Source organism: Trichosurus vulpecula, chromosome 5 (assembly GCF_011100635.1).
Source record: "Trichosurus vulpecula isolate mTriVul1 chromosome 5, mTriVul1.pri, whole genome shotgun sequence".
NCBI lineage: Eukaryota > Metazoa > Chordata > Mammalia > Diprotodontia > Phalangeridae > Trichosurus > Trichosurus vulpecula.
This window is the reverse complement of record NC_050577.1, coordinates 103,291,840-103,363,178: the sequence shown is the minus strand read 5'-3', so window position 1 is coordinate 103,363,178 and position 71,339 is coordinate 103,291,840. Positions and strand designations below refer to the sequence as shown.

At 43.4% G+C, this 71,339-nt stretch overlaps 2 protein-coding genes across 3 annotated transcripts; one reads left to right on the top strand and one right to left on the bottom strand.

Annotated features, from left to right (window-relative positions):
* The first annotated feature begins 33,864 nt into the window (after nt 1-33,864).
* ZYX (zyxin) lies at nt 33,865-43,329 on the top strand. The gene is made up of 10 exons (XM_036758945.1): nt 33,865-33,970; nt 34,155-34,374; nt 34,843-35,033; nt 35,303-35,395; nt 35,522-36,040; nt 39,773-39,893; nt 40,071-40,240; nt 40,411-40,589; nt 42,000-42,120; nt 42,694-43,329. Exons 2-10 carry the CDS (start codon nt 34,167-34,169, stop codon nt 42,796-42,798), a joined length of 1,707 nt encoding a protein of 568 aa, XP_036614840.1. The 5' UTR covers nt 33,865-33,970; nt 34,155-34,166; the 3' UTR covers nt 42,799-43,329.
* Nucleotides 43,330-43,405: 76 nt separating this feature from the next.
* EPHA1 (EPH receptor A1) lies at nt 43,406-62,661 on the bottom strand. 2 transcript variants are annotated; one of them, XM_036758942.1, is made up of 18 exons: nt 62,510-62,661; nt 61,249-61,316; nt 58,721-59,002; nt 58,130-58,541; nt 54,604-54,759; nt 53,945-54,289; nt 53,653-53,780; nt 53,311-53,461; nt 51,822-51,918; nt 51,393-51,451; nt 50,321-50,446; nt 47,445-47,630; nt 47,100-47,161; nt 46,562-46,771; nt 46,092-46,241; nt 45,559-45,752; nt 43,954-44,109; nt 43,406-43,797 (listed from the first exon to the last, which is right to left on the bottom strand). In XM_036758942.1, exons 1-18 carry the CDS (start codon nt 62,595-62,597, stop codon nt 43,719-43,721), a joined length of 2,949 nt encoding a protein of 982 aa, XP_036614837.1. In that variant the 5' UTR covers nt 62,598-62,661; the 3' UTR covers nt 43,406-43,718. The 2 variants fall into 2 exon arrangements, with proteins under 2 accessions (XP_036614837.1, XP_036614838.1); XM_036758943.1 differs by lacking the exon at nt 62,510-62,661 and adding an exon at nt 61,487-61,555.
* Between the last annotated feature and the right edge of the window lie 8,678 nt (nt 62,662-71,339).

Sequence of the window (71,339 nt, the reverse complement as noted above, 5' to 3'; positions counted from 1 at the left end):
GAGTGGGTAGGATTAGATCATGGGTTTTCAAATTTCTTGGTCTCAGGACTCCTTTGCCCTCTTAAAAATTATTAAAGACCCCAAGAGCTTTTTGTTTATGTGAGTTATATCTATCAGTATTTATGATATTAGAAATTAAAATGCCTTAGAATTATTTAAAAATAGTTTTGACCTCTCAGCCTACCCTAAAGGGCCTTGGATCCCAAGGGTCTGGACCTCTCTTTGAGAACTGCTGGATTAGATGAACACAGAGGTCCCCCCTATATCTCAACCTATGATACAGTGAGATTGTTGGTTACAAATCAGTCACTCAATAATCCCTTGTTAATTGCCAACTATGTGCCAGGCGCCATGCTCCACACACACACACACACACACACACACACACACACACACACACACACACATAAAACAGTTCCAGCCCTCAAGGAACTGATGTTCTCTTGGAGGAAAGAATATATACATATGTAAACATATGTAAATCATATTCAAAATAAATATGAAGTAACTTTTGGAAAGAAGATGTTATTAACAGGAGGAATCAGGAAGGGCCTCACATAGAAGAAAGTAGCTCTATAACTGAGCTTTGAAGGAGACTTCTAAGAGGAGCAATAAGGAAGGAGCGCATTATAGGCATGACGGACAGCCTGTGAAAAAAATATTGAAATAGGGAATATGGTACTTTCTTAGAGGATCAGCAAGTGGGCCAGATTGACTAAAACATGGAGTGTGTGAGGGAGTTATGTGTAATAAGGTTGGGAAGTGTGTTGGACTCAGGTAGTGAAGGGCTTCAAATACAAACAGAAGAGTTTATATGTGAGTCTAGAGATAAAAGGGAGTTTATTGAATTATATAAATGTATATATTTAATATATTTTTATATATAAATTTATATAATTTATATAAATGAGTTTATTGAATAGGGAAGTGGCATAGACACACTTGTAATTCAGGAAAACCATTTTAGCTGCTTTGTAGTGACATCATTGGTCCTCTCTGAGAATGAAGGCTGAGCAACAACAACAGAGAATGGATTGGAGTAGAGAGAGACTAGAACCAGAGACCAACCAAGGGACTCTTTAACTAGTCTGGACAAAGTGAGGAAAGCTTGAATGAAGATGGTTGGGGGAATGGAGCGAAGGGGATAGACGTGAGAGATGTAGAAATAAAATTAAACAGATTTGACTAGATGTGTGAGGTGACTGAGGTTGTGAACCAGGTTGACTGGGGAGATGTTAGGATCTTGGCAGAGGGAAGTCCACAAGAGGGGTGGGTTTGAGGGAAAATATAGTGTTCGGTTTTTACAAATTAAGTATAATTTGTTATATGGGAGGGGGGCTCCCAAAAGTCTTAGTGAAATTCTTTAATACCTCCACTAAGACTTTCGAGACACCCTGAAAACCACTGTGTATATATATACATATATATATATACACACATATACATATATGCATAGGTATGCATGTACATACATATACATATACGTATGTATGTGTGTATACGTGTATGCATATACACATATATACATCTATACAAATGTATGTTCATAATACACATATCCATATGCATGTACACATGCATATGCATACACGCATATATATGCACATGCATACATGCGTATGTATACATATATACATGTGTATGTGTATATGCATGCATGTATCTCCGTTGCTGGGCATAATTTACCAAGTCATATTACTGCCAAAGTCCAAAGTCCCTGAGACTCTTGGTATGTATAGCCTCCGTGGAAGGAGGTTTAATAAAAGTACAAAGTGATTTCTCCAAAAATGAAAGGTGAAAATTACCTTCCCACAAACTGGGGAACTTAAGGGACTGGCTCATAAGAACATGAAGATAAATTATGTGAACACTACTTAACAGGACAGAATTCTGACCAAGATTATTCTTTAAAGTAGCTAGACTTTGGAATCCAAGATCTGACTAGTTAACAGTCTAAATCCTAGCAAATGATAGCCAGCCTAGGGTCAGGCTCTTCCTCTCCTCAAACAATCATCCTCCTTGAATAAATATGTGACTATAATAGTCTTTTGTCCAAATGACTGATTTGCGTATTTCTCTGAAGGCATCAAAGTAGAGGAGCATAGCGTATGTGTTTTGGTGAAAAGAGCCAAGGATTCAGAAGGCCTCAATTTCAGCCATAGCTCAGCTCTTACTAGATGGTTACTAGCTAATTATGTCTCTTAGTAAGTCATTTAAGCTCTCTGAACTTCAGGATTTAAAAAAAAAATTATTGATGAGTTTTATTTTTCTGTTGCAAGTATTTTCAGATCATCCTCACTCCATGAGAACTCTCTTGTAGTAAGGTAAAACAATTTCACAAAACTAACACCAATGGCTAACTTGATATAACACCTACTATGTGCCAGGCACTGTACTAAGTGCTTTATAAATAGTATTTCACTTGATCCTCATAATATCTTTGCAAAGTAGGTGCTATCATTATCTGCATTTTAGATTCACAACTGTTGTAACCCCCAACCTCTCTATTTTTAAAGATTTTTTTTTAGTAGCAGGAATCTATTTTTTTCCACCCTCCATCCCATTAAAAGAAAGAAAAAAGAAAACAAATTCCTTCTAACAAATAGGCCTAGTCAAGCAAAACAAATTCCCTTGTTGACTGTATACAAAAATATATGTCCCATTCTGCATCCTAAACCCACAATTTTCAAAGATGCAAGAGCAAGAGCTAGAATAGGAGTCAACAATTTAATATGACATCTCATCAAGCTAAGGCGATCTTACGCAGCAGCATCAACAGATTTAGTGACAACATGAGGGAGGGAATAGTGCTCCCTCTGTCCTAGTCAAAAACCACATCTGGAGTGTTGTGTTCAACTCTAGATGTACGTTTTAAGAAGAGAACTTATAAGTGAGACTGTACAGAGGAGAGGGCAGCTGGGGGGCACAGTGGATAGAGCACTAGCCCTGGAGTCAGGAAGACTCATCTTCCTGAGTTCAAATCTCAGGCCTCAGATGCTTATTAGCCAGGTGACCCTGGGCAAGTCATTTAACCCCATTTGCCCCAGTTTGCTCATCTGTGAAATGAGCTGGAGAAGGAAATGGCAAGCCACTCCAATATCTCTGCCAAGAAAACCCCAAATGGGGTCAAGGAGAGTCAGACACGACTGGACAAGTACAGAGGAAGGCAACTGGAAGGGTGAAAGGCTTGGAGATCAGTTGTGTCATCTAAGGATTAATTGAAGGGATGGGTGGTGTTTAAGTTGTAGAAGAGAAGATTTAGGGACAGAGATGTGAAAGGCTATACCACACAGGAGAAAGTTTAGATGAGTCCTGCTTGGCCCCAGAGGGCAGCACTGGGTTTCAAAGGTTTCAAAGGCACAGATTTAGACTTGAGATAAAGATAAACTTCCTGACAAGCTGCTCAAAGAGGAATGGGCTGGTCCTGAGATAGGGACTTCCCTCCTGCTAAAGATCTTTAAGGGAAAACTGATTCAAAACATTTCAGTTATGTGGTAGGGGAGATTCTTATTCAGGTTCTGTTAAAGACCTTTGCTTGAAAAGGCCAAGGTCTCCCACTGCATCCTGGGCCATCTCCAGTCATCCTGATCTATATCTGGCCACTGGACCCAGATGGCCCCAGAGGAGAAAGTGAGGCTGGTGACTTTGCCCAGCCCTCCCTCACTTAAACACAATTCACTTGCATGTCATGGCATCACCTCCCTGATGTCACAGTCCTCTTCTAGAATGAAGGATAAAACAACAACAACAGTAGAGGTTGGACCAACTGGCCTTTGAGGTTTTTTCTAACGTTAGGATTATGTGATTAGATTATTGTAGATCTTAAATGACAGGTAGAGGAATTTGCATGTTATCCTAAGTGCAATAGGGATTAACTGAAGGTCGTTTAGCAACCTGTGTATGAGGAAGATTATTTGGTTAAACATATGAAGGATGAATTGGAAAAGAAAAGAGATTGGACATAGAGAAACCTATTTCTAAGTTTAATTTCTATAAAACAAGTGATGAGGGAAGCTGTCAGGATGGTGAAGAGTGACTTAATGGCACATAGGGGAGGGAAAATGGGAAAAGGATAATTACACATTTGGAGCTAAAACCAAATCTGAGGCTCTTCCAGAAGAGGAGGAATCTCCATGTGTGTCCTCTAAGGGATGACAAAGTAATCCGGTTTCATCAACAGCAGGTTACATCAGACTAACTTTGTTTTCTTTTTTGACAGGGTTACTAAAGTAACAGAACAAGAGAATGCAGCTGAAATTATTTACCTAGATTTAGTGGAGAATTTGATAAAGTATCTCATACTATTCTCTTAGAAAAGATGAAGAGACTCAGACTTCATAGTTTCAGAACTGCTTAAATAGCTGGATTAAAAGAGTAATCATTAATGGTTCAATGCCATCTCAGAAGGCAGTCTCTCATGCAGGGCCCCAGATATTTGTGCTTCACCCTGGGCTAACATTTTTATCAATGTCTTGGATAAAGGCAGAGAAAGCATGCTCATCAAATTTTCAGATGGCATCAAGCTGGGTGGGATACTTAAAACACTGGATGATGGTCAGGATCCATAAAGACCTTGATAAGCTGAAACATGGAGATGAATTTAGTGAGACAGCATTTGATAGGAAGAAATGTAAAGTATTATACTTGGGTCCAAAAAATCAACTTCACAAGTACAGGATTTGGGAGATGTGGTTAGAAGTCAGTTTGTCTAAGAAAGATTTAGGAGTTTTAATGGACTATAAGCTCAATATGATTCAACAGTGTGATGTGCAGTCAAAAAGTTAATGGGACTTTGGGCTGCATTAAGAAAGGAATAGCTTTCAGGAACAAGAAGATAATAGGTACTCTGTCTTCTGCCCTATTTGGACCACATCTGAAGTGTTATAGTCTGTTTTAAGGACCATAGTTTTACAAGGACCACTGAGAAGGTTGAAATAAACAGAGGAAGGCAATTAAGTAGGATGGTGAAGTACCTTGAATCTATGCCTATGAAGATCAGTTGAAAGAACTGGGGATGTTTAGCCTGGAGAAGTGAAGACTAAGGGGGACATAACTTTGTTCAAGTATCTAAAGGGCTCTCATATGGAAGAAGGATTAGAATTGTTCTTCTAGACCCCAGAGGGCAGAACTTGGAGCAATGAGTGGAAGATGCAGAGAAAAACTTAGTCTTAATGTCAGGAAAAAAACAAACAAAAATCCCAAAACAACTTCCTAACAATTAGAGTTGTCCAAAAGTGGAATCAGCTGCCTGCGTACATGCTGACATAATTACTATCCTCAGAAAAGAGTCCCACTAGGGGCTTGTTATCAGCACAAACCTAACATCACAGTCATAGAGGTCATTATGGAACTGTTTGACTCCTGTGATAAAAGGTCAAAGTTCCATTCTGCAGATAGCATGTTCTTGAAGATTTAGTAATAGATGCCTTTTTGTCATTCTGTGATTAAACCCTGCTCTGATGGTAAGGTAGAAGCATCAGCGGAATAGTAATGCACAAACACAGATTCAGAATTGTTAGACTTTGCAGAACTCATTTTCATACTGGCAAGTCAGGCATCACAGATTGCCTTTTCCGTCAGAAAAAGAAATGACTCAGCCTTTTGTGAAGAAAAACATAGTAGAAAAGTGAGCAGTCCCAGGAAGGATTTATTCTTCTTTTGGAGTCTGTATATCATGGGCACATCATGATAGAAAGCTCGCTTAAAAGCCAAGAAGATCTGGGTTCAAGTCCAGCTTTGTCATGACACATACTGACTGTGTGCTCCTGGACAAGTTACTTGACTTTTCAATGCCCTGGCAACTTTCTAAGACTATAACTTGGAGCCAAGATGCCAACCTGCATTGGCAGGGCAATGAAGTCACAAGTCTAATTCCTATCTCTGTCCTTGGAGTAAGCACAACGTGGCTTGTACGTGTCCTGTAGGGGTAAAGAGCGGTAGCAATAACGTAATTACCTCACAAGGTGAAACTTGAGGTTGACACTCCGCATTTCTCTTGTTCCACTCAGATACCTAATACATTGAAATAATTTTAGGACTTCCTGAAGTCTTCCTCTAAGCTGACCTTGCATTGATTCCATGATCAGGAAATTTGTTAAACTATGATACTACATACATAAATGTATTGAAATATTAGTGCCATAATAAATGAATGTGAAGAATCCAGAAAAGCAAGAGAAGCCATACAAACTGATGCAGTCTGAAACAAATAAAATCAGGAAAACAATATATGCAATGATTACAAAAATGTAAATGAAATGAATAAAAAAGCAACAACAATAACCTGGAATGGAACCTAGTGCAATTATCATGACTAAGCTTGGCCCTGGGGAAGAGCGAAGAAAAACGAACCTCTTTCTCTTTCTGCAAGTAGATGACTGTCTCTAGGGAATAATACATAATATTGTCAGACATAATACTGTCATGAATGGTTGCTTTTCCTGAATTTTTTTTCTTTAAATGTTTTTCTTTTTTTTACTATGGGAGAAGAGAACATGCATTTATTGAGTGCCTACTATATTCCAGGCACTGGTGGTTTGTTTCTTATTTTTTCTTACTTTTACAAATCTCTCATTTGATTTTCACAACCCTATGAGGCTCTTATTATTCTCATTTTTCATTTGAGGTAACAGGCAGAAAGTAGGTAAGTGATTTGCCCAGAGATAGTAAGTGTCTGAGGCCAAATTTGAATTTAAAGTCTTCCTGACTTTAGGCCCATTGCTCTATCTACTGCATCACCTAACTGCCATTACAAGGACTGGCTCATTGAATAAGAGAGGGAGGAAGAGATATATTTGGAAATGAAGGTGATGAAGAAATAAACTATACTAACAAAGATTTTCTTAAAGTACTTTACTACTTCTGGAATCCTGGAAAGCTGAGTTTCCATGAAGCATTGCAAAATCTGGTAATAGTAACGGTCATAAATTGAAGAGATTTCCCCCAGAATTCCCTTTGTTGGAAGGATTGGAGGTCTTCACAAGCATCAGTGGTAATCAATGTCTGGGAAGCTCGTGATAAGATCAAGTTTGTAAAGGTGTTATCTCCAACAAGAACTCCATGGAATTAGATGACCACAGGCATTTAATATGGGTGCTTCAACAGTACGTTATTAAAAGTGCACTTTATCTTCAATACTGGCATGATTGATGTAACTCATTAGGTTGTGTGACTGGTTTGTGGATATTTTGTTTGAGGTAATTCAACTAAAAAAACTGTAATAGGCACTGGAGTAGGTAAGATACAATGATTATATAAGATAATCTTTGACCTCATAGAACTTAAGGTCTAGTGGAGGAATAATGACTGATACATAAGATCTTTTTTGGTGGTGGTGGTAGTGGTGATGGGTGGTGGTGGTCTAGACTTGAGATTTCATTGGTTTAGGGTAGGGTTTTTTTAATTTGTTTTGTGCTGTAGACCCCTTTGGCAATCTGTTGAAGCTTATGGATCCCTTCTTAGAATAAATTTTTTTTTCATTTTTTTAAACATTCAGATTTGAATGAAATGCTAAATCTCAGTTAAATGTTAGTGAAAATGAAGATGTAATTTTTTTTTTCACACTCAGGTTCAGAGATCCCACAAAATCTATCCATAGAACTCTTGGAAGTCTATGAATCCCAATTTAAGAATCTCCTTATTAGAATGTGCTTGGTGAGAAAACTCCTTCTACCAAGACATCCCTACCACTATTCTATAATGTATAGTCTGAGACGATTGCCTCCAGTCCTAAGAGATTAAGTAACTGACTTGTCCAGGCCACACAACCAGGATATGTTTGAGGTGGGACCACACTTCCTCACTCTCAAAGTGCTATAATTCAAAATGGAACCTGAGAACTACATAAGAGAGGTATGAAATGCTATGTGAATCCATGGAAAGAAAACTAATTTCTGACTGAATGACTCTGAAAAGGCTCCATGGAGGAAATGACATTTGAGCTGAGTCTTAGGGGTTGGCTAGAATTTCAACAGGTAAAGATTTATGGGTGTGGCAGGGAAGGCATTTTAAGGGCAGAATAGCCTGAGCAAAGGCATTAAGGTGGGAAAGAGCTAGGTGAGCATGATGAATTGCGAGAAGCATAACTGACTAGAGCATAGAGTAGTATGGGATAAAGTCAGGAAGGTTCTACTTTACCTATGTTAATATAAACTACTACATCATTGATGTTGCAGGTACTGTCACTATAAAGGTTACAATAGTGGCTGATGTTCATTTCTGGAATGCTCTCTGAATTCAACCTAGACAACTTGGAGGAGAAGGGACATGTGTCTCTTTCTAAAGTTCAACAAGACCTTTGAGAAGTCCAAATATGGCTTTTGCTGTTATAACCAATAGCTCAGAACTGAAGCCCTAGGTTTACACAAATTGGTTTAAACTCTGAGAGATGCTCATAAATATCTTACTTTTTTGCTGCAAGATCCCACTTAATTTCCCTGGGGAACATCAGAATATAGCTTTTGTCTAGGTCTCTTTGAAAAAAGGTCACATTTTGGAGCCAAAACAAGCCAAGGCTTGCCATATAAACTCTCAGGCTAGTAATACATAAAATACAGGATGAGTTTTACTTTACCCAGATGAAAATCTGAAACCTAAAAGACTTTCAGGCAGTCCATCAGGACATGTAAAATCAAGTTAACCCTCCTTCCCTCTTTGGTGGGCCTCTATTTTCTCCAGGGAACTCTATGGTCCTCCTGTCCAGTACTAACCTAAGATTGAGGTTCCGTGACAGTGGGAAGGTATTGGAGGTCACTACAGCATTCACCCTCCATTCTCCTCCTAGACCTGTACAATCTACTTAATTAAGTGTTAGTGGAGAGCAAGATCCAGATACAACCACCTTTGTGGTCCCCTTGCTGTTCCTACTTGGTTCAATAACTCCTCTTCTTTAGACTTGGTCCTGGTATTTCTCTGCTGCTACCACATGGTTCCTTTTCTCCTAGGACTCACACAGTACCTTGGAGCAGCTTCATAGATCAAGGAGCTAAGTGTGGGTCTCTGTAGCCCTTCTCTGAATTTCTTAGCCCTTCTTCTCTCTGTCTCTCTGACTCTCTTTTAATGGTTAAGTCTAAAGGCCTAGCCCTAGTGGGGTGAACTGACCATGAATCAGTCAATCATCCTCATTATTGTTTGTCTTTCATACTAGAAGAGGACCATGACATCAGGAAGGTGATGTCATGACTTGCAAGTGAATTGGATTTAAGTGAGGGAGGGCTGTGCAAAGTCACTAACCTCATTCTCTCCTCCAGAGCCATCTGGGTCCAGTGGCAAGATATAGATCAGGACAACTGGGGATGGCCTCGGATGCAGTGGGAGACCTTGACCTTAGTAAGCTAAGGTCTTTCCCAGGTCTCAGTTTTGTCTGGGGCAATGCCCTTATGGTAGTTTCAAAGAGACAGAGTACTCTGGGTAAGGAAATTTAACATCCTCAATGCCAAAACAAAGGCCATACCTTTTAATCCTATTGATAAGGAGTTAACTTTGACCAGGCACCTCCTAGGAAAATCCTCTACATTGGAAACTCTCAATAACTAGAACTCACAGACCGAAATCTACAAATGCTAAAAGGACTTTATATTGTAGAAAAAGAAATCCTTTGGTAGAAATCCTTTGGTATATTGGCTTTTTGGTTCAGAACCTTTTCAAGATGTTTGGCAGTGAAAGGGAGGAGAGAGATTAGAAAATACTTCAAAGAGGTAGAAGGGTAGAAAGAAAACTTTTTAAGGACTGGGCAGATCAGCACATGGTTTTCAGTATATGGAAAGAGAAGGGTTGTGGTATTTTTCAGGGCACACTGCTGCTGACCTGGTGACACAGATTCATCATTGCCCAAACCTTTTGATGTTCTCTTTTCTGGGAACCTCATAGTTCACAGAACAGCCTGGCACACAAAACTTTCCCAGGGACACATGATAAGGGAATATACAGAAATACAGGGAAAGCTACCCAAGGAGAATAGACTCCTGTAGCTGAACTATTCTGTCACACAGATGTCTCATCTGACTTCCTCCTTTTCAAAATAAACAGCTCTACAACAGCAATAAAACAGGGAGCCTAACAAGCATTAACCCAGAAATTCTGTCTTTCTCTGCTTTTTATTGGCTACCTTGCAGCCAGTCACTGAGTAGAAATGGCAGATGCAGTACCCCAGAGCTGTATTTTTTTGATGCTTCTACAGCTCAGATACCCTCACTTCTGCAGTGTGGTAACAGTATCCTCTTCTAAGACCTTTCCCTCCAGGTGGTGGGAGTGGTGGGAGTGGCTATACCAGTTTGACTGAGGCATCAAGTTATCCCAGTAGGACTTTTACTCAAAGTTTGGATTGGAGCCAAGAAAGGACTCGATTGGCAGGAAGACTAAACTGGAACATTCTCACTTTAGGCATTCACTCATCTGAACCCTCACAACTCCTCTTTTTAATGTAGGAACCTTCACCAAAAGATACTGGTCTGTGCCCTCAGCAAATGAGGACAGTGTGAATGGGCCCTGCTCTGATTACAGCCTTGAACAACCCAACAGCAACAGGGACTCCAGTCTTCAGTGGCAGCTGGAAAGTGTCACACCTCTGATGTCACAGCACAATGCTCTTTGCATATCAGCAACATGCCGTGGAAAGGAGCCACTAGCAAGCCAAGAGACAGCCCCAGGGATTGCAATGAGTGTGCTTGTCTTTTTTTTTTTTAGTGTCATTTTTAAAAACCTCAATCATTGAAAGTCACCTACTTGATCCAAACGACCTTTATCACTCCCAAGTAATTCACTCCTCAACAGTCATTACAGAGAGCTCCAACGGAATCTCTCAAATCAAGGCTCACTGGGCAGTCATGGTTTATTTGTTTGTTTTAAGAATTCTTGTTTTTGTTATTCTGAACTTGACAGATACCAACAAATGCACCTTTTCATGTACAAAGAACATAAAAAAGAGGATTATATATGGAACCTTGAAATTCCATTAGTTATAGCTTACTTTTTTTTAAAAACTGCACAATAAATTTAACATGTTCATTTCAAAGCTGTCCTGCTTTTCTGTCTCCTGAACTTCCTCTGATCTCTTCTGTGCATTTTTTATAAATGCTTCAATGACACTCTTTTAGATAAAATTTTTGGCATCATTGCCACTGACTGCCTTCCCTACCAGATCCCACCCTTCCAACTTAAAATAATAACAACAATGAACCTTCTCTTATAACAAATAAGCAAAATAAACACTCACATTAGCCCTGTCTGAAAATATATATCTCATTCTTTACCTCATATGTTCATCACACCTCTCCGTCAGAGGTGGTTAGCATGCTTTATCCTTTGGTTTCACACTTGGTCACTGTGTTGATCAGAATTCCTTTTTTTTTTTGGAGGGGGGAAGCAGGGCAACTGGCATTAAGTGACTTGCCCAAGGTCACACAGATAGTTAGTCTGAGGCTGAGTTTGAACTCAGGTCCTCCTGACTCTGGGGTCAGTGCTCTACTCACTGTACCACCTAGCTGCCCAGATCAGAGTTCTTTTTAAAGTCTCTCAAGACCTGGGAATTGGATTCCTGCTCAGAGGAATCTCAATCATACTGTACCCACTCCTGCGAGACAGATCTAAGGGGGGAGCTTTGCCCTGATCTCAAGTTGAGGTGAACTGTTTTTCCTTACAGTGTTGTAGTCTCCCACAGTCCTGTTACAAACAAGCCATTCAGGGCATATAGCTTAACTAATGGTAGTACAAAATTGTAAGTCAATCAGTTAACAGAATGCTAGCTAATCATACAGGAAGCAGGTTAGGCATCACTTCAAGTACCATCTGCTTTGTGGCAGGGGTCCTATGTGGCCCAGGTGTGGTATGCCCCCTCTTATGGAGGAGAGACAATCTGCCAAAAGCAAGTCACACGAGCCTTCAATGACCATGTCCTTAGGACTGTTACAGTAACGTTGCCTCTCTGTGTGCCCTTGCTAAGGGCTGAAGGTTGGCAGGTGGATGAGTATTGAATCTATTTAGCTCCTATAAAAGTTTCTCCTCAAATAAAATAAGAAAATGCGGATAGTGTTTTGCAAATCTTAAAGAGATTTTTAAATGTTTATTTTTATTCTTTTTCCAGTGCTTGCTATAGCTTTTCTTTTTATTTTTCTTGCATACCTGAATTGTTTTAAGGGACACTCCTGTCACTGCCTCTACCCTTTTTGTATTTTCTGGAGCCTATGAGGATAAACTGCTGGCCCCTGCACCTTTTCCTTCAATTTCTGTGCTTTCTCTACCTGGGGCCCAAACACATTTTTCTGTCTTGTGGGAGTTTCTTTTCACCCTCATATCCCAGGCCTCTTAGGACAACCCTATCAGTTCCAGATGACCTTGGTTCCTCCTCTTGGGATTGCCATCACATGACTCCTTTCCCCATGGACTGGGAATTGGATTACTGCTCAGAGGAGTCTCAATCATACTGCACCCACTCCTGTGAGAGAGATCTAAGTGGGGAGCATTGCCCTGATCTCCGGTTGAGTTGAATTGTACCATGGTTCCATGTGGCTAAGAACATTGTATAGAAAATGCAGTCCCAGTGTTCCAAGTACAGTTGTTTTGGGAGGCCTGGGGCTTTCAGCTCATCCCAAATGGTTCACTTCTATCTCTCCCATGCTTTCCCAAGGGTTACTTTCTATTGTCCCACCACAGGCCCCAAAGATAGTGCTAGTGTAGATGATCAGGACCTGAAGCCTGGACCATGGTGTGCAGTATCTCTGATCTTGAGAATCTCACAACAACTAGATGACCCAAGCTACTCTAGGATTTTTTACCTGTCCAGTAGTGCCCTGCTACAATGATGATGATGATGATGACGATGATGATGATGGTGTGTGTGTGTGTAGAGCAAGGCTTTGTAATCTTGTTAGGAATATATGTATACCTAAAACACTGTATCTTTGGACATCCTATGACCTTCCCTGAGGAAGGACATAGATATTAATTAGATCTTATTTAAATGGGAATAGAATAAATAGAACTGGAAAACTGAAACCCCAGGGAATGATCAGGAGGCTTTCCATTTGACTAAGACTGTAAGCAACCTTTGCAACTCCTATACTGCCCTTCTTTAAGAGCATGTAGTCAGGCCAATTCCCTATCTTCAGGGTGAAATGCAGGGGTAGAGCATGGAACTCATTCCAAGGAAAGACCATGTTACCTTTTTCTCTTTTTGGATCACTTGGGATCTGACTATTTTAGGGTCCCAGAGGAAGCACGACTGGCATAATTGACCTAGGTAAGTGTTAATTAGGCAGGGCAATAATAGGAATTTGAGGATGAGGAGGGGTTTATTGAGATCTCTGATACAATAGGTCTGGGGAATTTTCTGTGTGGAAATTCCTTCCACCTACCACAGATTAGCAACTCTTCTGCAATTTATAGTTTTATGGCACTGAGAAGTTACAGTCTGGGGTACCAGAGGCAACATGTGTCAGAAGCAAGGCTTGAATCCAGGTCTTCATGACTCTAGTGCACCATCCAGTAAACTACACTTCCTCTGCAGGATTATATAAATAGTTGACTAAGAAAGTTTAAAGTTTTGCAAAACAAAACTTGATATTTGTTGTTTAGTCATTTTCGGTCATGTCTAACTCTTCACAAGCCCATCTGTGGTTTGCTTAGCAAAGATACTGGAGTGGTTTGCCATTTGCTTCTCCAGCTCATTTTATAGATAAGGAAACTGAGGCAAACAGGGTTAAGCAACTTGCTCAAGGTCACACAGTGTCTGAGGCCAGATTTGAACTCAGGTCCTCCTGACTCCAGGCCTCGAGCTCTGTCCATTGAACCACACAATATAATGTGTGTAAATACATGATCTTGGTTGATTCTTCTAATCCTGTAAGGTGGATGCTGCAGCTCTTATTCTCATTTTAGAGACCAGGAACAAAAGCTCAGGTTGAACCAAATGACCCCTAAGATTCCTCTACTTAACTTCCCGGGTGTCGCCTTTCTCATATGTAAAATGAAGGTGTTGGATTTGGTCACCGAGTCCAATCTCCTCATTTTTACAGATGAAGTAACTAGAAGTCACAAGCTCAAGATCATAAAGGTAGCAAATGATGAAGCTAGGATTTAAACCCAGGTCACCTGACTTCAAATTCAACACTTTCAACTGCAATATATCATCTCCTCATGGCTCTGTCTTAATGACCAGCTCACACTAGCCTGGTGAGGTCAGCATCTGCTCCCACTGCCCCTGAAATACAGATGGAGGGGAAAAAAAACCCTAACCCAAAACAAAAAAGAGCTCAGCCAGAGGTAACCCCGAAGCAGCTGTGAGCCTTGGTAGTGGTGCTGCCTAATCACCTGTATAGGTCACTCTTGTGCCACAAACTGACCAGCCACCCCCTGATGCTTCTGCAGCTGTTCACTCAATCTTTTCATTAACTCCATTAGACCCACCACAGTAGCCTCCATGATGCTCATGTTATAGGTCTCATAGCTTTTGATGCAGGTCCACCCAAGAGAGAAGGGCTCAGAAGGTTTTGTCTTATATACAGCTGTTTATGACCTTGTGACACAGTCATCCTTTCTCAAGCACTTCAGTGGTCTCTGTGCCCAGGACCTCAGCTTAGAGGCACAGGCTGGCATTCAAGACTTCTAACATAACAAACACCATACAGGGGAATAAAGAGACACATAGAGAAAGCCACCCAGAACAGCACTCCCCATGGGCTGCACTGTTCTAACCTACTATCAATGTATAGTTGGAAGAGTACTTCGATTCAGAAGACCTGGATTCAAGTCTTACCTCCTTTACTTACTACCTATGTGATCTTGGGCAAGTCACTATATGAGCCTTGGTTTCTTCATCTTTAGAATATAGGAGCTGGACCAAAATAGCCTCCGAGGTTCTTTCTATTTCTAGCTCCATAATCCTATGACCTTTACTTTCTAAAAACAGAGCTATTGGCTCTGTAATAGCAAGAGAATGATCCAGACTAATAAATACCAGCCTACAAATTCTGTCTCTCCCTATTTCTCCCTGCTACCTGAAGTCAAACTCAGAATGGGAGAGCCTGGGGCAGTATTCAGGGCTACCATCTGCAGATGTTGCTTTCCTTCCCCAATAATGGAATTCCTTGGCAACATTTTCAAATCTGTTAACAACTTCCTGTAGTCAGACTGTGTTAATGATATGAATGGTTTGGATGCTGATTTCTTGTGGTGTAAACTATTTTGTCTTAAGAGACTATTGCAACATCCCCTTGGGATGACAACAAAAGATTTTCGTGAAGGAACCACCATACTGTGCATTCCCAACACATCTTCCAGCTATATGAATCTAGCATATTGGATCATTATAATCTTGAAAAATGCATAGTGGAAGAGAGGGATGGTCAAGGGGTGTGGGCAGTTTTTAGAAGAAGAAATGTGGATTATCAACAAATATTGCTTTTAATGCTTCATATGAATAATAATTTTAAAATGCAAATTAAAAATGACTTTGAGATTTCACATCCCATCCATCAGCTTAGCAAAAACAATAAAAGATGAAAATAGTTGATGTTGAAAACTATGGGGGGTCAGACATACTGGTATATGATTGGTGATGTTGTGAATTGGTCCAGCTGTTCTGTAGGACAATTTGGAATTGTGCAAGAAAAGTCTCTGAACTATTCATGCCCTTGGACCAAGCAATCCCCTCACTGGGTATATACTACAAAGAGGTTAAGGATAGAAAGAAAATTACCTTGTAAACAAAAATATCTGTAACAGAAATTTAAAAAAAAAATACACCATTTGATGCATTTTGTCTTTTTATCAGAGTCATTCACGGGAGGCGTGGGGAAATCTCTCCTCACTAGAGATTGGATCCTCCCTAGTGATAGTAACAAATAAGCACAAACCATCTGATACAGTGATCACATCTGACAATGTGTACAACATTCTGTCCAATTAGTCCCGTCTCAATGCCATAAGGAAGGAGGTATGTTTCATTATCTACTCTCCAGAGTCTCCATTGGTTTGTTGTTGTTGTTACTGGTGTTTTTGGATCAGACATGATTTCCTTAATAAAACAGACTCTCAGGGAGGGGAATCCCCCCACCACTGAAGACTGGCACCTGATGTACAACTTATGGTCTTAGCTGCCTAGGGTACTAAGTGACTTGCCCAGGGTCATATAGTCAATATGTCTTAGGGGCAGAACTTAAACTGAGGTTTTCCTAAAGTAGAGGCTACCTCTCTATCCACTATATCCTATTGCCTCTCTCCTTTATTAATTTTTTTAAATTACTCAAAGTTTACTTCCTTTTAGGGCTCTTTTTAGTTATACTACTACATACATTGTTCTTTTAGTTCTGCTTATTTCATACAAATCTTTCTGTGTTTTCCTGAATTCCTCATATTCGTATCTTATGGCTCAATAATACTTCCTTACATTCATATGTCATATTGTTTTCAGCCATTCCCCAAATGAGGGGCACCCACTTTGCTTATAGTCCTTTACTACTACAGAGTTCTGCTATGAAGATTTGACCATTTCATATATTTTTCCTCCTGTCTTTTACTTCTCTGGGTCACAAGCCTTGTCTGGACAGTTTAGTCATTTGTATTGTATAATCCCAATTTGTCAAAAGAGAATAGCTGGACACATTTATAGTCTCACCAATAATAGAATACTATACTAGTCTTCCCACATCTTGTCCAACATTGACTTTACATTTTTTGCCATCTTTGCCAATTTCCATGGTATGAGATAAAACCTTAGAGCTTTAAATTTCTTTGTTATTAGTGATTTGGAACATGTTTCCACATTGTCATTTACATTTTGCAAATTTTGGGGGGGGAGAGGCAATGGGGTTAAGTGACTTGCCCAAGGTCACACAGCTAATTAAGTGTCAAGTGTCTGAGGTCACATTTGAACTCAGGTCCTCCTGATTCCAGGGCCAATGCTCTATTCACTGCGCCACCTAGCTGCCCCCGATTCTTTTTTTTTTAAATACTGTCTTTTGTCCACTTATCTATTAAGGAATGTTAGATACCATGTATTTCATTAAATCCCTGTCCATATAGCTAGTCTATTAGACTTTTATTTGTGATATTTGATGGAAATGGTTTAAATCTCTCCTTCCTCTCCTAATCCTAGATTCATTGATTGTAATCATAAAAAGCTTTTTAAATTTTATGTTAGCAGGATTTTTTGTGGTAGTGAAAGAGTAGAAGCAAAGTGGGTGCTCATCGATTAGAAAATGACTGAATGGATTGTGGTTTATGAATGTAATGGAATATTGTTGACCATGGAAACAATAAAATGAGGAATTCAGAGAAACATGGGAAGAGAGAACAAAGTAAACAGAATCAGGAGAACAATATCCACAATGACTATAATAATGTAAAAGGAATACAGCTGAACTCAGATGAAATGCAAGGAACAATCATGGTCCCGGAGAAGAGATGCTGAAACATTCTTCTCTCATTTCATTAATTGGAAAAGAGTCTATGGGCACAAAATATTAAGCACATACTGTCTTATATGATTGCTGTGTTGGTCAGTTTTACCGAACCATTTTTCTTTGTTCCAGAGCAGGCTTCTAACAGGAGTTGCTAGGGATGTTACATTGAGAAACAATTGTGGCATAAAAAACCAAAAACATCAAAAAACATTTTAAAGAATGAATGGAAATTACAATAATCAAGTTTGGCCCCAAAGGAGATATATGAGAAGACACTTCCTCCAGATTCTTGGCAAAGGTGGGGAACCATAGGTATAGATTTTTTTGGATATATTAGCTTTGCGGAACTTTTTTTTCTTTTTCATTATAAGGGATGACTCTCTGAGGGAGGGTGGAGAAGGGACACAACGGGAAATGTGGTTGATACAAAAAACAAGAATATAACAAAATGTGTTTTTTAAAAGAATGAATAATGGTCTCAACAACTTTTCCAGTAAGACTTGTGTGGGAATATTATGGAAGGTGTCTTTTACTGATTATTGATGTACCACAGTCAGTGTCAACTTTCATTTTGTGCTCATGGCCAATTGTGGAGCATATTACCATTAACCCAGTGTGAATTCTGAGATGCACTGATTATGCAAATAGTCAAAATCACGTGATTTCAAGTGATTTGAACAGCTATGACAGTTTCTGGGCTTTACTCCTGTGAATTCTGAATGGCATACCTTTTCAAGGTGTCTTTCTATTTGTAGCGTCTGCATTCCACATCTTAGAGCCTATGATTAGAACATCAGCCTAACCTGACAAAAGTTGATCTGCTGATGTTACAGAACATCTATTACTTGTGTTCTTATCATCCTCTTGGTGAGAAATTTCTGTATTCATGGTATGAAGAGCACTTAAACTAGTAGCTGATCCTTTAGCTTCAGTGGAAGGTAGTAATGGAGCCTTTTCTTTGGTTATTAGAAATATAAATATGATTTTACTAAGAAGTGGCATAGAGGGCTTCATCATGCATTTTGTAAATATGATCCCCCAGCTTGTTGTCTAAGAATTTTCCCAGATTGCAGTGTTGAGAAAAATGATGCCACTCTGTAATATAAATAGCAATGCCCCTAGCAGGCTGTTCATTCCATTTGTGAAATTTAAATCTCTGCCATACCACTGATGGTCTCACTGAGTACACTTTCAATAATCCCACAAGGTCACCAAGTGTCTTGGTCTTCCATACAGAATAGAAACAGAAGGATTAGGTAAAGCATGGGGGTGACACAGGAGCTTCTTATAACAAATGTTTGAGGCCCCAGAGATGGCCAAGACACAGCAAACTTTTGTTTGCCCACTATTTTTTTTGCTTCAAGATAGAAGCAAAGTCATTGTACGTAACAATCCCAGATCAAGCTCTTCAAATATGCCTTAAAGCAGCCAGAGTCTGCTCAGGTGTCAGGATGAGGGGCCACAACCAATGGCTTGCTGGGAGTATAGAAGTGTGGATGGATACTGTCTATGGTTATTCAGTTTTAACAATGTCTGTCAGAAAAGTTGTCATATTCACTATTAGTAAAGAGGTAAAGGATAAGCAAGGCTTCGCATGAGAGAGCCAACTTTCACACGAGAGTACTTTCATTGCTGCGAATCTACTCTGGACAAAACACCAGTCTAAAAATCCTTACACATAAAGCTATGGGAAATCTGAAGGAATAAAATAATAGGAACTCAAAGGAATAGATTTAGAAAGGTTGCATCACAGTGCCCCCTAGCATGCATTACAGATAAAAAATGTTTTGACGGAAGAAGCCAATCTCTGGTTTCAAGGTTCATACACAACCAAACAACAAATCTCCCAGTGACCTTCCCAATTGCCTTGACAACCCCCCTATTGTTCTACATATGAGACCTAAAAGTGGACAAGGAACATCTATTCTCAGGATGGACCTGCTTTCAGTAATGCTACAAGGGCAGGAATAACATAAATAATGTCAAATCCATTACTTAAAAAGAGTACATAGAAAATTATATTTTCTTATTTATTTGAAAGGATATGGATGAGGGCCACTTACAGAAACCTGTGTACCAGATTCATATCCCAGCCTTGTTTGAGCTTTCTGTCGGTAGCATTTGAATAAATTTGGACCTTGAAATGGGATAAAGCCCTTCTTGGTAAAGGAAGCAGTTTTTGTATTGTTTTGTCCAAATTCTCATGTCTCATAATTGTTATCTATGACTTAGCATGACAGGAGTCAGGTATAGATAATAAGCTGTGCACTAAATAATTATAATTTGTATTACTTTCTAAATGTATATTTATTTATTTTTTTTAAATTATAATAATTTTCTCAGAATGAGCTTCTGAAAAACAAAGAGAAATGACTCTTCTCAGATGCTTTCAATAAATCCATTAGCTCGTCAGTCAGAAATCCATCCAGTGGTACAGAGGGCAAACCATTTATGCTTTCTTATTCTGTACAACTTGAATCCATATTACCCCATAAATCCTGCACACAGGATCAGTCCTCTTAATTAGCAAGGAGCCTTTCTCTAACTCTCTTAACATTATGTGGTTGTCTCAAAACTTCTCTCAGAACACTATCCATATCTTCCTTCTCCTTCCTCACTCTAACTACAGCTTGAACCCCATCCTGGGGCCCCTCTGGCTCTTAAGTCTTTGCCATCATCATCTCCCTCACAAGTAAAACTTTGGACTCTACACTTGGGTTCCCCAACTCTGCTAGATGAAGTTTTTCCCTCTTATCTTGCCTGGAACTACTTCCTGGGCATCTCCACCCCATTCTACCATGTGGGTACCTCCCCTTTTCAGTTCCCCTTTATGTATTGTTTTCCCCCTTGAGGGTAAGGAATGACTTGCATGTTTTTATTTGTATCCTTAGCACTTAGCACAGTTCATGGCACAGAGTATATGCTTAACAGAATCTCTCTCTCTGTCCCTCTCTCTCTCTCTCTCTCTCTCTCCCTCTCTCTCTCTGTCCCTCTCTCTCTCTCTGTCTCTCCCCTCACTCTCTCTCTCTCTCTCCATTGATTAGAATATAAGCTCCGTGAGGACAAGGATTTCTTTTTCTATCTTTTATCTCAAGAACTTAGCAGTCAGCTTGTTGTTTGATTTATTGATTTGCTCTCTCTCTCTCTCTCCCTTCCCTACCCCCACTCACTAAGTCCTCCCCTGTAATATAGAAAAACAAGTAAAAGTGACCTACAAAATTACCACATCTAACAACATATGCTACATTCCAGAGCTATAGTTCCCCTTTTCTCTACTGAGAGGAGAGAAATGTGTTTCACCATCTGTTCTCTAGGACCAAGATTTTTCATTAGATTTAATCAAAATTTAATTGCCTTTTAGTGGTCTTTTCACTTACCTTATTATAATGATTGTATATATATTGTCCTGCTAGTTCTGTTTACTTTGCTATATATGGGTGCATACAAGCCTTCCCATGTTTCTCTTCATTTTGTTCAGCCATTCAGTGAGAATCCACTTTGTTTCCAGTTCTTTTGTTGACATAAGATGTGCTACTGCAAACATTTTTCTTTATAGGGCATCTGTCTCCCCTGTTAGATTGTGAGCTTCTTGAGAGCAGAGATTGTTTTTTGCCTTTCTATTCCCATTGATTACTGCGCCTGACATTTAGTAGGTGCTTAATAAATGCTTGCTCACTGACTGACTCTGATCTCCTTGGCATACATGCTCAGTGGTGGGATCTTTAAGTCAGAAAGTAAGAATAGATTAGTGTCTTTAGTTTCATATTTCCAGTTGCTTTCCAGAAAGGTTGGATCAATTTCCAGCTCCACCAAGTTTACCTTAGTTTACCGAGTCTTTTCACAGTCCCTCCAACATTAATTGTTTGTATCTTTTACCATGTTTGCTATATTGATGCCTGTGAGGTGAAATCTCAAAGTCATTTTAATCTGTGTTTTTCTTGTTAATGGTAATTTAGAGCACTTAAAAATATTTGTTGATAGTATGTCTTACTATAGTCTCTCCAATTTTGACTATCTTTGTCTTTCATCATTTTTGCCAGTTTGATGGATATGAGGTGAAACCTCAGGGTTGGTTTAATTTTTATTTCCCTTATTATTAGTGATTTGGAAAAGTTTTGCTTATGGTTGTTGATTTCTTTTTTTGAAAACTACCATATTTCACCACGTAATCACCACAGATTTATGTCAAATTTGCAAGAAGTGGGGTGTGACTCTTATGTGAAGCTTTAAAAAATTGTGCTGGTATTACTTGTCTTTTAGTTTCTGCCAATCTTGCACCAACTTTTCACTCATTGAAAACTGTCTTTCCAAAGTTCTATTTCCAGGCAGTTCAGCCAACACAATCACTTTCAGCTTGAAATCTGCAGAATAGTTTTTATATTTATCCATAATCAGAAAGAAATGCTTTGCATCTTAATGTATTGCTGGCAGACAAACTGTACAGTTTAGCTAGTGAGGGAAGATTCACGTCTTACTATATCACATGACTTACCCATGGCTGCTTTGCCTGCCTCTGCTCCTATGGCTCCTCACTGGGTTGAGTGACAATACCGTTAGTACTGCAGCACTCTAAACAAACCATGCAAGTGGCAAGTCAGCTTTCTGAAATATACTGACAATACATGTGGGCTGAGAATTCTAGGCTCGAAATGCGTGAGAGATAAATGCTATCCATGTGCCACTGGTGAATACATTGCTGCTCTGTTTACCTTTTAAGTGGCATGATGAACGGAATTATACCATGCGATAATTATGCGATGAAAGGTTATAAACCAATTTTGGGACTAAAAAAAAGAGTGCGACAATTACACAGTGGCGATTATTATGTGAAATACAGTATCCATTTCCTTTAATTACTTTTCTTTTGGGGAATGGTTCAAGGACATATACAGGGTGTCCCAAAAGTCTTAGTGTGATTTTAAGCCTTAATAGTTAAGATTTGGGGATTCTGTATTTGAGTCAATTCCCCATATATCTTGGGTAGCAAACTTTTATTAGATACTCAATGCAAATATTTACATACACACACCCCCACTTGATAGTTCCTCTTCTTATTATAGTTGCATTGGTTTCATTTATACAAAAACTTTGAAATTTAATTTAATCCTACCAATATGGCATAGTGGATTAAGAGTTGGCTTTGGATTCAGGAAGACGGGTTCAAGTCCTGCCTTTGACAGCCTTCATGACCCTGGGGAAAGCATTTAAACTCTTAGAGTCCCCCTGCCACTCTTTAAGATTATAAATTGCATAGAAGGTACAGCCCTGCAGTGGTATTGGGAGTTTCCTTACTGAGATGTCCCTAAAACCACCAGTTCAGTCCCATCCATTGTCTATTTCATCTCTTATGATCATCTAGATCCCTTATTTGGTTAAGAATTCTTCCTCTAGTCATAGTTGCAGCTAGTTTCATTCTTTTATCTTTATGATGCAACCCTTTTATTTTTAGGCTGCAAAAGTTTATACTCATTGGAGCTTATCAGTATACAGGTGCTGGATCTTTCTTTCAGGTAGTTTTCTTTTTTCGTTGTTCAGTAGTTCAGTCTTGTGTCCATGGGGTTTTCTTGACAAAGGTACTGGAGTGGTTTGTCATTTCCTTCTCCAGTGTGTCCCCATTTTACAGATGAGGAACTGAGGCAAATAAGGGTTAAGTGGCTTACACATAGTCACACAGCTACTGTCTTAAGACTGGATCTGAACTCAGATCTTCCTGATCTGCTTTCCAGGTTCTCAACAAACATTATCATATAGGGGGCTCTTCCACCAGTAGTTTGTGTTTTTGAGTTTATGGAACTCTAGACTACCTGTTCTGTTGTTGCTGGGTCTTGCTGATCTAATATGTTCCACAATTAGTATTACTTTTACACAGTCAAATCAAGGATTTCTTTGGTCATCTGTAAGGATGGAAAGAAGGAACCTGGGGAAAGCAAGAAAGCAGCCCTCTCAAAGCCCCTTGATCCTCTAAATCCTCTCTAGGAACCTTTCCTTAACTCAAATCACTCAGTTTATTCCACTAACCCTGTAGAGTAAAAGAGTATTTGCAATCTTTAGCCCAAAGGTTCTTAGCCTTTTTGGGTCAAGGACCCTTTCAGCAGCTTGGGAAAGCCTGTGGAGCCCTTCTCAGAGCAATGTTCTTAAATGCATAAAACAAAATACAGAGGATTACAAAGGCAACCAATTATATTGAAATAAAGTTATCTATCTATCTGTATATATATTTTAAAAAAACCAGGCTAATAGACCTGAGGTTATGAAGTCCATTATTTCATCTTTTATTTGAAACTAGGAAAAATATGGGAGTAGGGAGAGAAGTGAAGAGGGAATTAGGCAAAGCAGAAAGCTATTTTGAAGTCCTTCTGAGAACTCCTAGTTCCTTTTTTTCTTAATGTGTTTTTATTATGTGGTACAAAAATGTAGACCTTAGTTGACCAGTACAGTACTATAAATTTGAATTAGAAGAATTATAAATAAAAATATCTTCCCCTACTTTCTGAAATTTTCATTTTGGATTCATTTGGTATAATAAGCAAATACTCCTGAAACCAGAAGCCATTAACCATTCTTCCACATAGATTACTTCTTAGAATATAGACTATATAGATAAGTTAATAGCAAGGGAATTTGAATTTTTTTTAATGTGTGTGCAGTGGGGTATATGGTGGGGGTAGGGTGGGTAATAGAGGATAGGCAATAGGAGGAACCAAGAAGTAGGAGTGGGAAGGATGTGCCTCAGTGAGGTGGCTATTTTTGGTGAGATATTCAGGAACCTTGGCTTGCTCGTTAGTGAAAACCATAGTGTTTCAAAGTTATTGCCAGAAGATTTGGAGTTTTTGTTTTGTTTTGTCTAAATTAAGAACTCCAGGAATCCAGAGACTTCTGAATAGGGTAGCAATAATATGGAAGAAATTTTCCCTGAAAGAACACAGAACCAGAGGATCTTAATTCATTTCCTGGTGCTGTCACTTACCTGTGTACCTATGTGAACCCTTGGCAAGTTACATGTATTCTTGGAACCTCCCTTTCTTTATCTATAAAATGAAGGCATTTTCTTGATATCCTTAAAGGTCCCTTCCAGTTTGCAACTTATCATATAGGTTAATAGGTAAGGGAATCTTCAATACCCTTTCTTATACTGAATCTATTTGATATGATGATGGTGTCAATTAAGGATACTCTCATCTTTTTTTTCTTTTTCTTTCCCCCATTCATCAATGTAGGGAGCTTCCTTCTGGGTGAGGTAACTCCTTCTACTAATGCAGGTGAATGATTATCATGCAATTCCAGACTTCAAACTATATTATAAATCATTAAAACCATTTGGTTTAAAAATAGACTCATTGGAACAGATAAACAATGAAGAACCAGAAACAGTGGGACTCAATGACCCAATGTTTCAAAACATAAATTTGTTAGGAAAGAACTCCCTATTTGATAAAAACTGTTGGGAAAACTGGAACACAAACTTGTAGAAATTAGGCTTAGACCAACATCTTACACCACATTCCACAATAAATTCTAAATGAATGTGATTTTAATATTAAAGATCATACCATAAAAAATTAGAAGACAATCAGGTAATATGTTTTTCTAAGCTATGGGTAGGAAGTAATCTTTAAATAAAGAACAGAGTATTGCAAAAGATTAATTAGATAACTTTGACTATATGAAACTGAAAAACTTTTGCATGACCAAAGTGAACAATAACTGAAATGTTATGAAGGAAGTATTTTTTTGGTGCTGGTTGCGACTTCCTTGCCAAGGTTCATTTTAACTGAGGTCAATATTACTTCTCTAACTAAAACATTCCTACCTGGCCACCATTGCCTTACATGTGTTATCTTACTCTATTAAAATGTAAACTCTTTGAGGTTAGGGACTGTCTTGCTTTTTCTATTTGTATTTTAATCCATTAATATCCTGTTGTGGTGAAAGTACTCTACCACCATTGTCAGTGAGAATGCTCCTACCATAATGAAACCTGATGAGGTCAAAGAAAACTTTTATGAAGACCTGGAGACCCTCATCATCAATGTACTGAAAGAGGAAAAACTTGTAATTCTGGGTGACTTTAGCACCAGAGCAGGCACAGACTATCAAACATGGCAAGGAGTCCTTGGTAAGAATGGAGTCAGAAATAGCAACAGCAATGGTCACTTAACTGCTGAAGACTTGTGCATCTCATGACCTCATCACCAACATTGTCTTCTGTTTACCTAAACACAACAAAACTTTGTGGATGCACCTTTGCAACAAACATTGGCATTTAATAGACAGCACATGAGACTAACAAAGAAGGTTTGGTGTAGAGTGCTGGACCAATCATAGAATTATCCTCTCCAAGCTAAACATTTGCATTCAACAAAAATGGAGACCCCAAAGCAAGATACTAACAGACTTACTGTCAACAGATGAGAGCAAGTGACGCTTAGAGAGATGTAGGGTTTTTGGCTAAGAAGGCAGATGAAATTCAATTTTGTGCTTATAGTAGTAACCCAAAGTGCTTTTATGATGCTCTGAAGGCCACTTATGGGCCAAAGACCTATGGTGCATCTCAACTGCTCAGCACTGATGGAACCACATTGATTAGTGATAAGGACATCATCTTAGAGAGATGAACTGAACACTTCCACAGTGCTCTTAACAGACTGTCATCAACCAATGCTGAAGCCATTGACCACATGCCTCAAGTTGAAGTCAATCTGTCTCTAGCCAAACTTCTAACTGAAGAAGAGATTTTGAATGCTGTTAGGCTCCTCTCCTGCAGCAAAGTGCCTGGTACTGATTCTTTTCCAGCTGAGATTTACATGATAGGTGGTCCACTGCTCATACAAAAGTTAACTGAAATTTTTTGCATTATATGACAAGTAATTCCGCACCACTCCCCACCCCTAGAGTTCAAGGATGCTTCCATTGTCCTATAAAAGAAAAGGAAATAGATTGTCCTGTGACGATCAAAGAGGGTCTCTCTCTTAGTCATTATTGGCAAGATTCTTGACAGAATCCCCCTTAATAGGCTGATCCTTCACCTTCAACTGGAAGATGGTTATCTACCTGAGAGCCAGTGTGGTTTCTGAAAGGGCCAAGGAACAGTCAATATGGTGTTTGCTGCCCAACAACTCCAGGAAAAATGCCAGGAACAGAACAGAGCTCTGTACACAATGTTTGTCAATCTGACCAAAGCATTTGATACTACTGTCAGCTGTGAGGGCTTGTTTGCCTGGAGAAGTTCATCGATATTGTATGTCTGTTTCATGATGGCATGCTTTCCCGAGTTCTGGAAAATGGAAGATGCTCTCATGCTTTCCCAGTCACCAATGGAGTGAAGCAAGGCTGTGTGCTTGTTCCCATGCTTTTGAGCATGATGTTTTCATTGATGTTGTTGATCACCTTTAATGAGGATGAAAATAACATCAAGGTCAGCTACCATACTGATAGTAAATTATTTAACTTGAAAAGGCTACAAGCCAAGACTAAAATGGAAGGAGAGTTGGTGTGTGACTTTTTTGTTCACAGATGATTGTGCACTCAATGTAGGCTCTGAGGCTGAGAAGCAACAAAGTATAGATTAATTCTCTGCTGCTTGTACTGATTTTGGCTTAACAATTAACACCAAAAAACCAGAGGTTCTCCACCAGTTAGCACTACACCATCCTTATGTGGAACCATCAGTTAAAGCAAATGGAGAAATTTAGAATTCTATGGATAAGTTCATTTACCTTGGCACTATAATCTCCAGGGATATACACATATGTACAAATTTGATGCATACATTGCCAGAGTTAGGTCAGTGTTTGGGAAGCAACCATGGAAAGTGTGTGAGAGAAGAAATATCAGACTGCTTACCAAACTGAAGGTCTACAGAGCCATTGTGCTGACCTCATTGACCTCATTGCTGTATGCCTCTGAAACCTGAACAGTCTACCAGTGCCATGCCAAGAAACTAAATCGCTTCCATTTGAATTGTCTTAGGAAGATTATGAAGATCACCTGGAAAGATAAAGTACCAGACACCCAGATCCTTTATCAAGCTGAACTACCACGCATTCAGACTGTTTCAGAGAGCGCAACTCCAATAGGCCAGCCACTTTGTTCAAATGCCAAAAGTATGTTTGCCTAAAGGTCTATTTTATGGAGAATTCACACAAGGCAAGCACTCACATGGAAGTCAGAAGAATTATACAAGGACATTCTCAAGATCTCTCTGAAGAACTTTGGAATCAATTGTGAGACATGGGTGATACTGGCACAGGATTGCCCAGAATGGCATGCCCTAATCAGAGACGGTGCTATGCTCTATGAGTAAAACATAATTGTAGTAGCTCAAAAGAAATGTGAGATGCACAAATTTGGAGAAGTCTCCACTCCAAATGTTCATATGGACTTTTTGTGCCCATCCTGTGCTAGAGCCTTCTGAGCTCATATTGGTCTGATTAGCCACAGTTGGATACACTGTATCTTGACCCCAACATAATGATGGCATTTTGGTCCTCTTGCATGAAAGACCCCCAACCAACCATTTATCCATTTATCTATCTGTATTTATCATGTATGTATGTATATGCATATATGTGTGTGTGTGTGTGTGTGTGTGTGTGTGTGTGTACATACACACACATAAAAAATATGGGGAGAGAGAGAGAGACTCATTTAGAGGGAGTCCATATTCCTATTATTAATGTCTTCCCTTTTGTTTCATTTGCTTGTGCTCAAAGTCTTTCAACTGAGTTTTCTTCTTGTGATCTTTGGTATTCTCCTATCATTTACTTTCTGACTCCTTTCCCTTTGATGGCAGTTTTCTAGGAGGCTGAACCTCAAAGCTATCTCAGTTTTCTTGCATGCTGCCTCATTCTCTACCCCAAGTGATTCCCTGAGGGACAGGAGTGGCCACAGCTAAAAACCAGGGCACTTTCCTTTAAACCTGGTGGAGCCCTGCACATGTTAGTACCCTGTCTTAGTTCCTTTTGTTTCTCAGTTCTTTGACTGAGCAATGTCACAGCACAGCAAGCTGCCTGCCACTTTCTTAGGCAGAGCAAGTTTCTGGCTTTTGGCTTCACACAATGCAGGGAAGAGAGTAGAGCTAATTAAGTTCTGTTGCAAACTCATGAGCTACCTTGTGCAGCCCTGTCGGAGTATGGTAGCCTGGGATGGGGTGGGGTTGAGATGGGGAAAAGTGCTGAGTGAGCCTATTAGGGATTAGCCTCTGTTATTTCATCAGGTTATTACCTTATTAGGGTTCTTGGTGTCTTAGACCATGGAGACAGCTGAAAATGCCTTATCTCTTACATATAGTTCCTATTTTGGAGAGGTTTATGAGGATTGGAGAAAGTATTTAGTCCTCTATTTTGTTGGTCATGTTACTCAGAAGTCCTGCTTTTTCTGTTTCCATTATGAGCTCAAAATAGTGCTTAAGAAGATCAAAGATGGGAAAAGCAGATGGATTATAGAAGAGCTTGTGCTGAATATTGCACAGTTGTGGTGCCATTGGTGGACCAATATACATTGCATCTAAAGAAGATATTAAAGATGTAGGGGGAAAATCTTGGACTTTATTAATACTGAAAAAAGCAACCAAGAAACCATCAGAAACTAATCATCTATATACCTACTCTTCTATATATACAAAATCTTTTTGACAATTACCTATATAATAATTGAGAACATCTTTAATGAGGGTACTCAAGTAGGGAGCTGACTTTTAAAATCAATCTTCAACTATGGACCACAACTTTACTATTTCAGACTGTATGAAAGATTAGAGAATGTTAAGATTCCATTGTACTCATTATTTGTTAATTATGAAAAAGCGTTTGATTTAGATGAACAAAATACTTCCTTACAGGCTCTTTTACAACAAAGTATCTCTCAGCCATACATTTGTAGAAGCATATCCGCTAAAGTCTGTCCTTCAAGGAAATCTTAAGAAATAATATTATGACAGGATTCTGGTTGGTTGGTTGGTTGTTGTCCTTCATTCTGGGAGAGGACCAAAATTACATCACTACACTGACGGTGGCCGATCAGACCAAGGGCACAAATAGTTCATATGAACATTTGGGGTGGATTCTTTAAATTTGCGCATTTCATGTTTCTTTGGAGCTATTTCAATTCTTCTTTGCTAATAGAGCACAGTACCTTCTCTGATGAGGGAAGGCCATGCTGAGCGGTCCTGTGCCAGTGTCTCCCATGTCACACAATCAATTCCAAAGTTATTAAGATTGACCTTGAGATCGTCCTTGTAATGCTTCTTCTGACCACCATGTGAATGCTTGCTCTATGTGAGTTCTCCATGAAATAGTCTTAGCAAGCATTTGTTTTGCATTCGAATAAATTCTGAGGATCATCTGGTAGGATCCTAGCCTAAACAGGGCAGCTAGGTAGCAGAGCAACTCTAGAGTGTTGGGCCTAAAGTCAGGAAGACTAATCTTCCTGAGTTCAAATCTGGCCTCAGACAGTTACTAGCTGTGTGACCGTGGGCAAGCCACTTAACCCTGTTTGCCTTAGATCTTCATCAGTAAAATGAGCTGGAGAAAGAAATAGCAAACAACTCCAATATCTTTGCCAACAAAATCCCAAAGGGGAGTCATGAAGGTCAGACCTGGTCTAAAGTCCTTGGCCTCTCCTTAAAGAAAAAAAAAAAACTTATCAGTCTCCCTTCATTTGAAGGTGTGGTCAATGCAAAGGAGTCAACACCCTATTCTGAAGTCCTGGGTTTCATTCTTATCAAAGACCTAATTGACGCAATCTAATTTAGGAAGGAAACCTGAAACCTTGAAACTAAGATTAGGTTGGTGACCAAACTAGAAGCTTGAATATCTATCTATCTGTACATATGTATATATGAGGAGGTTTGGGGTTGAGGGGTGCTCGACACCCCAAAGTACTGACAGGCCGGTTCCTGCTGAAAGAATTTGACTCAAGCCTTCTCAGCCAAGGGAAAAGACAAAATTTATTAAGGGTTTGACATAATGGGTTGTCTTAAGAAATCCCACCCTTTGTGAAGCCTGTTTTTACAAGCGGGCCAGATTCAATCTACTCCTTCATGGAGGCAAGATGGAGATTATATACACAAAGATTGTAGGAGGAATTGAGGGGTGGTCTCCAGTAGTCTGAGATGACTAGAGGAGGGGTTTAGAGCAGACTGGGGTGACTGGGGTGAGGTCAGACTCCAGGGTGGGAAATAGCTGAAGGCTACCTGGAGATGACAGACAATGAGAGAGCTAAGGCAACAAAGCTAGGGTATCAATATTTTGATCAGGATTCAAGGGTGGGAAATAGCTGGACAATAAAGGGCAAGGCTAAGTAGGGATTTGGGCCAAATGATAAAGCAAGGTTATGGCCTCAGGCCAAGGACAGATCAAGTGGGAAGATTCAAGGAGAGTTCAAGGGGGTTCCCAGAGACTGTACTCCAGGTTCAATGGGGTTCCCAGAGACTGCGCCCTCATCATATATGTGTGTGTATATATGTATATATATATGTATATATGTGTATATATATAATGTGTATATGTATATATGTGTGTGTATATATATATATACACACACACACACATATATATACATACATAGTGGTGTGTACACGTTTATATATGTCTGGGTATTCACATATATACATACATGCATATGAAATAAATATATAAAGAACTTTGAAAGAAAGGCATTCAGATGATTGGGGGAGTGGGATATTCCTTTGCTCTTTCCCCCTTTCCATTCATTTATATATGGTACCAAAAAGAATGTTGAAGTTGGGAAGAACAAGGAGCTTTTGCTGAGAGAGAAGTCCCTAAAGTATTTCTGAAGTGGTGGTGTTTGGTAGTTGGAATTTGAACAGATGTTATAAGGGTTTTCTGATCCTAAATTAGATAGAAGTTTGGAACAAAGACCCTGCTTTTGTTGATCATGAAGTTGGGGTTGAAAAATAGATTTAATGCCTTGTGGGCAGAAATTAGTTAACTACTTTTCAATCCAAAAGAGCTTTGCCCCTCAAAGGAAGTCTCTGCTTATGAGGAGGAAAGTCTGTATCATGACCATGGCTCTGAGAACTACCAAACTAATCAATGGGAAGGAGAAAAAAAATAGGAGTTTTTTCTTGGAAGCTCTGCAATTCTAAAATATTTGAAGCCTCTGGACTCTTAAGCTAAAAGCATCATGGTTGAGAGCCCACTCCTCTCCTTCTTACAACAAGAGATAGCACTTCAGCTGATGATTCTAGCTGAAGCTAGAAATTAGTAATAGAAAAAACGCTATACAACCTTGTATTTGGTGGTTCCATGTTTGGCAGGAACCATGGAGACCCAACAGAAGACCATCCAGCAGAAGCCAACCAAGACTAGTGGGGAGTATTCCTAGTATCAGCAGCATGATAACATCTCCACAACACATCAGCATCCCTAGGTATCAAAGTTGTGAGTTGCCCATCCTTGTGTGTATCTGGACAATAAATTTTCTACATATGAGCCCTTTCTTGAATGTTTCCTAGTTGTAGTTCACCTTTTCCACTGATGGTGTGTTTGTAGAAGAATGTTCAGTTTTACGGGGGGAGTTATTCTAATATTACTTTTTTCTTATGAGGCTAATTCATTAAACGCCTTTGCATTGATCTGCTAGTGTCTGCTCACTAACTAGTAAAAATTAACGAATTAGTAGAAACTAATGAACTATGATTTGAGTGGATGTGGACTGCTAGTACCTTGAACTTGGGATAACCTATAAGGGAGATCCAATTGTGAGTGGGATACTGAGGTGTTACATTAGTATTATATAATTCTTGGACATGGCATAGCCTCAGTAGTTTATAAGCAACTTGAAGTCAGTGTTTGTGTTGGTTTTCATCTTTGTAATCTAGTGTCTAACGTTGTATATAGTAGATACTTAATAAATACATTGGGTACATTGACTTTTTATTAAACTGATGTGGTAGATAGTGGAAATTAAAATAAGGGCATATATAAGAAACTTAGAAGGAGCTTAGAATGTGAGATGCTTGAACACAGAAACAATCTTTTTGCTTTTACTGTAGTTGAGTTCATATTGCTTAGCACAGGACCTGGCGCATAGTAAGTGCTAAATAAATGTCAATTGCCTAGACCTGATACCATTCATAAGAAGAAGCGACGGCATTTGGTGATAAGGGATAAAGACTACATGCAGATGCTTAAAGGAGTGGAAGTACCGATCCACCTGTTACTTGCTAGGTGTATGACTCTATTTACTCTCTTTATGACCTCAAGAGTCCTCCTCCTTAAGAAGAAGAGTTGAACTGGATCTAAAGTCCCTTCCATTTATAATTCTCTTATTATATGACGCTAGTTACGTATTCTTTTTTTGGGGGGGGGGGTGGAGAGATGCACCCAAACTGAATTGGTTCGTGTGTGTGTGTGTGTGTGTGTGTGTGTGTGTGTATAAAACGCCTCTTTGACCTCTCTATATTCTCCCCCCAAACCTTTAGTAACTGAAAAGGCCACACCCACCTCCACTTCGCTTCAGTTCTGGGCCAGCCCGGTGCATGCCTCTAGCAATTCTGAGTCTTAAATTCACTAGCCCAGAGGGGCTTTTGGGGTGGAGCCCAGGCTACTCCGGAGCCGCTGGAGGGAAGCTATGAAATGATCTATTTTGAACTCGTCGGTCCGAGCTAGAAACCTTTTCTGGACCCCTAGGGAAATAAGATCTGGTGATTTAACAGCCCTTCCTCATTTCACCCCCCATCCCCCCACTGAAGTGTCCGGATTTGGGTCTGTGCGTGTACATGTTGGCGGCGGCCGTAGGGAGAGGGTGGGAAGTGGTCCGTTTAGTGCTTCGCAGCAGGTCTGTGTCCTTTTTCCCTATAGTCTAAACCTAGAGCAGGAGGTGGGCGGGAATTCTTGGGCAGTTGGGTGGAAGAGGAGACCGAGGGGCAGGGGGACAGTGCTGGGGAGGCTAAAAGAACAGTTGGTAGGAACAGCTGGTTTGGACTTGAAGACCAAGTCGGGGGCAAGGGCTGAATCCGCTCCTCCCGCCCCCAACCCTACTTTGGCCAGCACAAACCCGAACGGGGGTGGGAGGTGACTGTGGGGGTGGGATGGGGGAACTGGGACTGTGAGTCAGATCTCTGGCAGCTGTGTGTCTGGAAAGGAGGAGGGGGCCGCTGGGGGGGGGGGGTGGAGTGGTGTTGGGAAGGTCAGGAAATGACATCAGCTGAGCGTGTTTTGGGAGGGCTGGTCCGTTTCTGACTCTGTAGCCCGCGGGGAGGTTTGCAAAGGGGGGGAGGAGGACCTTTCTCCGCTTTCCCCGGTCCTGGGCGTGCTCTGGGCCCCTTCCTGGGGGAGTTTCCTGCCCTTCCATCCCCAACCTCCAGCCCAGCCGTCCCGTCTCCCCAGTTCTCCCCGCCTCCTTCCTCGAGCTCTCCCCGCCCCCTCTCTGGGCCGCTCCTTGTATGGTCTCCCTGCCTCTCTCTCTCTCTCTCCCCGCCCCCCTACCCCCCCCCCCCCCCCAGCTAGAAGCAGCTCGGGACACCAGGACGCACGGAGTCACAGCTGGACAGGACGCGGCACTGACGACTATTCATTCGGACTGGCCGAGTAGACTGGCAGAGCTCCGCGGTGAGAAAGGGGTGGGGGACAGGCAGCAGCGGCCGAAAATGTAAGGTGGGGGTGGGGCTGCGGGCTGCGGGCCCTTCCTTGTCCGGGGGCTGGGGGTTCCGAAGCGTGCGGGGTGAGCCATCCATTCATCCATGCATCGATCCTTACCTCCTGGGACACCGAGTAACTGTGGCCCTTCCTCCAGCCCGGCCTCCGCATGGCGGCCCCCCGCCCCCCACCCGTGATCTCCGTCTCGGTCTCGGCGCCCGCCTTCTATGCCCCGCAGAAGAAGTTTGGCCCGGTCGTGGCCCCCAAACCCAAAGTGAACCCTTTCCGGGCCGGGGCTACGGAGAACCCTCCAGGGCCCGGGGCCCAGAGGGCGCAGATGGGCAAGGTGGGAGAGATTCCTCCCCCACCCCCGGAAGGTAAGGATTTTGGGGGGATGTCTGGAAGCTAAGGGGAGCAAGGGTTCAAGGAACTTGTTTGGATAGTGGTGGGGAGGTGGAGGGGGTATTGGGCCAGGCGTAACCACTCAGCCTGAGCAGATGTTCTTCTTACCTCATCTTGGAGCCCGTGGCTCTGAGCCAGGACTCCTGGGTCCGTTTCAAATTCCTTGCCTGGGGGTGGGTGTGCGGGAGAATGTGTGTGGGGCATGACTCTTTTTGAGTTTACTTCTTAAGCTGAAAGGGGGAGTGAGTGAGTTCCCCTTCTCAGCAGGACCTCCTGACGTAAAACACACCTTCTTAATGTAAAGAGAGCTCTTTACAGTGTTCTGGGATACCCAAGACTTCAGAGGCCTGTACAGGATGCCAAGTGAACCTTGGGTCTTTGCTCATTCCTTACAGGCCCTCCCAGGAGGGCCTTGTTAATAGACCTCTTTGCCCTACCTCTAGATTTCCCCCTGCCACCACCTCCATTGCTACCTGGGGACGATGGAGAGGCTTCTCTGGGAGGGCCCTTCCCACCACCCCCTCCCCCATTTGAGGAACCATTCCCCCCTGCTCCAGAAGAAGAGACATTCCCTTCCCCTCCACCTCCTCTGGAAGAAGAAGTGGGAGTTGAACCTCCAGCACCAACCCATCAGGTGAGGGAAGGGAAAGGAGCACTGACTAGGCTGAAATTCATACTCCATAAAAGGGCTGAAGGACCAGAAGAAGGCCTACGATTTCTACTTGGCTTTCTCCAGTTATGGGCAGAGAAATATTCAGTGGGGGAAGGGAACTGTGCGTGAAACTTCCATATAGCCCCACAGGCTGTGCAGGACTAGGATATCCTTGGGGAAGGGGAGTTCTTAAACGCAATGTAGGGTGTATAAAGAAGTCTGGCTGGGTCCTCAAACTCTTTACTCTTCAGCCCAGAGGAAAGGTGAGCAGCATTGACCTGGAGATGGAATCTCTGTCCTCCCTGTTGGATGACATGGCCCGGAATGATCCCTTCAAACCCAGGGTGAGGGATGGGGTAGGTTAGTGGGGGAGGTCAGCAATGTGTATGTGTGTGTGTGTGTGTGTGTGTGTGTTATGATAGGCAATACCTTCTCTAACCCAATTTTCCCCGAACTCTCCTACCCTGCAGGTTTCATCTGGATCTGTGCCTCCCCCAGCTGCCCCCCAATTCCCTCCCAAGCCAACTGTCCCCCAATTCCCTCCCAAGCCAACTGTCCCATCTGCAGCTTCCAGCACAGCACCTCTTCCTCCTTGGTTGGCTCCTACTAGCCCTCCTCAGTCCCATTCTGTATCTGTGTCTAAGACCTTAAGCACACAGCCTCGAGGTCCCCCGGCTCCAGCTCCACCTCTGGCTTCAGCCCCAGCTGCAGCTCCTTCTGTAGTTCGACCTCCAGCCCCAGCCTTAACCTCAGCCCCAACTCCTACCCCCAAGGTTAATGCTGTGGCTTCCAAATTCCCTCCTGGGACCCCTAAGTTTAGCCCTCCAGCACCTGGGGGTCCCCCTCATAAGAAGGGGGGTCCTTCACCCCCCACTGCTACAGGATCCCCTCAACAGCCCCAGCCTCCCAGCTTCACCTATGCTCAACAAAGAGAGAAGCCCCGTGTTCAGGAGAAACAACGTCCAGTCCCCCCTCCTGCCCAGGACCAGGTGAGGGGGAACTAGATGGGTCTGAAAAGTAGGAGCAAGAGGAGGGGCCAAATATAAAGTCAGGGCTTTCTGGAACCCAAAGTTGGAATAAGAGTGGGTGATTTTCCTCTGCTTGGAGTAGTGGGGCAATCAAAGGGAAGGAGGGAAACAGCACCCCCAGAGGAGGGACCTGGAAGGGTCTGGGTGTTTGGGTGGGGCAGGGCTGGGAGTGGGTAAGTGAAAGCACTAAATTTACAGAAGCCCTGAATACTTAAGAGTTTGTTAGTGGGGCTCCAAACTAAGTTACTTTACTCTGGGCCTGGACTCAAGACTCCATCACTATGTCAGCATTTAGATACTTTTCCACTTAGTCCTTTCTGAGTTCTTCCCCTTCAGCAATGGGAGACTAAAGGAGTCTGATCAACTGGCTTTCTCTTATCAGCTGTTCACAATGTTTCCTGAATGGTCATTACTCACTTCGTGGGGGTTGGTCTGGGCCTAGGGAGCTTTCTAGCAATAGCATCATTAGTAATATTATCAACATTTATTAAGTACCTACTATGGTAGAGTAATGTGCCAGGTGCTAGAGTTTGTTAATAAATATGACATGGGCTGTTTTTGAGAGGCTCCCCATCTAGTTAGGGAGAACAGGATGTATACATAAAAATACTTAGCTCATACTGAAGTATTCTGTCCTGTGCCAAAGAGTATGGAAAATAAATCCAGAATGGAGAGAAATTCCCCAGAGCTGAGACATTTGGGGAAGACTTCATGAAAGAAATAGAACCAGAGCTGGGCCTTGAAGGAAGGGTAGGACTTATGTAGAAAGGAAAGTGAGGGCATCCTGGGCTCTAGGGAATGGGAATAAGGGGCAGAGTGAATAGTGATAGAAAAAGTATGGTGGTTAGGAATATATGTGAAATGTTACCGGAACAAGTTGGCTTTGAGTTTAGCTAGATTGCAGAGTTATCAGCCTCGGGGAGTAGTGGGAGATAAGTTTGGAATAGTTGGTATGGGACTGATTAGATGTTCTGTCTTTCCAATATTTTTCTGTAGGCAATGGGAAGGTTTTTGATGAAAGACTAATTGGGAAGACATTTATAGGATAGATTGGGGGGAGAGACTTGTTGTGGTAGTCCAGGATTGAGTTACCTGGGGGGCGCAATGGGAAAGAAGGGGAGGGTGGAGGTGAGAGATGAGCAGAATCGACAAGTCCTGGTGACTAGACATGGGAGGAGTGGGAGGGATGGCTTTGAGGCTTTCAACTTAGGTGACTGAGAGAAGGAAGGCATTCCTTCTCTCAGGTGAGAGTAAATCAGAAGAAAGATCTGGTTTTGGGGAAAGTGGGAGAAGTCTGTTTTAGTTATGTGTGAGGAGGACATCTGTGTGGGGTTGTCCACTTAGAAGTTAAAAATGAGATTGAAGTAGAATGAGGACCAGACTTTGAGGAACACCCACATTGAAGGGGGGAAGGAGGAAGTGAAGTGCAACGCAACCAGTAAAGGAGACTTTCATGGCTCAATGATATGGAAGTCAGAAGAGAGAACTTCAAGAAATATGGGCTTGTCCACAGTGTTGGTCAAGGAGAATGAAATGTAAGGAAAGGCCAGGACATTTGGTCATTAGAGGGTTATCTGGGACCTTTGGTGGCTGTTTCTTTTTGTTCTTTTTTTTTGGAGGGGGGAAGGCAGGGCAATTGGGGTTAAGTGACTTGCCCAAGGTCACACAGCCTAGTAAGTATGTCAGGTGTCTAAGGCCGGATTTGAACTCAGGTCCTCCTGACTCCAGGGCCGGTGATTGATGGCTGTTTCAGTGGAGTGGTGAGGGCAAATTATGAGAACTGAAGAAATGATCAGATGGTCGAAGCGGTAAACTTGAAGATGCCTTGGGGTAGCCAGGTTGAAAGAAGTTCTGGGTTTTGTTTTTTTTTTTTTTGGTGTGTTTAAAGCAGGGAAAACTTGTGAAGATAGTGGAAATAGAGATCAGAAGGGAGGTAATTGGAACAATTCAAATTCGAGCTCAGCTGCTTATTGCCTGTGTGACCTTGGGCAAGTATCTTAAGCTTTCTGGGCCCCAAATTCCTCATCTGTAAAACGGGGGGTGGGGTTGGTCTTGACATAAGGAAGAGGCAGTAGTGGATGGTTATAAGACCAAAGATGGATGCCTAGGCCATGGGAAAGAGGATGTACTTCTTCCTTTGAGACAGGCAGGAAGGAGGAGAGGATGAAGGAAGATTTTTTGAGAATTGGTATTAAAAATAGTGTGGCTTCAGAGATGTTTGGAGATAGAGGTGGATAAGAGGGAATTTAGTAGGGGATGAAGTCATCTGTTGGGAGTGAGGGAGTGGTGGTGGAATGGAATGGAGATTGGGGGCTTGAAGAGTGGAAAAAGGTTTGAAACAGCTGCCGGGGGTATGCAGTAGAGAGGGAGGGAGAGCTGAATAACAACTGCTGAGCAGCAGTTGGGTCCAATTGAAGTCAGAGACCATGGATTTGTAGCAAAGTCAGCACTCCTTTTCTCTAGTAGTGTCCAGGAGATGGTAATAGGATGCCGGTGTGGTCTGGGCTATTTCACCTGGTCCCAAGTGTGCTAGGCTTTCCTAATGGATAGTTTTTTGGGGGGAGGGCTAAAATGGCTGGTTGTATCCACATATATAAGTCCATCTATGATACTCCCACCCCCACATCCCCCTTCCCTGCCCCCCAGTGCTTTGGGCCCAGTCTGTGGGCTCCAAAAGTCCCCATTCCAACTTGGGGCCCTGAGATCCCCAGTGGGAGAATTCAGAAGTGGGATGGTTAAGGGGCCCCATAGGCAGCATCTTGGGTTTAACCTGATCTTCCTGCCCTATGTTATATTTCAATGCTGGCAGGGTTGCTCAGCAGCAGTTGGGACGGGTAGGTGGCCTCTGGTGTGTATGTTCTTTGGAGATGGGGGCTATGCATGTGCTATAGGGGTCTATGTATTTATGTATTCTGTGAGGCTTCTGTGTTTGGGTCCTGGGAGTCATTAAGCATCCTCCCTTGTTATTACCCTAGTCATTAGGTGTTAACAAAGTTGACTCAACCTATGAGAGTTTCCACTTAAGTATTTAAAAAAAATCCCTCTAAAAGTATAGGTTTTGTACTGATTTCTGTGCACTTGGTTTTAAAATTGTCATAGATGGTCTGTCTCAGTGGAGAATTCTGCTTATTTCTGCCCTCTTACATGAGGTGTAATGGAAAGAGCCCCGGTCTGGGCACTAGAAGATCCCGGTTCAGCCCCAGCTGTGCCACTGTGTGGCTTGGGGCAAACTGGTATCTCTCCGGGCCTCAGTTTCTTTACCTTTTAAAATGTCACAGTTATACTAAGTGATTTCTAAGATCCCTTCCACCACTAGAATGCTATAATCTCTGGCCCTGGTGTGTCTGTGGCGTATATGTCCAGTGCTATGGTGATCTGAGCAATGTGTGTGGCCTGTATCTGCACAAGTCCTATTCCTCAGTTGTCTGTGATACTTTGCTTTGGGGGAAAAAGGGATTAAAATGTGTCTAGGGGCTACATAAGGTCTGGAGTAAGTAGGGGTGGCCATAACCTGTTTTCCTTCCTCCTGGGTAGATGTGGAGGGGGGTGGTGTGGGGCACTGGGGGCTTTAGTAATTAGGACAAAACCTTGGCAGTGGGTGGAGGGGCAGATGGTGAGACAGCTGGGGAAGACTAAAATGAAAGCCGTGCTAAAAGAATTTGCAGAGAAAAACCAAGGCTGTTGGGGTTCTAGGTGCGCCCTCCTGGGGCCCCAGGACCTCTGACTCTTCGGGAGGTAGAAGAGCTGGAAGAATTGACACAGCAGCTAATGAGGGACATGGAGCAGCCATCCAATAACAAGCTCCCCACCGATGGTGAGACTCAAGTTCCCCTCCCCCAATAAGGTCCTGAACAGGTCATGCCATTCCACTATGTTCCCTATCTCTAGCTAGCCTTTCTCCTGATTGTTGTGACTGGTACCTTTTGGCTCCCCTCCCATGTCCTTCCTGCCATTTCCATTGTCCCAGTATTCCCCTCCTTCTTCCCTCCAGAATACTGTGGTCGGTGCCACCAGGCCCTGGTACGTTCCCAGCCTGCGGTCCGGGCACTAGGGAGTCTTTTCCACGTCACGTGTTTCACATGCCACCAGTGTGAGCGGCAGCTGCAGGGGCAGCAGTTCTATAGCCTTGAAGGGGCACCTTACTGTGAGCAGTGCTATGAGGTGAGGAAGCCACGTGGGGAGACAAGAGAAGGGTGGTTGTATCCTGTCACTGGGGAGGGGGGGTTCCAGACTCTAGTGAACCTCCTTGTTCAAATCAAATACTATTCATTGAGTACCCAGCAATTAATAAATGTTTGTTGCCTTCCTTCCCTGTTCTACAAAAAACCCAGAATACACTGGAGAAGTGTAGCACATGCGGACAGCCTATCACTGAGCGGATGCTGAGAGCCACAGGCCGTGCCTTCCATCCCCAGTGCTTTACCTGTGTGGTCTGTGCCTGCCCTCTGGAAGGGACCTCCTTCATCGTGGACCAAGCTAACCGGCCCCACTGTGTCCCTGATTATCACCGGTAAGCCTCAACCCTTGGATTTTGCAATAACCATTCCTGCCTACTTTTGCTGTAGGACCCAAGCCTTTTGTGCCTGACCCTCGTGAATTTTGCAAGTAATTCTGTTTTCACAGCTGGAGTGGGCCAGTTAACCTGCCTTTGTCTGTCTTGTAATTTTAGTTGTTCAGTTGTTTTTCAGTCATATCTGACTCTTCTTGACCCCATTTGGGGTTTTCTTGGCAAAGATACTGGACTGCTTTGCCATTTCCTTCTCCAGCTCATTTTCCAGATGAGGAAACTGAGGCAAACAAGGTTAAGTGACTTGCTCAGGGTCACACAGCTAGCAAGTGTCTGAGGCCAGCTTTGAACTCAGGAAGATGAGTCTTCCTGACATCAGTCCCTGCACTCTATCCACTGCACTGTCTAACTGCCCCATATTTTACAGTACATCTGAGTATATTGGCTTGCTTCTCTTCCTGTTTCGTTAACCCTTCTATTTATGAATCTTCTTTGGGAACCATGTATTATACTCCTTTCACATGTATATGTAGTTCTTTTTTTTTTTAAATGCAAGTTCCCAATTTATGCAAGGCTTATGTTCCAAGAGCTTCTTAGAGCAGCTGTTTGGGACTCAGGGTGCATTTTTCTGCAGAAACAATGAATTATATATATGGTGGTTACATTCCCAGGCCAGTGCACAAAAGCTTCTTTCACTCACGTACTTCTCATTTGTAACAATGTTCCAAGGAAATGACCTTGAGTTTCAATTTGGGACTAGAAACGTTTCTCCTTTTTGCTGCCAGGGCACTGGGGACTTGTGCAGCTCCCAGCTCAGCCTAGGGTTGGAGGGGTACAGTTGGAGAGACAGTAACTAGGCAGATCTGGCTCTCGGGGCAGGAATTAAAAGTGAGAATCCTCCCTGGCTAGGGAGGGCTTTTGTGAGAGGGAAGCAACAAGGGCCTAACTCATGTGTAAATCTACCTGTTGGAGAAATGATAGTAATAACTCTAGTTAACATTTATATAGCGCTCACTATGTGCTAGGCACTGTGCCAAACACTTTATAAGTATTATTTCATTTGGACTTGCAACAACCTGGGAGGTAGGTGCTATTATGATCCCCATTTTACCAATGAAGAAACTGAGTAAGAGGTTAAGTAACTTCCCCACGATCTCAGACCTAGTCTCTGAGGCTGGATTTGAACTTGGTTCTTCTGACTTCAGGGCACTTTATCCACTGTGCCACATGGCCTCCCATAAAAGGGAGACTTTGCTTACTAGATGACCTTGCTTTTGTACTGCCTCAGTTGAGCTCCCATCTTTTCTGCTCTTCTGAGCTCCGGATAACATGCCCTTAGACGCAATCTTCTTTTACTTCCCTCCCATCGAAATCCCACCTGACGCTGACCCTGTTTCTCTTTACTCTCCACAGGCAGTATGCCCCACGCTGCTCTGTCTGTGCTGAACCCATCATGCCTGAACCTGGCCGAGATGAGACTGTCCGAGTGGTAGCTCTCGACAAAAACTTCCACATGAAATGTTACAAGTGTGAGGTCAGAACAATCATAAGTTGTCCCCCTCTACTCCCCACCCCCATCAGGTTTCCATGTCTTGGGTTGGGTGGTGAGGGGATGATATTACAATTAGAAACCCAAAGGTGGTTTTAAAAATATCCTAGCCTGTAGAATATTCAGAAGTTGTCCACAGAAGAGAGAAGCTGGGACGCAGGCCATTCCCTCTTCCCCTCATGATCTTTCTCAGAGTAGAATGAAGTGGGTGGCCTTGAGTTCATGACCCAGAAAGGATTTAGGAGAATAAATTGGGCAGGTGAGGCTTTCTAAGAGATTTGCAAGAATTATCCTAGGGCAAGGCAAGGTGGGGCAGGATGCAAAGAAGGGTTTTTCCCCCTCACCAGAGGAGTAAACTCTTTAACTGCCAACCCTACAAAAGGGAGGGGCTTGGAGCAGAGAAGAGGAAGTAAAAGGGTGGTGAGAAGTTGGGGGAGGTGGCATGACTAAATGCTGACCTAGTTTCAGCGCTTGAGCCAGCAGTGTATGGGGAACTATGTACAGTGGGAAGAGATCAGGCATTGTGCTTTACCATCTTGTCCCACACCCTTCCAACAGGACTGTGGGAAACCCCTGTCTATTGAGGCTGATGAGAATGGTTGTTTTCCTCTGGATGGACATGTACTGTGTCGTCACTGCCATACAACCCGGGCCCAGACATGAGGATGAACTCATTTCCATAATCTTGAAGAACCAGGATTTACTCCAGATGAGAGAACTACCTGCTTTCAGATCAAGTCTTCCTTCACTCAATTCATCCTCATTCCCCACCCTGAGCCACAAAGAAAATTTGTAGCTAGTCTTAATGCTAGTCCCTCTTAAGTTGTAGGGGGGCAGGGAGATGATGGAGAGCAGCAGAACCCGAGACCAATCCCTTCCTTTTCAATATCCCTTTTTCCATCTGGTACAAGGACCACCTGCCTCTCATCTTCCAGGCTTCACAGCATCCTCTTGTACCCTCTTCTCTATCCCTTTCCTCTTTGGGGAGCTTGACACCTTGGGCAGCGTTATTGCTTTTGCTCCTACACTGAAGCTGTTGGCTGGCTCACTCCCAGCAACCTTTGTACTCTGTTGAGGGGCTTGAGGAGAGGCTCTATCCCAGAGGCTGGACTGGTAGCACCTTCTTTGGACCACAAGTTGTGGGACTCTGGCCACAATTACAAATAAAGTATTCACCCCCACAGTCCCCTAGAATTCAGTGTCTGATCTATTCTATAAAGACTGGGGTAAGGGGGGGCTGCAGGCCCCAGTAGCATGATAAAGGGGTAGATATCTGTCCTAAGCTATTTATTTACAAAAAGTATATGTCACAGCTCATACTCACATTTCCAAACCCACCTAATAGCCCCCCCACCCCATTACTGTTGCCCATAACACTACCTACCTCTCTCCAAGTACACAAGACAACAACCTCCTCCCCCAAACCATAGGGTATAATTCCTCCATAGGAGGTGTGGGAAAGAGCAGCACCAAGAACATACATGGTCCAGGATAAAGGATGGGGGCATAAAAGGTCACACCTTCAGCATGGTCTGCTGAAAATGGGCATCATGGCTGGGTTTCAAGTTTAGCCTGTCCACAAATCAGTCCTTGAAACCCTGAATGCTGCAGAGAATTCGCTTCTGATGTCCAGGCTGTGTTATTCCCATCTGCTTCAGGTCCCTGTGGGAGTAGAAAGAGCAGGAAGGCAATTTTCTGAAACCAAGCCACAAAGAGCCCCTTCTTTGGCTCTTCCATCCATCCCTCAGTAGACAATTCCAGTGCCCACTCCCCGGTGTCCACCCGTTCCTTCCCTCCCCTGTACCCATCTTTGCTCACTCAGCATTCAGCTCCAGCACACACTCCATAGTATCCAACCCTGCAGATCGGAAGTGCAGTATGTATCTTTTCATGCGGATGGATTCAAGCCATTCAGAGACGCTCCTATATGGGATCCCATCTGAGCCACTTACGCTTGGCAGCCGAAGGGTAACTCTAGGGAGAGGAGGGATATAGTCATCATGCTCCTGGAGATTCCAAGGCCTAGCCTTCTCTATCCCTTCTACAATTCTTCCCTTTATTAACCATTCTATAACTAGCTCTCAGTTTGTCTGGAATATTCATAGCACCGTTGGATTATATCCCAGTTTACTCTTTCCCTCCCTAGCAAGTATGTGTGTGTTCAGGGAACACCGACTGCAATAATACTGTACAAATCTGGATAATCTTTAACATGTATATATCCTGCCAACCTTCAACTGAGAAAAAAGATCATGTCCTCTTGCTGCCCCCAAAGTTTATCAGGTTGATCCCAGTGGAGGGGGGTGAAGTCAGATACTAGCTGACCCATCAAACCTGCAAACTTATTCCTGTGCCTGGGATTCAGGCAGCAGGAAATTTGAAGTCAATTATTCATGACTTTTGGTGTGGCCACTTGGCTCTGGAGTAATGATTGTAACCTATCCATGTTGTTATTTGAAAGATTATACATGTTTTGCTTACTCCAGGGTGGAAATTAGAGGAAGGCAGGTTTTCACTCAATATAAAGAAAAGCTTTATAACAGTGAAGAGTTGCTTTAAAAGTGCAGTGGGCTACCTAGGAAGATAGTGCATTCCCCAACACTAGATATCTTTAAGCAGAGGCTGCGTGAACATTCTTTGGGATGATGTCAAGTGTTTGGATCAGATGACTTCTAAGATCTTCCAGTTTTTTTCTCCTATAATTACAATTTCTGCTTCTTTCTATCCCAAGTGACACCCATGTTCCATATGATGGACTTTCCTGTACTGTTAGCTAGAGCCAAAAGTCATTAGTACGTTATGCCTGCCAGGAAAAAGACACATTCCAAAAAGATAGACAAGCAGTCCCCAAATTATGAACAGGGTGTGTTCCAAGAGTTTGTTTGTACATTGGTTGTTTGGAAAATGTTTCCCTAGAAACAGTGTTAAAGGGTGGTTAAGTTTCCAGGATAGCACACGAATATCTATTTAACCCATGTGTAGCTGAATGATATGCTGCAGACCTAATCTACATTTATATTTCTGCAGGAAAATGGCCCTGCAGGTAGATGAATATTCATATAGTGTGGCTGTCTGCATGTCAGAAACATTGGTAATTGCTGGAAACATTTTTGAGATACCGGCTGCTACTTCTTTTCATAGATGATCAAAAACTATTTTAGCTTATACTTCAAAAAAAGATTTCTACTATTTATCTGTAAGGTTTGTGTGTGTCCTATCCCTCTCACCAGTGTAGGACTTTGTAACCTTAGGCAAGTCATTTGACTTCTGAACTTGTCTAGAAAATAATATAGACGAGACTAGAGGGATGGAAGTCCTTTCCAGCTCTCTATCCACGATCGCACTCTATACGTGGTTCAATATTGTCTCCTTCTGGACTAGCCAGCTTTATTCACCCCCTTGTAGTTCCCCTTGCATGGTTACCGAGGGTCAAAGTTGGCAATGGTTCTCAGTGTATGGGGGCTGGCAAGCAGCTGTTCTAGCTGTGTTTGAAGCTGTCGGAATCGTGGCCTGCATGTTCGATCATAAGCCCAGCAGCATTTCATGAGGTCATACAATGGGGCGGGACAGTCAACTGGAGGAGGTAGGCGATAGCCATCTTCAATGCTCTTCATCACCTGAGTCAGAGCAGAGAAGGACGAGAAAAGGGATTGGGCAGTGGTAGTGGCGGTGGGAAGGTCATGGGATTCTTGAGGAAGGTAGATAGAGAACATAGTGAAGAAAAGGAAAAAGAAGACATGAGATAGCACATGGGAAAGTGGGGAAGTAAGACCCGAAAGATGAGATGGAAGATGCAGTAGAGTTCAAAAGGAGGTGAAAAAGAGTGTTACTGTGGGAAGATAGGGGAGACATGATGGATACTCAGGTAGTCTGAGTGGAAGAATACAGAATGATAGGATGGGGAGAGAGAGGTGGGGATATAGTCGGGAATAGGCATAGGGTTGTCCTGGGCTTACCTCCTGGTTGCTCATGTCCCCATATGGCTTATCTCCAAAGCTTAGCACCTCCCACATCACCACCCCAAAACTCCACACATCACTGGCTGAGGTAAAGATTCGATGGGCAATAGCTTCAGGGGCTGTCCAACGGATTGGGATTTTCCCTCCCTGGAACAGGAAGGAGATATGATGGTAATAACGATTATGTGGCATTTTAAGGTTTGCAAAGCACTTGCTATGTTCTCGTATTTGAGCCTCACAGCTCTGTAAAGTAGGTCCTATTATTATCATCCCTACAGATGAAGAGATAGGTAACAGGATGAAAGTAGTTGAGTGGCTTGTCCAGGGTATGAAGTGTCTGAGGCAGGATTTGGACTCAGATCTTCCTGACTCCAAGTCCAGCACTCTATTTTAAGAAGAGAGAGAGAATTGCAACCTATGTATGGGTGGGGAGAGGGGAGAATGGGAGAAACACAGAGGCATCTGACCTGGGTTTCATAAGTGCCATCGCGGTCATTATCCAGCAATCGAGTCAGGCCAAAGTCAGATACCTTGCAGCACAGGTTCTGGCTCACCAGGATGTTTCTGGCAGCTAGGTCTCGGTGAACATACCTATGGTCACTCAAGTGGCTCATGCCAGAGGCGATACCCTGCAGCATGGAGACCAGCTGTCCAGGGGCAAGTTGTTCTTCCTGTGCCTGGTGAGGGAGAAGTAGGAGAGGGGGTGGGGGTGAGGGGGCCCCGGGGGAGAACAAGCATTTATTAAGTGCCTACTATGTACCAAGCATTAGGCTAAGCATCTTACAACTATCATCTCCTTTGGCTAGATTAAGCAATGCTTTCCTTCCCAGGAGCTGGGATTACCACGTAGAACTTTCTTTTGTTAATTCTTCCCTTTTTCATCTCCATTAACCCTCTGGGTTTCCCTCAAGTTCCATCCAATCCACCCCATCCAGTAGGGACAATGAGGAGGCTGACTTTAAAACCCCACTGCCTCCCTCACCCAGTTGATTCAATCCCTCTCACCCTCAAGAAGGCATCCAGGGCCCCATTCTCCATAAACTCCGTGATGATCATAATGGGCTTCCCTGAGACACAGAAAGCAGATCAAAAGTGGCTTCACTCACTGTCTACCACCCAAGGTTCCCATTGGTCACCTCATCCTAATCTAATAATCACAATGAACTCCCAAATCCCATGATAGCTGCCATTCCATCCATGTCTTTTCATCCTGCTCCATCTCTGACTTAGTGACCACACCTTATTTGTTCCCTCTGCATTCTTGGTAACCTATAGCCTTCCTTCCTCCCCCATATCCTTGGTGATCAAAGCCTGATGCCTGCCAACCTCCCACACCCCCTTCTTCCATACTCTTGGTGACCACGCCTTCCAGGTGCAGGATATGTTGGTGATTAAACTGGCTCATGATAGTTGCCTCTCGAAGGAAATTCCACCAATGACCATCCGGAGATGAGGCTTTCAAAGTCTTGATAGCTACCGTGAAAGAGTCTTGGCCAGGGACTCTCAGAATCCCTCGATAGACTTCCCCAAACTCTCCTGGAGATGGAGTAGAAGAAAGGAGACTTCATGCCCTTCGCATTGGTCTCAAATGACATGTTTGTCATCTATTTCAGTAACTAGCAGTATCTTGCATATATAATATAGAAATAAGGAACTGATCTGTGAATTCACTGGTTCATAGGGATCTCCCTCTACCTGTGTAATTCAGCACCTTCTCATCAACTCATAGCCTCAGAGAGTTGCATAGAGCAATAGGAGGTTAAGTGATCTGTCCAGAGTCACCCAATCAATATATGTCAAAGGCAGGACTTGAATCCAGTCTTCCTGACTGAGGACAGCTCTCTATTGAGGATGCCATGATGGGTCTTGCATAATATAGTTATTACTGATGCAAAACCAAATGGCACATTGCTAAGATCTGGGGCTGCTGAGTAAAGTGTTTGTTGTGGTTGAGTCTTTTCAGTTGTGTCTAACTCTTCATGACCCCATTTGGGGTTTTGTTGGCAAAGATAATGGGGCAGTTTGCCCATTTCCTTCTCTGGCTCATTTTACAGATGGAGAAACTGAAACAAACAGGGTTAAGTGACTTGCCCAAGGTCACACAGCTAGTGAAAGTCTCAGGTCACATTTGACCTCAGGAAAATGAGTCTTCTTGATTTTCAAGTCTGGTGCTATATCCACCAGGTCACCTATCAGTGCTCTTCACTACACCACCACCCTGACTCCTGCATAACAGATAGGAGCTAGGTGGCAGAGACAGCAAAGGAATTGGAGGCAGGAAGACCTCAGATCAAATCCTGCCTTGGATATTTACTAGTTATGTAACCCTGAGCAAGTCACATAAACCTCTCTCTGCCTCATTTCCCAAAACTTTAAAGGGACAATATCACCTACTTTACAAGATTGTTGTGAGGATCAAATGAGATAGTGTGTAAAGCACTCTGCAAACCTTACTAGCTATTGCGGGGCAGGTCTATGGGCATTTAATGCTGCATACGATGTCTTTTTTTTTTTGGATGTATTGATTGTCTTTGCTGAATTTTTTCTCTTTTTTCAACTTTATTTTTCACTTAAAAAAATCTTTGTTATAAGGAATAGCTCTCTGGGAGAGGACTGGGGGAAGTACATAGGAAGATATTTTGGTGATGTAGAAACAAAAGATATTAATGAAAATCATCCTTCACAATCCCCATTACCTGAAAAGGACTAAATCATTTTTTAATTCAGGGCAAGTCTTTTCAATAGACCTAGGTATTTACACTTACACACACACACACACACACACTCCCTAAGTGTATATTTTGCCTACTGATACCTGAATATATAAGCAATAAATTTCATTATATATGTATGTATACATGTATACATACATATATGATATATGCATATACATACATATGTGTATGTATGTGCATATACATGTACGTGTGTATATCTACCTACCTAAATAGCTTACTGATACCCCAAATCCCTTTGATAAGGCAGAAACCTTAAAAAAGAGATAGAGGGCTTTTAAGACACTTACTAGCTGTATGACTCTGGATAAGTCACTTGGTCTCTGAATCTCAGTTTCCTTATCTGTAAAATGGGGACACCACCACCTACTTCATAGGACTGTTGTGAGGGTCAAATAAAGGAACATGGGAAGCATTTTGCAAACTTGAAAGAAAGTCCCACACAAATGCTGTTGCTAGTCTTTTTATCCAAATGAAAAAAAAAGAACACCACTGACCGCATGTCAATGTGGTACAACCAGAAGGATGCTGGATTTGGAATTCGAGTCCTCCCACTTACTAGCTTTGTGACCTTGCACAAACCACTGCACTCCCTAGGACTCAGTTTTTTCATGTGTGGAAAAATGAGGGAACTGGCCTAGCTGCCCTTCCAGCTTGAAGGGCATTGATGGGCAGTGGGGGCAGGGTGAGGAGGCAGAAACTTTGCCTGTCTTACGGTTTTACTCCATAACAAGACAAAGGCAAGTCTAAGTGTGTGAGACTCTGGATTTGGGGAGCTCTTCTTTTCACGATATATGAAGAGTTAAAAACAACAGCAAATCGTAGTTAGCGTTCGTATAGTGCCTACTATGTACAGATTCTGTGCAAAGCACTTTAAAATTATCATTGCACTTGGTCTTCACAACAACCCTGGGAGGCAGGTGTTATTGTTATCCCATTTTACCATTCAGGAAACTGAGGCAGACAGGTTAAATGACTTGCCCAAGGTCACACAGCTAGGATGTGTCTAAGGCTGGATGTGAACTTGGGTCTTCTTGACTGCAGGGCCAGTGTTCTATCCACTTTACCACCTAGTTGCAGATTTAAAATCAATGGACTCTGTTGGAAAGGCTGTTCACTACCAGAGAATTCCTTAATGGAGGTGTCACTCAACACACATACTAGAGTTCTTACTATGGTTTTGTTACTTTTTTTCTCAAGGAGAGTTTTCTCAGAGTTTATTCTTCCCAAAAGGATTCACTGTAAGAAGTGGTATGATAGATTCTTGAAGTTGCAGCCAGGACAAAACATCCCCAATCCCATGAAAGATGGGAGCAAAAGCAAGATAGTATAGTTAATTTCATGCCGCTGGGGGTGTAGCATTGAAGTACATGAGTATATGTGTGTCTGTGTTTGTTGAGAGGAAGCTGAGGATGACTGGGAAAGGACATTCAGTGGTAGTGATTGTCAGTGACTAAGCTGGTGGTAGAGATGGGTTATGTCAGAACTCACCTTCCCCTATGACTGTGTCAACAGTCAGCCAGGTTGGGTCGAGCTCCCGAGCGAAGTCCAAGGCACCCTGGGCAGGATCCTCATATGCCTGCAGGTCTACATAGGGCTTCAGCCAGAGCTTATCCTCTGGGATGAGAATGAGGAGGGGTCAGCTAGAGATACTTAATAGGGTGGGGGGGGGCGGTTAGAGAGAATAAATCACAGACTCCTCATCCATGCCTTCTCTATCCTCTCCCCTACTCCCATGACTTCCTCCAAACAGCCCCTTCATGGTTTAGGGGTGGGGGAGCTTCAATCACTGGTATCTTACTTACTGCCCTCCCTCTTCCTACTACTATTCTCTGATGTTCTAATGTCCTCTATTCCTCAGAAGTATGGGGGTGGAGTAGCAAAAGGACTAGAAGGCCTTCTCTTTCTGCCCTGTCACCTGAAGTGGGTTACTCCATTTCCCCTACCCACCAAATTTCTTGCCTTCTTCTCCAGCCTCCACTGCCCAAACCGCCTTTGTTGCTCATGCCTCCCCCACATTCCCTGCCAGTATGACCCACACTCCTTGGCTGCTCTCAGTGGCTGGACAGGTCATTATGTCCCCCCTCCCCTTGCTTTTTTTTTTTAAAGGGGGCTGACGCTGGCTCTCTAATGAGGTAACCAGGATAAGGTCCATGTGCCTCAGCTGGACATCTCCAAGTCCCATACTTGTCCCTGCAGGCACGCATTCCCATCCTCCAAGCTGTGACTCAGAGTGTAGCTCCGGTTGGGAAGGAAGCCTGGAGATGGGATTGGGGCTGATGGAAGGTGTGTTTGTGTCAGTGAATGGGGGGGTGGGGTGGTAATGGAGGGTGCAAAAGAGCTAGCAGCTAATAGATAATTACACCAGAGCTACACTGGTGCTATTAGCACAAGATTAATTAAACCAAACTTAATTAAGTAGCAAAACCTGTGAGCCCCAGAGACAATTCCAAGCAAGCCTCCCCTGCCTCAGAAGCTCTAGAATTCTTCAATCCCTTGCCTTACTCATTGTCCCTCCTAGGAGATCAGGGGCCCTTGTCACTGCTCCCCATTACTGACTCACCACGATCGCCACCATCAGAAGCACACTCTCGCTGCCCTTTTTGCTTCTGAGTTCTCCTCCTACAGTTTAGGGGAAGTAGAAAGGAAAGGAAAAGAAGGTTTGTTACAGTCCTTCATATCCTTTACCCCCTTCTCCTTATTCTCACACTTCCAGGGAGACCGTGGGAACAGGTTTGTTCTTGGGAACTTGATGGTATATGCCTCCTCCAGGGATAATGGAAAAGGGTATGTGTGGTGGTGGTGGTGGGGGGGCAGGGTGATTTTGTGGTTCTGACCTGACTTGGTTTACTGGGTATTGGGGGAGAAGCAGAGTACTATGAAGGGGTGAGGGGACTAGGAGTAAGAATTAGAATTGTTACCGGAGTATGGAAACTAAGTGGGAAGTGGGAAGGTCAGTGGTCAGTGGTGAGGGGATCTGTTTTGCTCATACTTTGTGCGGAAGACCAGGAATCCAAGGATCAGAGCCAATGCCAGCAGCAAGCCAAAAACAACAGCCACAATCTCTCCCCCAGACAGGCCTTTAGAAACTGAGGACAAATGAACTGAGATAAAGCATTTTGTAGCTTGAAACTACAGAGGGGGAGGGAGGGCAAGGAAGTAAAAAAAGGAAAGATGAGATTAATGAGTGGAGATGAGAAAGGTGATTCTGTATTCACTGGAGTGCTGGTGTGGATATGTGGTAAATCACAGAAGCACTGAATTGGAGAGTTGGAAGTGAACATAGTGGCTACTTAGTCAAACCCATATTTGTGGAAGTGAGGAAGGGGAGGATGATTGGAGGCATCGGTTACTGGTGGGCAGGAGGGAAGGGGGAGAAGGCTGGTGCATCAATGTAAGATTATTCTCTGGGATCCCCAGCCTGGGTGTATGTGTTGGGGAAGGTCAGTCACTAGGGTCTGATATATATGTGTGTGTGAGGTTGTTCACAAGGGCTCTTTGTGGCTGCATGTGGATAACTCATTGAGAAGAGCTGTGTGTATACAGTCATTCATTTGGGAGCTGATATTTGTGTGATGTCCTGGAAGCTGTATGTGGGGGTGAGAGCCAGGGTTAGCACCTGTAGCAGGGGTGGTCTGTGTGCATACATATGCCACATCTGTATGTCACACAGAACATCATTTCTAGGGCCATTATATGTGTACATGCAGGTGGAGGAAGGGAACGATCACTGAGGGATGGGCGTATGTGATCCCTTGATGTGGAGGCCGATACGTTTGTTCAGGGAGAATTCACTCAGTGAAAAGGCTAGTGTACATGGTATCACTCATGGGGGCTAGTGCATAAAATTCTGGACCCTGAGTCAGGAAGAGTTTGTTTGAATCCCGCCACAGATACACATCAGATATATGATCCCATAACCCATTTCAACTTGTTTCCTCATTTGTAAAATTGGAATTATTCTTATTTATAGCCCCTATGTAACAGGGCTGTTCAAACCCAGAAGTGCTATAAACGTATTAGCTATTATCATGGACAAGAGAGTATCCTTTGGGAAACTGGAGTATGTGTGAGTTGTATGAGAAAACTAATTCACTGGGGGAGCTGGTATAAATTTTTTAACAAGATCCTATTTGACAGAATGTGGAGGTAGGTCCCTCACTGTGTGTGTGTGTGTGTGTGTGTGTGTGTGTGTGTGTGTGCGCGAGCGCATGCACTCACAGCATGGTTTGTTGGTGTGTGGTCCCTGACTAGGTAGTTGTAGATGGGGCAGGAACTGTTGTGTGTGTTCTTAGACGGGTCACTCAAGGAGGAAGGGGTGGCATCTCTGTGTGGGCAGAGGTCACTCACAGGAAAGTTGGTGTGTGTGTGTGTGTGTGTTTGTGCATAGGGGGTCACTGGAAGACTGCATGTGTGTGTGGGAAGGTGAGGTGACTTACTGGGAATACAGTAGGTTTAGGGTCAGAGGATTGATTACTCACCAGGAGGGCTGGTCCGAAACTCATGATCAGGAGAGAAGGGTCCAGGACCCAGGGGAGTTAATGTGCGGACACGCACAACATAGGTGGTATCTGGCTGTAGCTCTGTCAGCGATACTCTAGGCTCTGGCACCATCTGGTACCTCTCCTCCTCCTGTGTGGTGGGATGGTGTCCAGTGATTATAAGATATAAGAAGGAAAGAAAAGGTTTTGTGAGGATGCATCAGCAAGGAGTAAGTGGTAAAGACCTCATCCTTTGGTTCCCCACCCGGGATTAGACATGTGGCTGGGCATGGATGTTGGGGAAGCTTTTTTGTGGGGGGTGAAGGGAGGGGTAGTTCTGACCTGGTTCAGCACATGCAATTCATAGCTCAGGTTTACTCCAGGGCTGCGAGGTCGTGACCCTGCCCAGGAGAGCTCCAACTGTCGGGGCCCTCTCTTCACCAGACTCAAGGACAAGCCGGACAGTGGTTCTGCATAGTGTAGTAGTTAAAGTGAGGATGTTGGCAGGGGGAGAGGCCTCAAAGAGCCCAACCTAGAACTCTAAACTTCTCCATCACTTTTTACTGACCCTTTTCCTCCCTCATTTCTCCTTCCAGAATGTTGTTCTGGCTGTCTCCTTTCCAGGTGCCCTCACCTGCATGTCCAATGCTAAGGCTGAGTGTAGTGCTAGGAGAACCATTGGGGTCCAGGTCAGATACCCCATTTTTGGCTTCAACACGAAAGGTGTAGTTGGCATAGGGTTCAAGGCCCTCGATTTGAACAGCAGGCAGGATGAGTCCCTTGGTGCCAGGGGAGAAGTGCACAGCTGCCCCACATGGCTGGCATGATCCCTCATCTGGAGTTACTCCCTGACAGTGTGCACACTCCACACTGTAGCTCACATCTCGACGTCCTCCTGAATCCTTCGGTGGCTTCCATTGCAGAGAAAGCTGAGTCCCCGAAAGAGAGAAGCTGATATTTTGAGGGGCTGAGGGGGGACCTATGAGAGTGTATATAAAATCAGATGCCAGAAATCCCCAATATCAGGTCCTTCCCACCAATGAGACTGTTTGACGTATAAAATTCTGGGGTTATGACTGAATGAGGACTCCCTTGTGGATTATGAGGTTTTCTGAAGAGACTGGGGTAAGAACTGTGGTGGCTCTAGTGCTGGGAATTCTCTCCACTGGCTTAGGGGAAGATGGGGGCATTTACCCGGTTGTTTTGGAGTGGGGAGACCCATTGCCAGGATAGCTCTCCACATAATCTGGGACCCTTCCCTCCCTAGTCACCCAGGACACCCACCCCACTCACGTGTGCATGCTACCTGGGGCCCTTCCCCAGGAGTTCTGTAGTGGCCACTCACACAGGTGCAGACTGAGGCCCCCACAGACTTAGCTGTGCTATGGGGAGGGCACTTGAGGCAGCTGGGGGTGTCCATCTCAGTGCGGTAGAAATTGACAGGGCAGGCTAAAGAGGGGGAATAGAAAGCCAGTATCAGCTTCTTTGATCATTTCCCTTTCGTAGGTTGGGGAGCCTGAGCCATGATGGTGACTGATCCAAAAGGTTGTGGATCACCAAGATCTAGAGCCGCTAGAGCATCTCAGGGCAAGCTAGTTCAACCTCTCCACTTTACAGATTTAAAAAACCGAGGCCTGGGGAGGTCAGGTGACTTTGTCCAAGGTGACAAGAGTAGTATGTGTCAGAGGAAGGATTTGAACCCAGGGCCTCTGACTCCAAAGGCAGTCTTCTATGCACTGTACCAGGCTGTCTCCAAATTCATTGTAATAGTCAAGGCCCAAGATACTTCTGGACAAGTGAAATGGGGTCATGTTCTAGACTCTAGAATGTTGCCCCTTGTCCAGAAGTATCTTCCACTACTCTCCACCAAGCATCTTCCACTCAAGGTAGGCCAATGCCTGTCAAACATGAAAGGTTCATTTCCCTTTTTTTTCCTTGCTTCTCCCCCATTACATTGTGGGCTTCTTGAGGGCAAGGACAGTTTTTTTATTTTTGCCTTTCTTCGTATTCCAGTGCTTAGTACAGTACCTGATACATACCTAGTAGATGCTATAATAAATGCTTGTTGACTTGACTTTCTCCTACTTGGAAGGAATTTCTCCTTTTCTCTTCCTACCCAAATTCTACTCATCCTTTGGGGGGCCAGTTCAAGTTCCTCACCTTCCAAAAAACATCCCTCGGTTAAACTCAGGCCTTAAACTCGGGGTTACTCCCTCATTTTATAATTCTGTCAGTTCTCATGTGAAGCTCTTGGAGAAGACCAAATTTGTTTCATGTACCACTTTCCAGGAATAAAACTTTTCATAAATGTATGGGCAGCCACGCCTGGAATCTGGAAGACCTCAATTTAAATCTGGCCTTAGACCTTTACTATCTGTGTTACCCTGGGTAAGTCACTTAACCCTCTTAGCCTCAGTTTCCTTAGTTGTAAAATGAGCTGGAGAAGGAAATAGTGAACTGCTCCTGTGTATCTTTGCCAAGAAAACCAAATGGGATCAGGAAGAGTTGGACACAATTGAAACAACTCAACCACGACACTTACATGTGACTCAGTGACCTAGAAGTCAACTGCTTGTTGGAGTTCCAGGAAAGCTAAATAAAGGATAGAAAAAGATACCTATATATCTTTCTAATTTTGAAGTAATGACAGAAGAAAGGTAGCTGTAGGTAAGTATCTTATTTTGTGACAATTTTGCTCCTCAATGGTTACATCTGAAGCACAGTTTTATAAATTTGGCTTTAGTTTCTCAAAGAGTAAATAATAATTTCCGAGCCAGCCTGGACTTCACTAGATGACCTCTAGGTTTCCCAGTCCATTATTCTGACTAGTTGGTATGTTATGACCTCATAATTTCTTAAATATACCCTAACCCTCAGCAAGAGGTGGAGGAGGTGATTATTAACAGGCTATGATTTTAATATCACTGATAATTCCCTTTTCCACCTAAGGCCCCAAATTTTACTGTCAAGAGTTTCATTCCTTTAAAGACTTTGATCTCTGTCCAAATGAAAACACCCTGAGAAGGGTTAATGTATGCCAGGGTAGAGATGGGTTTAGAGGCAGCTAGGTGAGGAAACAGGCCTTGAGTTAGGAAGACTTGTCAAATCCAGCCTCAGACATTTACTAGCTGTATGAACCTGGGCAAGTCACTTTACTTCTTAGTTTTGTCATCTGTAAAATGGGAATAATGATGATACCTGCCTTCCAGGGTTATTGTGAAGGAAAAAAAAATCAGATGATGTTTGTAAAGTGCTTTGCAAACCTTAAAGTGATAGATAAATGCTAGTAATCCAATTCCTTACCCTCCTCACAAAAGACAAAACGAAACAATACCGGTCTCTATACTGTGGAAAAGAGAGGGGTTCTAAGGGCATTGTATATCCAAGGGCCTCCACAGGGGGTGCGGATGGCGAAGGATCGCCTAAAAGGGGAAAAGGGAGTAAATTCAGGAAGTGGAGTGTGGCAAAAACCCAAGGGCCTACTTCCCAATTTTTGCCTCGGGTCAATACAACAGTATGAATAAGAGCTCAGAGGTTGGAGCCAGACCGTAAAGAGCTGTGAATACCAGAGTGAGGAGTCTGGTATTTTCTTGCATCATCTGAAAGCCACCGGACATTCTTGAATATGCCAGCAAGAGATCCAAAAATCTGTGTTTTAGCAAGATTATTATAATGTACTAGAGCTTTTAGGATAGCCTGCAAGGGGAAAGATGCTGGAAACAGGGAGATCAGTTAAGAGGGTATTGCCATAGATCAAGAGTGAGATGGTATGGGCTTCATTTCAGAGGATTCAATAACTGATTGGTGGTGGGGGCAGGAAGGAATAAGGCATGAGCCTATGTAGTAGATAAAGGCCCAGACAGAGTCAGGAACATTTGGATTTGAATCTTGTCTCACCTATATAATACCGTGTGAATAAGGGCAAATCACTTCACCTGAACCTCAGTTTCTTCATCTGTAAAGTGGAGATAATAGCACTTACTTTACAGGGTTGTTATGAGGATCAAGTGAAATTTTATGTGTGTGTAAATGCACACATGTATACATACACCTATCTTGGCAAACCTTAAAGTACTATAAAATCATGGGGTAGCTAGGTGGCACAGTGGATAGAGCACCAGCCCTAGAGTCAGGAGGGCCTGAGTTCAAATCCAGCCTCAGACACTTACTAGCTGTGTGACCCTGGGCAAGTCACTTAACTCGGATTGCCTCCCAAAAAAAGTGCTATATAAATGTGAATTATTATTATTGTCATCATAATACTTCAGGGTAGGGTAGAGTTTTGACACACCAGTTCCCATCTCCTGTCTCTACATAATAGAGAGCTGAGTGGCTGAGCCTGAAGCTGAGAGTGAAGGTCAGTTCAGCAGGGTCAGCACTTATTCCTGCCCTTCTCTTCCAAACTGACTCTGTGACCTTGGTCTGGTCCATGCCCCCCATCCATATCTACCTCCCCACTTCTCCTGCTTTCACAAAATCATAGGACAGAGAGAATAAGTGAGGTGGAAAATGGAAATCAATAATATTGGTGATGAGAATGGAGGATCCAGGATAGAATGAGGAGAGTGGAAAGCACACACCAATTCACATTTATATTGCTCTTTAAGGTTTGCAAAGTCCTTTGCAAATAGGGCTGGAGAGAGACAGAGGGATATGGGAGAGGTGAGCAAAGAAGATTAAGGTAAGAGGTGATGAGGGTGGAGGTCACAGGCAGGCAGATCAGAGTCTCGAGGAGAGCGCAGGGAACAAAACTGGAAAGGGTGGTGAGAACTCTGGTCTTGTCCTCCCCAAGCATAACCTCTCACCCAGGTGCCCTTACCAGTACATCCTTCAGTGCCATTCTCCTCCTTGACCTCCTCATAGCCTGGTTCGCAGTAACATTGACCCACAGGTACCAGCCATTCTCCATCAGGGCTGCAGTGCATTCGAGGGGCAGCTGAAGGGCCAGGGGCATACTGGGCATGAGGCAGGCAGGCCCCTGACACCTCAACCAAACCCGTGGGCGCTGGAAGGGTGTCAGGGAAGCGTGCTAGCTTATGTACAGTCTCAGCACAACGCTGGTAGAACACACGAACGGCCACCAGGGCCACACAAGCCCCTGGGTTGTGAAAAGCAAGGTAAAGGCCACGACGAGTCAGGTGGCCCAGCTGGCAACGCTCCACGTTTAGCCGCACAGCACCAGCTGCCAGGTCCCGTGTGGTAAAGCTCTGGTCTGCGGCCACTGTAGTCACCTAGGGAGACAAGAGAATTGGGTGCTAGAGTCATGAAGTATGTACTCCTCACTCTCACCCGGAGAAGGTCCCCTGTCCCATGATTTTCCTCTCCTTGGTAGTAAGGGTTATCTCAAGAGATCAGGTTGGTAAAAGGGTTAGTCACTAGACTATGGATGGATACGATGGAACAACAGCACCTTTTGAAAGAGGGGTCGTCGGAGCTGGATGCCCACATCCTGGTCACTTTCCATGTAGAAGAGGTTGAATGTCTCCTTGCAGCCCTGTGGTCCAGAGCCCCCTGGGAAACTCTTGCAGTCTCGAACGGTGAACTGAAGCTCGACATGAACTCGGGAAGTGGCCTCACCCCGGTAGATCCAATTGGAGCGAAGCCAGTGGTCTGTGTCCCCCCCGGCCAGCACTGGGCAGTCCTGGTACATATACATGGGTGTCCCATTCAACATCTGTTGCACCTCACTCCACTGGATGGAGAGAAATTGTGTCAGTGTGTTCCTTTCCTCTCCCTTCCCTTCCTTTTGTTGAAGAAGGTTTGAAGTGGAAGGTCCAATAGCGGACTCACTCTAGTCTCATCCTATTATCTTTACTACAGTCAACAAGATGCATCCCTGCTTCTGGGTATGCCAATAAAGCTTCAAGGCACAATGTCTAATGCCCAGGCCACTGTTTCGCTCTCACCACCCTGTCCCACTGAGGAAAGGGCAGCCAGAGTGGTGCTTCTTTGGTCTGAGGTTGCATCACTCCTGCCTCACCCTACTGAGACCTGGTTCAGTACCATGGCTCAAATTTATCCCCTGTATCACAAGGCTGTGAAGACATCAGCAACACCGGGAACTGTAGAGGATGAAATCCTCACAGGTAAAATAATGGTTTATCATTGAGATTGTCTAATAATTGAGGAGTTTGTTTTGCAGCTTTAGGAATTAAAAATTGGCCACACGGAACTTTGGAAGCTGGGATTGGTACACTGAAGGGCAAACAATATTTTAAAAGGCTAATTGGTGGTAGTGGTGTGGTGGTGGGAGAAGGTGGGATATGAAGGGCCAGTTAGAATAGTACCACGTCCCTACCTGCTAACATAGGTACTGAAGGCACGACTATGCCTATGGAACTCCAGCGGCTTAGAAAGTACAAGGGAAGAAGGTGAGGCACCTAGACCTAAGTTGGGGCATGGGGTGCTACAGGCGAAGAAGTTAAGCAGGCAGCTGGCGTAGAAGTGGGGGCCAGATCACAGCCAGGTTGTCACAGCCTCAGATGGAGCTTGCTGAGATAGCCTGTCTTAACTTCAACATGTCTTCCTTCAGTTTCAGCAGTGACAAAACCAGACAGGGCAGACAAACAGATGTTCCGTACTAGCAATAAGTACCCTTCACTAATCGGCTAAGTTGTCAACTTCCCAAGTGTACCCTGGGAAGCCAGGTGGTTGGCTGCTGGTTATTTTTACTGACTTTTAAATTTGGGGTGGGGGGTGCGTGGGATGGACGACTGAAGCAGGAATTCCCCTTGATCTTTTACTCGCTGCAGGTCTGTTTAACTGAACAGCCTACTCCTTTTCAGTTAAGGATAATTACTTGCTAGAGGAAGAGTTAGTTGGGGCTGGGAATGGGGGTGAGGTTGGGAGGGGGCGGGAGTTCAAGGGGCTGGTGGGAACCAGCAGGTGGGCTCCTAGCCATAGTGGTGGGGTGATTAGCTGGTTTATAGGATAAGGCGCCTATTAGGGCACGTCTCATTCAGGATTTCCTAAGCAGCCCCTCCTGGAGGATACATTATAGTTTAGTCTATTAACACTAATTACAGGCCACACTGTGGGAGAGCAGAAAGAGTGGAGCCAGGACCCTAAAACGCAGAGGAAAAGGGAACAGCAAACCCAGAATGAATAGTCTAACACCTAAGAAACTAGAGAGGGTGGCTGCCATAAAATGAAAACCACAACAATGGAGCCAAAGGGGGGAAAAGGCCCAAAGTGAGAATCCCAGAGCTTTCACCAGCTGGAGCTACCCCCTTTGCTATTTTCACTGCTCCATCGCCCTAACATAACAGACATAAAACCTCATACTCAGCTTCTCACAGCTATGTAGTCCCCAACACTCTCCTAGCCCTTTTCATGGGATCTTGGTTCCCCTCTGGTGACCAGGACCAGAGGGTGCGTGACACCTCCCAGGATAGCATGATGAAGGGTTTAAGAATCGGGGACTCCTGATGGCAATGATGGCAGAGTCAAGAGCTTGAGAGCCAGGAAGAAAACTTCATATATTTATCCTTTTTGTAAGAGTAGCCAAGACAGCAGCCAGCAGACACAGCCCAGAATCTTCCTCCACACCTTCCCCCCTCTTTTTGAGATCCTTTAAAGTCCTTACAGTGACCACCTCCTGCTGGCAAATCCACTCCTTCCAATCACACCCACCTCCTCATTTTGGGGAAACAGGAAAGGGGAGGAGCCGACCTAAGCTAGGTCATTTAGACATTCCCCATGGGAAGAAGTCTGGGCCCCCCCCACCCCGCCCCGCTCCGCTCAGTAGGCTGTGACTCAGCCTCTATTCCACCCCCTTGCCCCCCCTCCCCAACACACACCCGACAGCCGCCTCCCTGGGAGACACTTCCAGTTTTTCCTGCTCTTTTCTTCTCTTCCCCCACCCACCTGCCTGTCCCATTTCCCACTGGTCTGGAGCCCTCCCTAGTCCTAAAAGCCCTTTTCTCCCCTGGTACGCACCCCAGTCTCCTGTGGTTCCAGTAGCCAGCCTAGCTCTCCTTGTGCAGTGCTGGTGTCTAGCAGAGTTACTACAGGGGGTGGAGAGGGATGTCAGACCATCTTGGTGAAGGGATCTGCTGAATGATGTCTCCCTTCTCCCTTTTCACTTCCTCTTCCCCCCCTCACATTCCCCACACCCCATAAGACCTCCTGCTTTTTCATGAGCAAAACATGGACTAGCAATGAGAGGTATTCATACCTGTAAAACACACATGTTACAAAGACAGAGAGTTTAAGGAGAAGAGAAAGCAAAATATGGAAAGGGCTAGGATGCTGGACCCTCTGCTGAGTTCATTGCCAGAAGAATCTGGGGGTGGAGGTTCCAAGTTGACTGGATGACAGGATATATAACCCTTGCCCCCAGGGGCCAGTCCATTTAGCTAGGGTGTAAGGGCTTATAGAAAACAATATCTTAGGCAAGTCATTGGGCCTCAGTCCTCTTTTGTAACTGGACCAGACCTCTGATTCAGCTTTAAAAATGTGTAATTCTATAAACTAAGCCAGCAGTGCCTGAGGGTGGGACTTGCTGGGCTTTGGCTTTCACAGTTTGAGGGTGGTGGGGAGATTGGTATAAGGGGCCCAGGAAATGCAGCCCGAAGCCTATGGCCCAGGAAAGGAAGGGAGGTCCTACTTCCTTTTTCTTTGCATTCGATTAGGGTGGTGACGGTGGAGTATGTATGGGAAAGGGTTAAGATTTGGGTTCCCAGGAGAGTTGCAGCCCAAAGTATGATCTCCCCCAGGAGGAGGGAGTGGTGGTCATCGGCACTCTTCAGGGAGCAGTAAACTATCATAGGGGCTCTCTTCAGTTTTCAGCTCCCTCCCAGCCCCCTCTCCACCCCTTCATCCCCACCCCCAATGCCCTAGTTGCTAGTGGTGCTAGTGTGAGGAGTGACTGACCCCAGGAACTACCACGTAGGGGTTAAAGAGCAAAGTTTGGCCTGGCAAGTCCATTAGCCTGGGCTGCCAGGGGAGGGGGTGTGTGTGTCACGGGGAAGGTGTGTGAGAGGCTGCTGGAAGCTGTGCAAAGAATGGGAACAGGGGGAACAGTCGGAACGAGAGTGTGCGCGCGCGGCGCCTGGTGAAGTGTGTGTGTGTAGGGGGTGGTGTCGGGGGAGCCGAGCAGGTGGTCCCCAGGGCCGGGGACTCTTGGGTAAGGGAGGGAGTTGGGGGAAGGGGAAGACTAAGTAGGAAGAAGAGATCTGCGGCGGAGGGAAGTCTGTACCTTCTTTGGCGGGCGCCCCCGGGGGCAGCGGGGCGCAGAGCAGCAGCAGGAGCCCGAGCCCGAGCCCCAGGGGGCAGCGCCGCTCCATGGCGCCGGAGCCGGGACCGGGACCGGGACCAAGGGCCGGTCACCCGGACTGGTGGAGCCGGGAAAAGCAGGGCGGGGGCGGGGGGAGGTGCCTTGACAGAGGGCGGAGTTACAAGCCTCACCTGGCTCACCTTCTTAAAGGGCCAGTAGCATTGGCTCAAATGCTCCACGGAAATTCATGAAGGAAGGTATCCCTACCTGAATAAAACTGCAGATCCATCTAGTGGAGGCCACCTGGAACTGACCAACTGACAAATCTAACCCTAAACTCAGACCGATCCTGACTAGGTTTGGATTCTGCTACTGCCCCTGACTAACATTAACCCGAAGGATTCCGATAATCAATCAATCATTAACTTAAGGGGGCAGCTAGGTGGCGCAGTGAGTAGAGTGCCGGCCCTGGAGTTAGGAGGACCCGAGTTCAAATTCGGCCTTAGACATTTGATACATGTATTAGCTGTGTGACCTTGGGCAAGTCACTTAACCCCAATTGCCCTGTGAAAAATAAAAAAAAATCAAAAAAAAGAAAAAAAATCATTAACTCAATAATAATACTTATTAATCAGTATTTATAATAATGCTAATTATAAGGCATGGAGTCTGGACTTTATCCTGTAGTCATAGATCATAGACTTAGAACTGAAAGCAAGTCTCCCCCTTTGCAGCACCCCCTCTAGGTGTTGCTTTCTCTCGTTAGAATGTACCTTAAGGGTAGAGACCATCTTGCTTTCTTCGTAATTGTGTCCTCAGAGCTCATATCCCCAGTCTGTCACGTAGTGAGCTCTAAAGAAATGCTTTATCTACCTCCCTCCCTGCCTTGAGTGCCTTACCATTTCAAATTATTTTTGCATGCATTTTCTCGTTTTATAGATGGCATCTGAATCTCAGAGTTGCTGGAGGGAGCTGTCTTATGTAATTGTAGGATCAAGGAATTTGGGAAAGACCTTGATTTGGAAAGGCTGAGGTCACCCACTTCACCCTGGGCCATCGCCAGTTGTTTTGACCTTTGTTTTGCCTCTGGATTTAGATGACTGGAGGAGAGAGTGAAGCCGATGACTTTGCTGGGTAGCTCTGCCCCACGGGCAAGTCAAGACATCACCTTCACCTCCCTGATGTCATTGGTCCTCTTGGGGAAGGAAAGACAAACGAGTTGGAAGGGATCTTGGTCTAATCTCATTTTATAGGGTAGGAAAGCGAAGCCCACAGAGGTTAATGACTCGATCAGAATTGGATAGGTAGTAAGTAGCAGAGTAAGAGTTGACTTTGGTGTCTTTCCACACCATTTCTCTCTTTGATTTTTCTCCACACTGGTTCCTCCACTGCTGGTTCTCAAACTTTTTGGTTTCAGGACTCCTTTACACGCTTAAAAATTATTGAGGACCCTCCAAAGAGCTTTTATTAATGTGTGTTGATATTTACCACATTTAAAATTAAAACATAGTATTGCTAGAAAATAGCCTTAACCCCTCAAACACTCTGAAAGCTTCTGGAGGACCTCCAGTGGTCCCCAAACCACACTTTAAGAACCACTATACTCTACTTCACAGATTAGAAAATTGAGCCTCAGAATGGTTGTGACTTGGTCAAGCTTGTAGATGGCTGAGCAAGTCCAACAATTCCTGTGACTTAAAAGTCAGGGCTTTTTCTGCTATCACTTAGTACCTGCTCTGCATAAGGCACTATGAATGCTTTCCCTCTTCACTTCTGCCTCTTGGCTTTCCTGGCTTCCTTTGAGACTCAGCTCAAATCTTACCTTCTGTGGCATGCCTTTCCCAGTTGTCCCCTTTCTTCTCCCCCCACCCCCAGCCCCCAGTGCCTCCCACTGGGATTATCTTCCATTTAAACTATATCCACCTCGTACATATGTAATTATTTCCATGTTGACTTCCCCATTTGATGGTGCCTTTGTTTGTTTCCCCATGTCTTTACATAGTGCCTGGCAAATTGTTGTTATTCAGTTGTTTCAGTCCTGTCTGACTCTTTGTGACCCTATTTGGGGTTTTTAGCAAAGATACCAGAGTGGTTTGCCATTTCCTTCTTCAACTCATTCTACAGATGAGGAAACTGAGGCAAATGGGGTTAAGTGACTTACCCAGGGTCACACAGTTAGTAAGTGTCTGAGTTCAGATTTGAGCTCAGGAAGATGAGTCTTTCTGACTCCAGACCTGGCACTCTATCCTCTGACATATAGAGTAAGGGCTTAATGAATCCTTGGTGACTGACTAACTGCTTAGATACTATGAAGGATATAGGAGTAAATTTTAATTCAATTCAACAAGAATTTGTTAAATACCCACTATGTGCAGACATGGCCCATGATGTATAAGCCATTAGGTTCACAGTCTAGGAGGTAGGTAAGATATGTACACCAGTAACTGGAACACAAGGCAATAAGTGATAAGGGCATTACAAAGTGCTAGAGGCTTTGAGATAAGGGACAGCCTACTTCTGTTAGGGAGCAGGGAAGGTTTATTGGGAGAGGTGATATTTCAGCTGGACCTTGAAGGATGAGATTAGGGAGGCTATACCTAGAGGTGGAATGGCATGAGAAGAGAAAGGTGTGGAAAGAGGAAGGTGCAAGGTGTGTTCCCAGAATGACAAACAGACCTGTTTGGCTGGAGAGTGGAGTTCATGTTAGGGAGTGAGGAGTAGGAGATAGGGCTGGAAAGGTAGGCTGGGGCCAATCTACTTCTGGAGGATCTTGAATGGCAGGCATAGAGTCTGGATTTTATTCTGTAGTCATAGATCTAGAGATGAAAGGGATTTCAGAAGTCATCTAGTCCAGTCCCCCCATTTAATTTATATATTTTTAAAATTAACAAGCATTTATCTTCCCCCTCCTTTGAAAAATAAAACAAAACAAAACCCTTGCAACAAACATGCATGGTTAAGTAAAACATGACCCACATTGGCCGTGTTCAAAAATATGTTTTCTTCTGCATCTTGAGGCTATCACTTCTCTGTCAGGAGGTAGATAATATACCATATCGGTCTCCTGAAATCATGGTTGATCAGAGTTCCTAAGTCTTTCAACGTTGTTTGTTTTTGCAGTGTTGTTATATAAATTGTTTCCTGGTTCTGCTCACTTCACTCTTGATCAGTTCATACCAATCTTTTGAGGTTGTCCCTTTTATCATTTCTTATATACCAATAGCTTGTTCAGCCATTCCCTAATTAATGGACAGTTCCTTAGTTTCCAGGTTATAGTCACAGAATGAGAACTCCATACATATTCTCTTACCTAGGGGTCCTTTTCCTCTTTCCTACCCAGTAATTCAAAAAGGTGTGTGCAACTTGACCTGTGTAGAAACAGTATAGTTTAAAGGTTACCTGGTTATATTCTTCCCTTTCCCTTCTTGATGTCAATATGTGATTCACATGTAATTTACTTCTTAGGAGTCTGTGTAGGGGAAGAGAGGAAGGGTTAATTGCAGGCATTTTAGGGGAGTCAGGAAGGATCTATGTCTGGTCATTGGGAATGGAGCATTGTGATTGAATGATGACCAAATGGGAGAAAGGCATAGATGCTAAAGATTGCAAGACCAAGGAGGGTGGGGGAAAGAGAAGGGAACAAGCTTTGGAGATTCTTGCTTAAGAAATCAGCTGTGCTGTGGCAACATACAGGATCTGCATGATGTAGTTTGTAAGATTATGAAATAGCGAGAGGCCCCTTTGTTTTGGGATTGATTTGGGACTGTGACAAAGAGTGGTGGAGCCCAGTAAATAAAGTCAAATCCGGCAGCATGATGCTGGGTCTCAGGATTGAATTTGTTTACATCGCACATATCCAATGGCTGGATCCATTACACCTGTGGAAATTAAAGCCACTATGGGTCTCCACTTAAGAAATAGAAATCTACATATTCAAGCAAACTGGAGGATAAAATTCCAATAAGTCAATCAGTCAACAAACATTGATTAACTGCTTACCATGTGCCAGACACTGGGGATACAAAAAAAAAAAGGTAAAAACTCAGTCATATTCAAGGAACTCCCATTCTAATGGGGGAAACAAAATGCAAGTAATTATGCACATAAAAGGTACATATAATGTAAATGGGAGTAACCTCAGAGGGTGGGCACTAGCAGTGGGAGGTGGGTTGACTAGAAAAGTCCCCTGTAGATGAGGGGATTTGAGCTGAGTTTTAAAGGAAGCCTGGGAAGCCAGGAGGTAGATGAGGAGGGAAATATTCCAGGCATGGGGGACAGTCACTGAAAAGATAAGGAGCAGAGAGATGGAAGAGCAAGGGGGAATAGCAAGAAGGCCAGTGTGCTTGGATCTTAGAGTTCGTGGAAGAGAGTGAAATGTAAAAAGACTGGAAGGTAGAAAGGTGGCCAGGTTGTGTAAAGAGCTTTAAATGCCTAACAGAGGGCTTTATATTTGATACTAGAGGCGATGTGAAGCTACTGGTGTTTATTGAATGATGGGGTGATATGGTCAGACCTGCATTTTAGGAAAATCACTTTGGCAGCTGAGTGGAGGATTGATTGGAATGTGGAGTGACTTGAGTCAAGAAGATCAACCAGAAGGCTATTACAATAGTTCAGGTGTGGTGTGACCAGGGAGGGCTTGCACCAGGGCGGTGATTGTGAGAGTGAAGAGAAGGAGACAAGAAATGGTGGAGGAGAATTTATATCTCTAGACATAAGAAAGCTACCAAGGAGCCTCTTATTCACCTTCACTTTAATAATATTCTATTTTAACCTATCTGAACCTATCACAACCTAAGTCTAAAACTAAACTCTTATTTCCATCCATTGTATCATGAACAGGTAGAAAGAACACTAGATTTGAAGTAAAGAGCAACTTGATTTTGAATCCTGTTTCTGTCACTTACAGACTATGTGATCATAAGCAAATCAACCTCTCTGAGACTCATTTTCCTCATCTGTAAAATGTGTGTGTGTGTGTGTGTGTGTGTGTATGGTTAATAATACTTGCCCTGCTTCACAGGGTTATTCAGAAGACCAAATGTGATTTCACACACACACACACACACACACACACACACACACAATACCCTTTTCAAATCTTGAATCATTATATATGTGCCAGTTTGTTTCCAGGGAAGTGCAGGCTCAGATAGGTTAAGTGAATTGTCCACACTTACGCAACCTGTAATTATATGTTAAAGGCAGAATTTAAATCCATACCTCATCACACTCCAAGTCCTTTATACTGTACCACATGGTTTCTTGTTGTTATTGTTCGGTTGTTTTCAGTCGTGTCTGACTCCTCATGACCCTATTTGGGGTTTTCTTGACAAAGATACCAGAGTGGTTTGCCATTTCCTTCTCCAGCTCATTTTATAGAAGAGGACACTGAGGCAAACAGGGTTAAGTGTCTTACCCGGAGTCACACAGCTAGTAAATGTCTCAGGCCAGATTTGAACTCAGGAAGATGAGTCTTTGGATTCCAAGCCCGGCCCTCTATCCATTATGCCACCTAGACCTCTTTCTTGAAGAAAAGGTAAATATAAAATGTTTGTCTGCATTTATAAATTGAGAACAAAGAACACAGCAACTTATTTAATAAATTCAACAAACAAAAGATCAATTTTTGTTCATAACTTGCCCATTTTAAATGGGAGGAGAGATATAATCAAGAGCATTGGAAAGAGGGAGATTAAGGGATACCACTGCAGGGGAAGAGGAGGAGGCCAGTTCGGGAACAAATCTGGGAGCCCTCTGATGGAGTTCTCCAGCCTTGACAATAAACCCCCATCTTGCCAATATTGTCTCAAGCCTGAGAGCTATTCTGCTGACCCCTCCTTGCATTCACTACTAACAATGAGTGGCTTGGAACTTTTCAATCTCTGATTATTCCTGCCAAGGTAGTCAGAGGAAATTAAATTTTATGCCCGACCTGATGCACTGGCTGTGGGGGTTTCCACCCTTGAGCTAAGGCATTTTGTTTATGGAAACTCATTGCTAAAGTGAAACTTTCTTTATTAAAAAGGTTACAGTATTAGGCTGTAGCACACATTTGTCTTCTGGGTTACTTTGTATGCATCAGACACAGAATAGGTCAATTTTAATGGGTGGGAGTGTACAAAATACAGAGATTGCGGTGTTAACTAGAAAGAAAAGACAGGCCCAGGTGGGTCCCTGAGTTTAGGGGCTCTGGGAAACCCAATTAGGAAGACAGAAAGGAGAAAAGGTGGGACTGAAAAGCTGAAAGTGATGAGAAGATAAACTTTGCTTATGATTTGCCATGCTTGCCTTGTCCTGATTCTTTCCTCTTTCGGGTCCCTTTCCTCCCTTATTTTGATAATAAAAATGCTTTAAATTATGAATTTTAAATACACCTCCCCCACAGAGCATTTCCATATCCACGAAACACAAAAACGATTCTATATGAGACAGTGAATCTTTAATTTATATTGTTTGCTTTTTAAAAAAAAGTATATAGTAAATTCTACATGTTACTGTAATATATTATTATTCATTCTCCACCAGGCAGGCAACAAGGGAAAAACAGGGCAATTGCTACACTGGTTTATCCAGCTAATCATTCTATCTCTGTTACAAGTTTAATTCTCTCAGGGGGTATTTGCATTTTGAAAGAAGAGCTTGGCAGACCAAATTAATCTCTAATTAGAGGAGGCACAGAGAAGTTATATTAGTTGCCACAGCTGGTGGGTTTTGGAGCCAGGATTCAAATCCGGGTCTCCTGGCATCAAGTCCAGCGTTCTTGCCACTACCCTATGCTGTCTTTCCCATGAGGCCCATTATCCCCACCCAGAACTCACAGAACATTGGGAAGAATAAGAAGCCTACCATACTCTGACCCGATCAGACTACCCCTGAAGCATTGTGGTCAGTTCTGGGTAACTTTTGCATTTTAGGAAAAACTTTGAGAAGGTGGAGTGTATCCAGAGGAGGGTAACCAACTTAGTGAATGCCTTTGAATTCATGTCCTATGAGCATCAGTTGAGGGAAGCAGTTGAAAGGGATGTTTAGACTGGAGAAAAGAAGACACAGTGGTGTTAGGGGTACAGCGGCTGTCTTCGAATGTTTAAAGAGGAATTAGATTTGTTTGGCTCAGGCCCAGAGAACAGAACTAGAAACAAGGGCTACAAGTCGCAGAGAGGCCAATTTAGACTTCAGGTGGAGTGGGCGGCCTCAGGAAGCAGTGGGTTCCCATTCACTTTAGGCCTTTTGACAAGGTTGCATGACAAGTTGTCAGGTGTGTCATAGTGGAGATCCTTGGTCCAGTTCTGGTTGGATTTAGATGGCTGGTTAGATGACCTCTGAAGTCTATTCCAACCCCGAGCTCCTATGATTCTTTGAATAGGTGCGGTGGATGTTGGGACACTTAGTGGCAGAGTCTGTTGTTCCACTTCCATTAGCTCTACAATCAACATGTAGTGGCAGGTATCGTTCCTAGGAATAATCAACTATACTCCGGGGAAGGGGTGGGGAATGGGGGGACTTGCCTTGCAAATCCAACCTATTTAGATGATACAGACGTCACAACATGAAAACCCTGTGAGGAGGTTGCCTCTAATTGTGAAAAGAATGGCTTCTTGACTGGGCTGCTTACTTGATTGGACTGTCCTTACCTGCTTTGTTTCTCCTTGAGAGGCCTCATTCGTGCCCCCTCCCTTCAGGTAGTTTCTTGAAGTCAGGATCTATGTTTTGTTTCATCTTCGTACCTCTGGCTCCAGAAGTAGCAGAATGCTGAGCACACATTAGGTGTTTAATAAGTGTTTGTTGACTCTGACAGTTGCCTTGTATCTATGAACATTGTCTCCCTTTAATACCTAAGGTTGCCTGCAGCAAAATCTTGAGTGTACTTGCCTTTTACAGACAGCCTTCACAAACCCTCCTAGAAATTATTTTTTTAAAAGGCTAATGTTTCTTCCCATAGGGTATTTTTAACTGACAATTGACTGGCCTTTTAGAATAGAGATTTAAAGTAGTTTCATCACAGGGTAGTGTACATTTTTTAGGGAGAATAGAATTACTATGGCCTAATGATTTGGGACCCTAGTTTTATCACCTATCAAATGATGGAATTAGATTAGAGACATTTAAGGTCCTGATTTGGTTTGAGAGGTTCAAGGACCCTTCAAGGACCAGAGTGCCGGACAGGGTCATATGGAATGAATTCACCAACTCAAGCAGTCTTTAAGTCAAGTTGGCAAAAATTTATTGTTATGCTATTCAGCTGGCAAAAGTTTTTAAGGAAACTTTGATAAACTATAGTTAAACGTGTGCCAAATATCCTAACTAGGTGATTTGGGGTGGGATTAAGGAACGGTCAGTTCTTAAAGGAACATGCACTTTTTTTTTCTATCTACTGCTCAGGTGTTTTACCTAGAGTTCAAAGGGAAAAGCCCAAGACGAGGGCCACAGGGAGGTGTGGTTTTAGGCCTACTATGTCGCTAAGTTAACTAGCAGTTAGGGCCGATTGAGGATTGCCCAGTCTCTCACCAATCAATGTCTTGTTAGACAAGATAGATGTAGAGAGTATACATATGTTTAAAGTCTAGGATACACATAATGAGGAGTCCAGGATGCATATAATGAGGCAGGGAGTTGGTATAGATAACCCAGTGAGTACAGAATATCTTTATGAGCCAGTACAAACCTGGTTCAAACTAACAATTCCTAGAGGGGCAGTTTGTTACTGTACCAGGGAGAGAGATAAGTGTTTTGCTGGGGCCCACTCATGAGTGATTGCTAGGCGTAGTGTCCTTGAGCTGGGGAGAAACTGCCAAGGATAATGTTTTGAGGC

What these genes read in the sequence shown, in the direction of transcription:
- EPHA1 (XM_036758942.1), bottom strand. Translation starts at nt 62,597, where the DNA reads ATGGAGCGGCGCTGCCCCCTGGGGCTCGGGCTCGGGCTCCTGCTGCTG. An exon ending in TGGAACCACAGGAGACTGGG is followed by an intron (nt 59,003 to 61,248) that starts GTGCGTACCAGG and finishes CTCTCCATCCAG; the next exon opens with TGGAGTGAGGTGCAACAGAT. An exon ending in ATGGCACTTATGAAACCCAG is followed by an intron (nt 46,242 to 46,561) that starts GTCAGATGCCTC and finishes TTCCTGTTCCAG; the next exon opens with GGAGGGAAAATCCCAATCCG.
- ZYX (XM_036758945.1), top strand. Translation starts at nt 34,167, where the DNA reads ATGGCGGCCCCCCGCCCCCCACCCGTGATCTCCGTCTCGGTCTCGGCG. An exon ending in ATGATCCCTTCAAACCCAGG is followed by an intron (nt 35,396 to 35,521) that starts GTGAGGGATGGG and finishes CCTACCCTGCAG; the next exon opens with GTTTCATCTGGATCTGTGCC. An exon ending in ACTGTGAGCAGTGCTATGAG is followed by an intron (nt 40,241 to 40,410) that starts GTGAGGAAGCCA and finishes CAAAAAACCCAG; the next exon opens with AATACACTGGAGAAGTGTAG.